General features: G+C 36.4%; 1 long non-coding RNA gene across 1 annotated transcript; it reads right to left on the bottom strand.

The window, feature by feature from the left end:
- Positions 1–2,553: 2,553 nt before the first annotated feature.
- On the bottom strand, positions 2,554–11,414 carry LOC143647883 (uncharacterized). The gene is made up of 3 exons (XR_013158246.1): positions 11,371–11,414; positions 3,157–3,221; positions 2,554–2,776 (listed from the first exon to the last, which is right to left on the bottom strand). It is a non-coding gene; the product is annotated as an uncharacterized LOC143647883 (long non-coding RNA).
- Between the last annotated feature and the right edge of the window lie 50,768 nt (positions 11,415–62,182).

The following is a 62,182-nucleotide window of genomic DNA, read 5'->3' as shown; positions in this document are numbered from 1 at the left end:
AACAGAACCAACAGGAGATATATAAATATGAGATTTATTAAACTGTCTCATGCAGTTGTGGGGATGCAAGAGTCCAAAATCTGTAGGGCAGGCTGCAAGCTGACAGCTTTACTGAAGGTCCTCAACGAACTCCCCATGAGAGGCTGATTGGCTGAAGCAGAGAGAGAGAGATTCTCTCTTCTGAATTCTTCTTAAATTCCTTCAGGTAATTAGATTAAGTGTCATTCATTGCAGAGACACTTCCCTTAACTGACTGCAGATGTAATCAGCCATAGATGCAACCAACATACTCATGATCTAAGTGCACAAAATGTCCTCAAGGCAACAGATAAGCCAGTGCTGACTTAATCAGACAACCAGGCACCATCACCTGGCCAAGTTGACATATGAACCCAACCATCACAATGGTTAAGGAAACAGATTTGCAAACTCTCCAGTTGCTACGGGAACTACATCCTTGTATTCACTAAATTAATCTATGTAAGAAAAGGATAAAAGCTTTGTAAATGGTTATGGAAATACACAATGCCTATTAAATGCAATTTTGAAGAATATTAAGTATTAAAAATGTCACCCATAATTCTTTTACTAAGCATACTCGATAATTGGAATGTTCCCTTTCTGTCCTGATGTATGCACATAGTTATTTTTGGTTGTGGAGTAATTTGAATCACTTTTGCCTCATTGTTTTTCCATTAATACTTTATCATACTTTTTTCATTAAATCCATTGCTTCTTAAAAAACCACACAAACAAATGAAAACACACAAAGTCTATAGGATTTCACATTTTTAAAATATCATTTTGCCATCCTGCATATTAATGCATTTAAAACAAACTGTGATTAAGTGTATTTATTATTCTTTCTCAAACTCTTCTTTATAACCCATTATTTCTCTAAAAAAATTACTCCATCTTGTTGGTTTAGAATCTGTCAGTCCATCATCAGTTACCATGTTGTCATAAAAGAACAAGTTTATACAAGATTTACTCATGCTTATGTGTCAGACTAACTTCTAATGTAAACATACTTTTAGATAAATTATCTGTGGTATTTATGCCACACAGCCTTTCCTCTCTGCTTGTTCATGTAATCCCCTCTATGATTCTTCTTTCTCCTTCTGCTCTAATTTCATTCATTTACTGATTTAGCAAATAATAATTATTGAGTCTTTATTACATGCCTAAAAGTATACTAAACCCTGGACTGTAAATGTTATATTTTTTGACTGGTAATTATAATGTTATGTGATAAATGTTATGATTGAGATACATAGTAAGTATTTTAAAAGAGCAGAGAAAGTCAGTCCTTTCTTAAGACTTCAAGAGAAGCTTACTTGAGAACATGGTTTCACCAGCTCTAATACTGCCAGCTTAAAACATGATGGCATGTCCAGAAAGGGAAGATTTAGTGTTATAAATAATTTCCTCAAATGTGAATTTGGTAACTCAAGTACACTCAGGAATGAGGCATTCAACAACTCAGGTAATGCCAGGCTTAATGAAAAGGGTAAAAATCTCCAGCCAAAGACTATTTTTAAGGTGGATAAGGAACTATGGAAACTCATTTAGTACAGATGACTTTCTCATGCCTGGGGGCCCAATGAAAAATACCTGATGGGCGTGGCCATCCCCTGTGAACAGGAAGACACAGCCCAGTGGGTGGGGCAATGCAGTAGAGTGTCAAGATGCAGTGGTAGACATCAGGAGAACATCCTATCCATAAAGAGTTGTTGACAGGAAGTACTAAATACAGGAAACAAGCCTGGGAAAGGGATGCAGCTCTTATTTTTAAATTCACTAATCTTCACTTCCAGAAAGAAAAGTAAAATTAACATGTATAGAATCTAAGGGGAGAAAACCCAGACCAAATCCTTTCTAATAGCCTGGGTCAGCATAGAGCACAAGGAAAACTTTATATGGAGAAGGGGAAACATTTCAGATTCCAGCTACACTGAAACTAGGATCTATGATTAGGGATATTCTTTTCTTCCAAAAATAAAGTATGTTTAATGATACAGTTAACTTATTTTTCTCCTTCTGTAACCCTCCAAAATAGAGTCTACACTATCAAGTTGTAGTAATAGTTTCAGTAAAATGCTGTTACCAACAAGTAGCCCTTTGAGAGCTAAGAATGAAGCTTAAGTAGGAAAGCATTGTCTGAGAAACTCCAAGTCCCACAAAGTCCCACGAAGACACCCAGTTTTATTAAATTAGGGTTTGGGCTGTGGTCTCCTTGAAGATGTCCTGGAGGAGCCAGGAATCTTCAGAAGGTGGCTTGTGGGGCTTCTGCCAGGGGCTGTAGATGAGCAGAACTCTACCCTCTGCTATTTGCTTGACCTCGTGAACTCTGATAGTAGGTGTTGAACTTGTGGATTCCTGACACCCAGGCTTAGGAATGGAGTCAACTTTTGAGATCAATTCTCTTTCTATGTTCCATCAGAGTAAATAATTTTTGCTGATGGTCCTCAAATGAGAATTAGAGCAGGGCAGAAGAAATTCCTGCAGTCTATTTATCTCAGGAATCCACTTCCTGACTCAAGAATTCCAGTCTATTAAGCAACAAGCAGAAGTAGAGGAATGGCGTCTATGACTCTTATGAGCTGTCAGATACAGGCACTTCCTCTGACCAAGAATTTTCCTGACCTTGGCATTCTCTTACAGTTCTTTATTATGAAGTTTATAAAAGCAAATTGTTGGGCAGTGCCATGGTGGCTCAGGGGCAGAATTCTTGCCTGCCATGCGGGAGACCCAGGTTTGATTCCTTGGTGCCTGCCTGTGCAAAAACAAACAAAACAAAAAACAATGAATTGTCAAAGTAATATATGCACAACAAAAAAATGTGTGGAATGCGTGCACAGGTGGCTCAGTGGTAGAATTCTCGCCTTTCATGCAGGAGACTTGGGTTTGATTCCCAGACCATACACTCAAAAATAAACAAACAAACAACAACAGCAACAACAAAAAACGTGTGGAAGGTACAGATTAAGTGTAAGGAGGGAGGACGTACCTATCTTTAATTATCCTAACTTTTTCAAGTTATTGTACAATGATCTGGGAAAGAGCAGAATATCTGGAGTCTCTACATTTGTTGGGGGTGGGAGGAGGGACTCTTGCTCTTTCTATGAAATTCTTCAGAGAAACTTAGAGACTAACCTGAAGAGACGGTGGGATTTTCTCATCTTGAGTCCTCAAGGGCCAACATAGGTTCTCACCAGCGCCTGCATGATGTTTTGTAAAAGGCCAACACTAAAATTGTGGCTCATCAGTACAATGAAACTCTATGCTTGTACTATACAAGAGAAAAAGAGTAGGTCTTTATTCATTAACATGACACAATATTAAAAAAATGTTAAGTGAAAAAAATTAAATTACAACATAAGGTTATGGTGTGCTCATATTTGTGTTAAAAAGGACACAGACACAAATACACATATATATTCCTTTTCAATATAAATTTAATTTATAGTTGTTTCTTGTATATTTGAAATTGACAACAGATAACAATAGTTATCCCAGCTTCTGGGAATGATGGGGAGCAGGGTGGTTAGGGGCTGCTGAGGATGGGTGCTGGCTGCCTGGGATGGGGAGAAGACTTAATTCTTATTTATTTCCCTTTGTTCTGCTCTACATTTTTATAACATAAATGTATTATAATTGTTATTATTAAAAGCTAGTTAAACATATCACTCCATAATATACATGGGAAGGCATGTATATTAATCTCAAACTTTTCCCTTTAACAAATGACTGCTATGAGACACTCAAATAATTATTTTTCATTGAACATATTAAATTACTTGCCCATTTCCAATATGCAACATAGTTACAGAAATTGAGACCATAAGAGACCAAAATGATATCTTATACAGCAAACTAGTAAATTCTATCTATTCTTGTAGGGTGAAAGTTTCTACATCTAAAGAAAAATGATTATTTAGGAATTTGAAAATTGCTACAATTCCATACCATATTGTTATCCTCTATTTTCCATTTCTTAGACTACTGAGCATTTAGATACATTTCAACTCATCTCTCTTTTGAGCTGACCAAACAGAGGCCTCCAGGGAATAATATCCATTGCCCAATGTGAAAAAAAACCTCTGAGACACATTTTATTACTTTTGGAAATGCAATATTTACTAGATCGGAATAGGCTCCCTATGGCAATTGATGACCTTGGTTGTGAAAATCAAGAGATGTAGAACACATTCAGTTGCTTATTTTTAAACCCTTAAAGGAAAATGCTGCGCTTTAAGACCTCATCATTAGTCACATAGATAATTGCAGTGTAATATTCTGAGTAATTCTTAGATAATTCTTAATGATAGCCCAACAAAGTAAAATCTTAAGAGATTGGCCATTTCCTGGATTTATATATTTAAGAATAGACTTCTATTATTAAAAGTCTTCTTAGAGTTTGCAAAAATTAGATGGAATTTTTATCTTATTGTGGAAGATATGTTAAAGTGTCTTGAAACAATGTTTCATTGGAAATATTACCTAAAACTTAACAGAATAAAGATATGCCTTAGTACTGAGTAAGCAGGTGAGGGGAACGTGAGGAAGCTTTGACAGAAATAAACTCTCTTTCCACTAGGAAATTTTCATTTTTATATTCTGACTCTAGCTTTTTTCAGTCTTATTCTTTATTGCTTAAGCATTTCCATCTTTTATTGGTTGCTAGTCTATGCCAATTTTTCCTCAATCTGCGTTATGAGCAATACATTATAGTAAGATTATATATTACTATAACCACACAAATAACTGATTTATAATCACACACCTTAAAAACAAAAACAAAAGGGCATTTCCACACTAAATAGTCACTATATATACAGCAGTTTCACACATAAGGTAATTTTATCCATTTTTGAAAAATCAGATCCATATCCAAAAGACCCTTTATACTAGCTTTGGAAACTTATTCTAAAAAATTCGTCCAAATTATGAACTTATTGTTCCATAGAGAACTCAGACTAAAATGTTCAAAATTATATTCAAGATTTTTCCTTACCCACTGCCCCATCCATTTCTTTACCTTCTGTGTTTCTAATCTTACCAGCATTCTCACATACATTATCCTAACTCCTTCCATCTTCTCCACCTTTGCCTCATCCTTTCAGACGGACGTCAAAAACATCTCTGAAAACTATCCTTTCTCTCCTCTTCAACTAACTAAAGTTTCACTAATTTATTTCCATGAATACTACAATAGTTTAACACTTAGTTTCCATGTCTTCAATGTTTTCCCTGAAAGTCTATCCCGCACAGATTTTTTTCGAGGCACAGATACAATCATGTCACTTCCTTCAAATGACTTTTTTGTGTGTGAAGAGTTCAACGTTCTTTATCAACTAACACTTTCCTAAATTTCTATGATCAAATTTTGCCATGGCTTCCAAATGAATTCGAAATTCATTTAATCAGATATAATCAATTCATGGCCTATGATTTCCTGAAAGAAACTGTGTCTCTCATACCTTCATGGAGCTTTCAATGTTGGGCAAAAAAGTCCCAGGAAAGAACTTTTGCAAATATCTCTAAGGTACAGGCATGACAGTAAATAGTTTTAAAAAGACATTTAAAAAATCAAGGTTACCCTCTCTACCCAATGAAGTATACATATATAACCATAAGAAAACTTTTACCCCCAAAGATGGATATTATGAGAAAGGCTGTCAAGAAATATACCAAGGTCTTGACAGAAGGAACTTTTCTTTTTGTGAAAGGAGGGAAAATTATGAAAGCATGATATGGCTCCATTTTTATTATCATTCTTGGTCTTGGAAAGAAGGCCAGAGGGGCAAATGAGTAAATGACATAAAAGTAACTCTGAGTTTTGTCTTAGACAAGAAGTAGCATAATGGTAAGTCAGGCAAAAGAAAAAAATCTGCCTTCCCCAAGGCCCCTGAATTCCAGGCAAACCACACTCATTACCTTACATTCTCTGAAGGAGTATAGCTTTCCCCACCTTTGAGTATGATATTCTCTCTGCTTTCCCCTGTTTTTGTAAGCGAGGTTAACCCTTACTCATCTTTCAATAGTCTATGTAAATATCACTACCTCTGTGAAGTTTTCCACTATCCTTCCCCCAACCCCCTTTCAACCAGAGTTAGTTACTTTCCCCCGCTGCAGCATTTCCGCAGCATATTGAAGTTGTTTATGCACTTGTCTCTTTAAGTATATCATATTTTCTTTGAGGTTACTATTGTACCCCTAGCGTTTGTCACAAAGTAAAAACTCTAGGTTTGTTCAATGGTAAAAGGAATGAATTTACTACAAGTTCTAAAGAAAGAACAAATAGCAATGCTATTAAAACTACTAGACAGTGCAATGGTGGCTCAGTGGCAGAATTCTCACCTGTCATGCCGTCAACCCGGGTTCAATTACCAGAGCCTGCCCATACAAAAAAAGAAAGAAAGAAAACTACTAGGTAGAATCTATATTTTATAGAAACTAATTGAAAAAAATTAGCATTCAGCTCATATGATAGATTCAGGTTAATCTGCTAAAAATTATCAGTCTCATTACTACTGTAAAAGAAACCATCCTGTCCTTTTTCCCATGTTCTCCTTTGAGTACAAAATAGGAACTTCCACTCTTTTCAAAATTTTACAGAGATCATCCTTTCTCAGGCCTCATTGGCTTCTTCCTTTTCTGGGAAGGAGAAATAATGTATATGGTTGGTGAGATGGTGGGAGTCTGATTTAAATTTATCTAATTTTTTTTCTACTGGGTAATGTTAGTATGTCAGGTTTGCTAAGCATGTGGGACTTTTTTTCCCTTGTGCTCTCTGTGTGTAATTGGATGTGAAGCAGCCGATGTTATCTGTCTATTTATTTATTTATTTTGCATGGGCAGGCACCAGGAAACGAACCTGGATCTCCAGCATGGCAGGCGAGAACCCCACCTGCTGAGCCACCGTGGCCGCCCATTATGTGTTCGTTTTTGCAGATCCAACTAGCTTCAGGTCTAAGTCCCAATGTCTAGACTTGTGGATCGATTCATTTTGGTCTCAGGGACAAGAGGGTTTTCTAATGCAGCTTTATAAGATATAAATCAGTCATATATTTTACTCTATATCTGGTATATGTCTATTTCATAATTAGTACAGAGTTTGTGTAAGATGAGAATAACACACTTACTAAACCTCATAAATGCACATATTTATGTGTGGTAAAGCAACTTTTTGCCTATCCAGGTCCCAAAGTCACTAAATACTAGGGCCAGAGGGTAGCTAGGGATAACTTGTTTCAACTGGTAGGAAATATTCCATAGGTACAGGTAATTAGAGACAACCCTCAAGAAACCTATTCAAAAAACCCAAATCAGAGTTGGCAAAATTTAGGCACAACTCTTCTCCAGACAATTAGAAACCCTTTAGACATTCCAGCAGTTACTCTCTGTGACTGACATTGTTAATGAAGACTTGGCGCTGCTTATATGATGGTTCATTTTGTTCCTATGTTTTGTTGCTAAAGCAGATTTTACTAAGCTTTTCTTTCCTTGACCTGCTTCACATGGTATCTCCTTCCTTCACAGTCTCCCCGAATGACCAGGCTAATGGAAAAAAGTGGGATAATATCTCTATATCTGAGCATCAGTTTATTTCATTTTCTTATTTAAGCTGAAAAGGAGGCCTTTAGGTTGGAGATGCGGCATTTGTCTCCTCTCACCCAAGGAATTGTGGTGATTCCAGCAGTTCATTTTTTTCGAATCTGTTCATTAAATGAGTATATAAAACTTTTCCCTCCAAGAATCTAGAACACATGACTCAGATTTGGAAAAAATGCACTGTGGAAGGAAAACATATCTAGGAAATAGTTAGAGCTAAGATTTTCCACAAAAATGCACGAAGAGTAGCCAAGAGAAGTTTTGGAAAATGAAGAACTAGGTGAATTTATTATTAATTTCATTATAGCAAGGGAAGGGGTAAAGGAGTAGGGAGACAGTAAGGTTAGGAAATATGCGGTAATGGGCACCTATGAGTGGGCTCCTTTGTGAAGAGCTCAACTTTTGTGTGGTTTCCCTTTGAAGCCTGAGACTATATAGTTTAATTTTTTTTCTTCTTTTGTTTTTTTATCCTCTTAAATTGTGCCAAAACTTCAGTAAGGAAACTCACATATAGCTGAATATATAAATATTCTCACATATAGCTGAATATATAGCTATATTTTATAGCTATATATATATATTGGGCTGACATGTCATGAGGTTAATTTTTATTCATACATTAAAAAAAAAAAGTATTTATTGATACCCTACTATGTGTCAGAAACTAAATAGGTGCCAAGGATAAAATGTGAACAAAATCAGGTAGGTTATAGTTTGTTGAGGAAGAGAGCTAACTTGCTTGATTATGCAAACAGATGTACACTGTTCAAGTGCAACAAGTGAGAAAAGCATTGCAAAGGAAAGATATTAGTTTTGGGAGACGAAAGGCATAAGCCTAAAGAGAGAAAGCTGCCACCTGTACGGTGACCATCACAGCAAGAAGAGTAGAACCTCTGCCCTTCCCTTCTCTCCCCATATGCTGGATGCAGCTGTCCTCTGATGTGGAGGGCCGGAGGTATCCCATCCTGTTTGACTCATGGTTAAAAATAAATGTAAGTCAGAAAGTCTAATGATCAACTTTAGAAAATACCACTGTGGTTAATTTTCACAGGGAATATTGACTTGAATGAATGTGACACACACATAAAAAAACCACAGTCTTCCTTCGCAATTGAGGGAGCTCCTAAGAAAATAGAACATATAACCAAAGAATTTTTTTTTTTCTCTCGCATGGGCAGGCACTGAGAATTGAACTCGGGTATTGGGCATGGTGGGTGAGAACTCTGCCTGCTGAACCACCGTGACCCACCTTGCAATCACAAAAAAGCCTGAGAAATTATTGAGTCTTCACTCCTACTTTTGAACCTGAGGATTTAAGAGGTTAAAATTTCACCCCATGATCACTCAGTATGTGGTGGAGAGTTGGATTGTGGTGAAGTCTAGAAACATGGTCTGCCTTAACCGAGGCTCCTGTTGAGTGTGATAAAATCTTTCCATGCCCAAATCAGCAATAAGAGTCCAAGAGCTATCGGTTTCTAGTCAACTGTGCCTGATGGGTTCTATGACCTGAATTTCTCCCGCAATGACTCAGTTTTCTCTTACCCACTTACTTTTATGACTTACTTAATAAGTCATAAAATTATATACTAAATTAAAAAGGCTATAACTTGTAAGACTATATTACAAGGATAATGCCATAGGTAAGGAATCCTAAGGAGGCTATTACTGTTTAATCTCACAGATGTCCATAAATTTTGCTTGGGGGAACCAGTTTGAACAAAGAAATTAGCCTAATAACAATTTATCTTTTTGGCAATCCCATTTGCTTAGCATTTTGAGCACAATTAGCAGCACTGCATATATATTTGAATGTTAAGGATCAGAGGGGCAATTTTAGGTTGTATATATGCTACTAGAATAAAAATTCTAGTATTAAAACAATAACAACATATTAAAGCAATAACAACAACATAGGACTATACAACATAAACAGGGAACCCTTATGTAAATCATGGGCTTTAGTTAATAGTGCAAATATAGCAATATTTTTTCATCAGTTATGACAAGTGTACCACAGCAATACAGCATGTCAATGATGAGGGGGAAAGGGTAATGGGAATTCCATGCTTTCTGCATGATTTTTCTGTAAAATTCTCTAATAATAATAATAGTAAAATGACTCCTGCTTCAGAAAAGAGCATGTGTTCAAAGTTAGTGTAGAAATCTAATGGTCTCCTCAGTAATATTGCACAATATCATCTGACCTGCACCCGAGCATATTTTGGGCAGTTCTATAAATGGCTTCTTTCCACGGGATACATATTTTTAGGTTTTTTTTTTTTTTTTTTTTTTATGAATGGATGTGTTCCCCACTCCTTCTCCCTTTATTTACAGGAAGACAAAGAAACACTGGAATTACTAATCAGGACATGATTTTTTCTCCAGATAGCAGCCCCCACTGTGAGAACGAGAACGTCACTTGGCAACCGGAAGCCCTTTCTATTCTTCAGAAACTGTGACACCTCAGACCAGCATTTACCTCCACACATTTCACAAGCCTTATAAGGTAAGGAGTGTTTGCTGAGAAATATTTTATTTCCCTCTGCCCAATTTAAAGGCACCACAATCTTTTCTTCATAGAGGTGTCTCTTTTATTCTATAAAATAATCCAGTAAAGAGACTTTGATCTGAAATGTGTCATGTTAAAAACTATAGCATCAGTTCATTGTCATTTCTTCCAAAATTATTATCATGAAAGTATGTTTTTTGTACTTACAAACCATAAACTTTATAATGTTGTTTCATCCTAACTATATTAAGATTAATAAGCAAAGGCGTGGTTGTTTTATAACTTAACTGGGAAAAATGTAGGAGAAAAGTCCACATTTTAAAAGTGACTAATACCTTAGAGTAAACTTTGAGAGTAAAATGTTAAATTCTTCCCTTCAAAAAACTGTTATTTGCTTGCATTCTTGTAGAACTGTACAGGAAAACCCTGTCCATTAATCTGACTAGATTGTGCCTTAAGGAATCTTCCTACAATCTATGCCTGCCTAGTTCGTTTATAATAAAAGCAAAATCTTCACTGATAATCTTGACAGTAAAAAAAGGTCATTGTGCAACAGTAAAGTAAAATAGGCATCCTAGAGATATTAGAACTGAAAGCAAATTAGCGTTTGATAAATACTGAGAGTTTTTTAATGACCAGAGTCTCATCTATAACTTTTTTTTCGCCTTCTATAAGTTGCAGCACTATTTTTCAACTTCTAATTCACAGGAGAGCTTGATTTACTTTTTAATTTTATTAGAGAAGTTGTAGGTTTAAAGAACAATCATGCATAAAATACAGGATTTTCATATACCACCCTTTTGTTAACACCTTGCATTGGTATGGTATATTTCTTACAAATGATGGAAGCAAATTTTATAATAGTATTATTAACTACAGTCCATGGTTTAACACAGGCTCACCATTTTAGTTGCACAGTCCATAGATTTTTTAAAACTAGTTTTCTTTTAATTTTTATTATAGTAACATTGAACCTAAAATATCCCCTTTAAACCACGTTCGAATATATAATTAAGTACTGCTAATTACATTCAATGTTGTGTTATCGTCACCACCATCTTTGTTTTTATTGCTTTTTATTTGTCTCCTGTAATTTACAACATTATTACTGTTATAGCTCAAGACTTTAATGTGTAGCAAAAGTACATGCTTGAAGGAAGATAAGTTATAGGCATTTTCAAAAGAAGGAGAAACCACAACATTATTTTTAACTTCTAATTGGCAAGATGGCTTAGTTTACTTACAATTTTTTTTCATGTATTTACAGTTCTTAAAGCAGAGGCAAGCCACTAGGGAGTCAGATGACAGAAAGATTTGTTGAGCTCTTATCACTTGGTGTCATGAAAGCCTTTGGAAACATTGAAACATAAAAGTCATTATTCTACTACCTTATAAGAAAGGTTCTAAATGTCACTGAAAGTTCAAGGTACTAAAATGTCCCCTCTAAAAGATCTCCACTCCTGGAATAAGAATCTGAGATGTTTTAAATGTCACCTGACTAGGTGATTAAAATGATCCCTGTCTTAGAATGTTTCTCATCTTAATCTAGTTTCTTAAACTCTGTTAAATTACAGAAAGCGTTATTGTAAGACTGCATGGAAACTGATTGCATTCTGACAAATAATTTTGCATATTGATTGAAAGTAGAGATGATAGGTTAGATGATGTCCTGACTGCAGCTACTAAATTCAACAAGTCTATCAACAAGCAGATTTTTGATGATTTGGCATCTCTTGACTTGCATCATTCAAAGTACATAATTTGTCATTAATTTCAGGTCCTAATTCTACTGATCATCATTTGCTTCATACACTCCTTTTTTTTTTTTCACTAATGGGGTATTTGTTTTATAGGATGGAAGAAAGCCTTCATTTTGTCATTGAAATGAACTGTCCAGTTTCTACCTCTATTAGTTGGGTAGCCTGGTATCCCCTTACCTGTACATCTAGTACATGTGGATTGGCATTTGAGACCAGGAATAAAGTCAGCAAGGACAGAGAGACTTAAAGCAGATAATACCTAGAAAACTCCACTAATATTACTAAGACATAAAGTAGAAGACCAAAAATGGCCAGGAATGATTGGAGGATGGGTAGGAGCCAAATTGTGGAGCGTCTTAGAAGGTTTTTTTCCTATAAGCAAAGGGAAGCCATAGAAGAGTTACCAGCAGGTATAGCCAAATGGAGAATGAATTTGAGGGTGTTATGTTGGAGCTAGGGGATGTTGTAATATTCCATTTTAAAGATGATGCATAATCAGAATTGGGGCAGTAAGTGTAAGGAAGAAGATGACTAGATAGAGAGGAGAAATGTTTATCTAGCAAATTCAGTAAGATAATTATTGGATGAGAAATGGTATGAATAAGAATGAAGATTGAACGTATGGGTGGATGGTGGGGCCTCTAATTGAGATAGCAAATCCTGGAGAATTCAGTTTAGGGAGGAAGAAGATGGACTAAAGTTGAGACATCTTAATTTTACAAAGGCCTTTAGGCCATCCAAATGGAAGTACCTGGAAGGCATTGGGATATATATGGTCAAAACTCAAAGAAGATTTCTAGCTGTAAATATCACTTCATAAATAATTTTCATTTAGAGTAGGCTAAGATCTCCCAGTGGCAGAGTATGGAATGAGGCCTAATGACACAGCCTTTGTAGATACTTTTAAGTTATCAGAGGAGGAATTCACTTACAAAGTATGTGGAAATTTAAGCTGGAAAGTGAGGTGTCAATGAAGCCTATTGAACAGAAAGTTTTGTGTATTTCTAATAACTTATAGAAGATTAACAGAGCAAGATTATTAACTTAATTATATCTACAAAGATCCTTTTCCCAAATTAGGTGACATTCACAGATCCAGGGATTAGAATGCAGACATATGCTTTGGGGGGGCACTATTCAAGGTACTACATATAATTTCTATATAGTCAGATTTGTAGATTTGGAGCCTGGAAGTTGAGACACATCACATCTGATGGCTTCAGTATATCAATTCATTAGGATACAGTGGTCTCTGAAACAGAGGATAATGGAAAATGATCAGGAATTTAAGAAGAGAGATACGGTCTGGAAAAATCATGGTTGGTAATGGAAAAGCGAAATGACTGAGGACAAAATAAAACCTTAACTATTAGGGCAAAGAGGCCAGTTGAGATTTGACGCTGTTTAGTAAAGATGATCACAGTTTGCTTGGTTTGGTGCTTTTTCTGCACAGGTCCTCAGTGCCCAGGGTACAAGACAAGAGAGGGAAGATTTCCAGCATTAACCCAGCTTTTGGTTTTGTTGAATGAAGGCTGCAGTATAAGAAGAATGCAAGGAAATTGACTGTGTTCTGAGAATCATTTAGGAAATCAGATATAGGGATGAAGATAAGTAAGGAAGGCAGAGATTGTAGGAGGGACATCATAGCCTAAGAGAAAAAGAGGAAAAAGAGAAATTGTTGGTATCAAAATTGTTAAGAAAAATAGAAACAAAGAAGTGGGGGCCTGAAAAGTTAGGAGTTTTGGGTCAGTAATTAGAACAAAATGAAATTTATTGAGTAGAATATGACTATCTAAGGCGTTATTTTGCTAGGATCATAATAATATTTAGCATTTATAGTAATTTTTTGGTCTCTAAGGTGCTTTTCTCTCATTAGTTATCTCAATTAATTTCTGCTTAGTGAAAAAAAAGAATGGATATTACTTTATAAGTAGGAAGGCTGAGGTAATGTGTGCTATTAAAAGATTTACCAATGATTATATGGAATCTGTGAAGAAAGGAAAATAGAAGTGATGATGCTTGTTGGGAAATTGAATTAAATTGGATTAAATGCACCACTTATAAACATGAATAAAATCTTAACTTTTTTTTCTTTCCTGTTTCAGAGATAAAGGATGCTTCATAAAGTATTGCTGTAGAAGTCTGTATTTAACTAAAACAGTTTGAAAAAGTAGCACAAAGATGTCCTGTTCTGACTGGTTAGGCATTCCGAAGAAATACCAGCTCTAACCAAATATTACAAAGAAAAAAAGAAAGAAAAAGAAGGTAGGAAGAAAGGAAGGAAGGGACAGAGGAAGGAAGGAAGAAAAAGGAAAAAAGAAAAGCAAGTTAAATGAACGAAGATTCTCAAAACAAAACCATAGAGAGCTGCAGGATTCGCCAAACATTTTACAATTCTCTGTCCTTCTCTATCTTAATGTTACACATCGTCTTGTGATGTTCTTTTCTCTGCATCACAAAACAAAACTCTCTCCCCAATGCAGCTCACTTTGTCTACTCTTTTTCCCTTATCTCCCTGCTCAATTTTCATTCTCTTCTGCCTTAAGGGAAATACTTACCTTTCAATAAAATTGATCTTACTGGATTGCAGGTAATCGAAGGGGAAAGTAGAAGGGCTGATAGCTAAAAAGCTAATAACATATTAATAGCATATTTCCTGTTTGCTATACCGTTGCTAGAATATTTCTAGGAAGAGTGCCTGTGATATCTAAATATTATACTTGTAGATTCATCTAAAGAATAAAATAGAAGTAGAGATGAAGAGAAGTTCTTTTAGACTTAGTTTAAAAGAAACTGAAAAAAGCACCTTCCTGCAGGAGAGGACCAGGCTATCACAAGTTTACTTTCTTGGGCCTGTGTTTCTCTTTCATGAGTCCTACCATGTAATGGTGAAGGTTTTGGCTCTGGAGTCAGTTTACTTGGATTTAAATCCTGCCTCTTCTACTTGGGAGCTGTGAACTTCTGGTTTAAATTATTTTGCCTCTCTATATTTGCATTTTAGGTACTGTAAGAAGTAAAAAATGCAGTAACAAATTAAAAAGACAATATTACTGGCACTTATATTTACCCATGTCATTAACTTTACTGGAGCTCTTCATTTCTTCATGTACTATTGTATGTACTATTGTCTAGTCCTCTTTACTTTCAGTCTGAAGAACTCCTCTTAACATTTTCTTTTTGTAAGACCTGCCTAGTGCTGATTAACTTCCTCAGCTTTTGTTTATCTGAAAATGTCTTAATCTCTCCACTTTTTAAAATTTTTTATTGATATATATTATATATTCACATACCATGTAGTCATCCAAAGTGTACACTTGATGGTTCCTGATATCATCATATAGCTGTGCATTTATCATCACAATTGGCTTTTTTCTTCTTTTTTTGTTGAAAAGAACATATATATATATATACAGAAAAGCAATAAATTTCAATGCATATCACAGCAATTAGTTGCAGAACAGATTTCAGAATTTGGTATGGGTTACAATTCCACAATTTTAGGTTTTTACTTCTAGCTGCTTTAAGATACTGGAGAATAAAAGAAATAGATATAATGATTCAGCAGTCTTACTCATTTGTTAAGCCCTACCTTCTCTGTATAACTCCACCATCACCTTTGATCTTTCTTCCACACCTTAGGGATATTTGGGCTATGCTCATTCTAACTTTTTCATGTTGGAAGGGGCTGTTGATAATATGGGATGGGGAATGGAACTAGTTGATGTTCTGGAGAGGTTCGCCTCTCGCATTTCAGGACTTATCTGGTCCAGGGACCTATCTGGAGATTGCAGGTTTCTGGACAGTTATCCTAGTGCATGCAATCTTTGTAGAATCTTACATAATGCCCTAGGTGTTCTTTTCTCTTTCACTTTTAACAGACAATTTTACCTGATGTAGAATTATTTATTGGCAATTTTTTCCTTCTAACACTTTAATATGTCATTCTATTGCCTTCTTGCCAGCATGCTTTCTGATGGAAGATTGGTATTTAATATTATTGAGGCTCCTATATGTGTGAAATTTTGCTTCCCTCTTGCAGTTTTCAGAATTCTTTATCATAGCCTGATTATAATATGTAGCATTGTGGGTCAATTTGGGTTTATCATGTTTGGAGTTTATTTAGGTTTTTGGATTGCATGTTTTTATCTTTCATTCATTTTGGGACATTTTCAGCCATCGTTTCTTCTAATATTCTCTCTTCCCCTTTCACTCTTTCTTCTTCTGGGACTTTCACAATGCATATGTTGGCATGGTTGATAATGTCACATAATTTCCTCAGGCACTGTTTAGTTTTCTTCATTCTTTTTACTTTCTGCAGTTCAGACTGTATGGCTTCAATTGTCCTATCTTCATGTTCATGGATTCTTTCTTCTACCAGCTCCAATCTGCTATTGAACCCATCTAAGGAATTTTTAATTTCTGTTACTATGAACATCAGCTGTGCTTGGTTCCTTTTCATAATGTCAACATATTTCATAATGTTGATACTCTTTTTGTGTCCATCTATCATTTTCTTTTTTTTTTATTAATTAAAAAAAGAATTAACAAAACAATTAGAAATCATTCCAATCTACATGTACAATCAGTAATTCTTAATAACATCACATAGTTGCATATTCATCATTTCTTAGTACATTTGCATCGATTTAGAAAAAGAAATAAAAAGACAACAGAATAAGAATTAAAACAATAATAGAAAGAAAAAAAAACAAAAAAAACAAAAACAAAAAACCTATACCTCACATGCAGCTTCATTCAGTGTTTTAACATAATTGCATTACAATTGGGTAGTATTGTGCTGTCCATTTCTGAGTTTTTATATCCAGTCCTGTTGTACAGTCTGTATCCCTTCATCTCCAATTATCCCTTCTCTCTTTTTTTTTTTTTTAATTAACGGAAAAAAAGAAATTAACCCAACATTTAGAGATCATACCATTCTAACATGCAATCATTAATTCTTAACATCATCACATAGATGCATGATCATCATTTCTTAGTACATTTGCATTGGTTTAGAAGAACTAGCAACATAACCAAAAAAGATATAGAATGTTAATATAGAGAAAAAAATAAAAGTAATAATAGTAAAATCAAAACAAAACAAAACAAAACAAAAACCTATAGCTCAGATGCAGCTTCATTCAGTGTTTTAACATGATTACTTTACAATTAGGTATTATTGTGCTGTCCATTTTTGAGTTTTTGTATCTAGTCCTGTTGCACAGTCTGTATCCCTTCAGCTTCAATTACCCATTGTCTTACCCTGTTTCTAACTCCTGCTGAACTCTGTTACCAATGACATATTTCAAGTTTATTCTCGAATGTCCGTTCACATCAGTGGGACCATACAGTATTTGTCCTTTAGTTTTTGGCTGGATTCACTCAGCATAATATTCTCTAGGTCCATCCATGTTATTACATGGTTCATAAGTTTATCTTGTCTTAAAGCTGCATAATATTCCATCGTATGTATATACCACAGTTTGTTTAGCCACTCTTCTGTTGATGGAGATTTTGGCTGTTTCCATCTCTTTGCAATTGTAAATAATGCTGCTATAAACATTGGTGTGCAAATGTCCGTTTGTGTCTTTGCCCTTAAGTCCTTTGAGTAGATACCTAGCAATGGTATTGCTGGGTCGTATGGCAATTCTATATTCAGCTTTTTGAGGAACCGCCAAACTGCCTTCCACAGTGGTTGCACCCTTTGACATTCCCACCAACAGTGGATAAGTGTGCCTCTTTCTCCGCATCCTCTCCAGCACTTGTCATTTTCTGTTTTGTTGATAATGGCCATTCTGGTGGGTGTGAGATGATATCTCATTGTGGTTTTGATTTGCATTTCTCTAATGGCCAGGGACATTGAGCATCTCTTCATGTGCCTCTTGGCCATCCGTATTTCCTCTTCTGAGAGGTGTCTGTTCAAGTCTTTTTCCCATTTTGTAATTGGGTTGGCTGTCTTTTTGTTGTTGAGATGAACAATCTCTTTATAAATTCTGGATACTAGACCTTTATCTGATATATCATTTCCAAATATTGTCTCCCATTGTGAAGGCTGTCTTTCTACTTTCTTGATGAAGTTCTTTGATGCACAAAAGTGTTTAATTTTGAGGAGTTCCCATTTATTTATTTCTTTCTTCAGTGCTCTTGCTTTAGGTTTAAGGTCCATAAAACCACCTCCAGTTGTAAGATCCATAAGATATCTCCCAACATTTTCCTCTAACTGTTTTATGGTCTTAGACCTAATGTTTAGATCTTTGATCCATTTTGAGTTAACTTTTGTATAGGGTGTGAGAGATGGGTCTTCTTTCATTCTTTTGCATATGGATATCCAGTTCTCTAGGCACCATTTATTGAAGAGACTGCTCTGTCCCAGGTGAGTTGGCTTGACTGCCTTATCAAAGATCAAATGTCCATAGATGAGAGGGTCTATATCTGAGCACTCTATTCGATTCCATTGGTCGATATATCTATCTTTATGCCAATACCATGCTGTTTTGACCACTGTGGCTTCATAATATGCCTTAAAGTCAGGCAGCGCGAGACCTCCAGCTTCGTTTTTTTTCCTCAAGATGTTTTTAGCAATTCGGGGCACCCTGCCCTTCCAGATAAATTTGCTTATTGGTTTTTCTATTTCTGAAAAATAAGTTGTTGGGATTTTGATTGGTATTGCATTGAATCTATAAATCAATTTAGGTAGGATTGACATTTTAACTATATTTAGTCTTCCAATCCATGAACACGGTATGCCCTTCCATCTATTTAGGTCTTCTGTGATTTCTTTTAGCAGTTTTTTGTAGTTTTCTTTATATAGGTTTTTTGTCTCTTTAGTTAAATTTATTCCTAGGTATTTTATTCTTTTAGTTGCAATTGTAAATGGGATTCGTTTCTTGATTTCCCCCTCAGCTTGTTCATTACTAGTGTATAGAAATGCTACAGATTTTTGAATGTTGATCTTGTAACCTGCTACTTTGCTGTACTCATTTATTAGCTCTAGTAGTTTTGTTGTGGATTTTTCCGGGTTTTCGACGTATAGTATCATATCGTCTGCAAACAGTGATAGTTTTACTTCTTCCTTTCCAATTTTGATGCCTTGTATTTCTTTTTCTTGTCTAATTGCTCTGGCTAGAACCTCCAACACAATGTTGAATAATAGTGGTGATAGTGGACATCCTTGTCTTGTTCCTGATCTTAGGGGGAAAGTTTTCAATTTTTCCCCATTGAGGATGATATTAGTTGTGGGTTTTTCATATATTCCCTCTATCATTTTAAGGAAGTTCCCTTGTATTCCTATCTTTTGAAGTGTTTTCAACAGGAAAGGATGTTGAATCTTGTCGAATGCCTTCTCTGCATCAATTGAGATGATCATGTGATTTTTCTGCTTTGATTTGTTGATATGGTGTATTACATTAATTGATTTTCTTATGTTGAACCATCCTTGCATACCTGGGATGAATCCTACTTGGTCATGATGTATAATTCTTTTAATGTGTTGTTGGATGCGATTTGCTAGAATTTTATTGAGGATTTTTGCATCTGTATTCATTAGAGAGATTGGTCTGTAGTTTTCTTTTTTTGTAATATCTTTGCCTGGTTTTGGTATGAGGGTGATGTTGGCTTCATAGAATGAATTAGGTAGTTTTCCCTCCACTTCGATTTTTTTGAAGAGTTTGAAGAGAATTGGTACTAATTCTTTCTGGAACGTTTGGTAGAATTCACATGTGAAGCCATCTGGTCCTGGACTTTTCTTTTTAGGAAGCTTTTGAATGACTAATTCAATTTCTTTACTTGTGATTGGTTTGTTGAGGTCATCTATGTCTTCTTGAGTCAAAGTTGGTTGTTCATGTCTTTCCAGGAACCCGTCCATTTCCTCTAAATTGTTGTATTTATTAGCGTAAAGTTGTTCATTGTGTCCTGTTATTACCTCCTTTATTTCTGTGAGGTCAGTAGTTATGTCTCCTCTTCCATTTCTGATCTTATTTATTTGCATCCTCTCTCTTCTTCTTTTTGTCAATCTTGCTAAGGGCCCATCAATCTTATTGATTTTCTCATAGAACCAACTTCTGGTCTTATTGATTTTCTCTATTGTTTTCATGTTTTCAATTTCATTTATTTGTGCTCTAATCTTTGTTATTTCTTTCCTTTTGCTTGCTTTGGGGTTAGCTTGCTGTTCTTTCTCCAGTTCTTCCAAATGGATAGTTAATTCCTGAATTTTTGCCTTTTCTTCTTTTCTGATATAGGCATTTAGAGCAATAAATTTCCCTCTTAGCACTGCCTTTGCTGCGTCCCATAAGTTTTGATATGTTGTGTTTTCATTTTCATTCGCCTCAAGGTATTTGCTAATTTCTCTTGCAATTTCTTCTTTGACCCAGTCGTTGTTTAGGAGTGTGTTGTTGAGCCTCCACGTATTTGTGAATTTTCTGGCACTCTGCCTATTATTGATTTCCAACATCATTCCTTTATGGTCCGAGAAAGTGTTGTGTAAGATTTCAATCTTTTTAAATTTGTTAAGACTTGCTTTGTGACCCAGCATATGGTCTATCTTTGAGAATGATCCATGAGCACTTGAGAAAAAGGTGTATCCTGCTGTTGTGGGATGTAATGTCCTATAAATGTCTATTAAGTCTAGTTCATTTATAGTAATATTCAGATTCTCTATTTCTTTGTTGATCCTCTGTCTAGATGTTCTGTCCCTTGATGAGAGTGGTGAGTTGAAGTCTCCAACTATTATGGTATATGAGTCTATTTCCCTTTTCAGTGTTTGCAGTATATTCCTCACGTATTTTGGGGCATTCTGATTCGGTGCGTAAATATTTATGATTGTTATGTCTTCTTGTTTAATTGTTCCTTTTATTAGTATATAGTGTCCTTCTTTGTCTCTTTTAACTGTTTTACATTTGAAGTCTAATTTGTTGGATATTAGTATAGCCACTCCTGCTCTTTTCTGGTTGTTATTTGCATGAAATATCTTTTCCCAACCTTTCACTTTCAACCTATGTTTATCTTTGGGTCTAAGATGTGTTTCCTGTAGACAGCATATAGAAGGATCCTGTTTTTTAATCCATTCTGCCAATCTATGTCTTTTGATTGGGGAATTTAGTCCATTGACATTTAGTGTTATTACTGTTTGGATAATATTTTCCTCTAACATTTTGCCTTTTGTATTATATATATCATATCTGATTTTCCTTCTTTCTACACTCTTTTCCATATCTCTCTCTTCTGTCTTTTTGTATCTGACTCTAGTGCTCCCTTTAATATTTCTTTCAGAGCTGGTCTCTTGGTCACAAATTCTTTCAGTGACTTTTTGTCTGAGAATGTTTTAATTTCTCCCTCATTTTTGAAGGATAATTTTGCTGGATATAGGAGTCTTGGTTGGCAGTTTTTCTCTTTTAGTATTTTAAATATATCATCCCACTGTCTTCTAGCTTCCATGGTTTCTGCTGAGAAATCTACACAAAGTCTTATTGGGTTTCCCTTGTATGTAATGGATTGTTTTTCTCTTGCTGCTTTCAAGATCTTCTCTTTCTCTTTGACCTCTGACATTCTAACTAGTAAGTGTCTTGGAGAACGCCTATTTGGGTCTAATCTCTTTGGGGTGCGCTGCACTTCTTGGATCTGTAATTTTAGGTCTTTCATAAGAGTTGGGAAATTTTCAGTGATAATTTCTTCCATTAGTTTTTCTCCTCCTTTTCCCTTCTCTTCTCCTTCTGGGACACCCACAACACGTATACTTGTGCGGTTCATATTGTCCTTGAGTTCCCTGATACCCTGTTCAAATTTTTCCATTCTTTTCCCTATAGTTTCTGTTTCTTTTTGGAATTCAGATGTTCCATCCTCCAAATCACTAATTCTATCTTCTGTCTCTTTAAATCTATCATTGTAGCTATCCATTATTTTTTCTATGTTTGCTACTTTATCCTTCACTTCCATAAGTTCTGCGATTTGTTTTTTCAGTTTTTCTATTTCTTCTTTATGTTCAGCCCATGTCCTCTTCATGTCCTCCCTCAATTTATCGATTTCATTTTTGAAGAGGTTTTCCATTTCTGTTCGTATATTCAGCATTAGTTGTCTCAGCTCTTGTGTCTCATTTGAGCTATTGGTTTGTTCCTTTGACTGAGCCATATTCTCAATCTTTTGAGCGTGGACAGTTATCTTCTGCTGCTGGCGTCTGGGCATTTATTCAGATTTCTCTTGGTGTTGGACCCAGCAAGGTTGTAATATTTTTCTGTGAAATCTCTGGGTTCTGTTTTTCTTATCCTGCCCAGTAGGTGGCGCTTGTGGCACACGTTTGTCTGCGGGTCCCACCAGTAAAAGGTGCTGTGGGACCTTAAACTTTGGAAAACTCTCGCCGTCCTGGGGGTTCGCTAGCCGAAGCGGCTTGAGCCGGCCCGGGGTCCGAATGCAGGGAGGGTTGCTGGTCGCCGCAGCCAGGGAAAGAGCCCGTCCAAATTTCCTAGTCGGCCCTGGGCAACACGCGTGGCGGGAGGGCGCCAGCGGCAGCGGCCCGCCTGAGAGAGTGCACGTTCCCCGGGAGTCACGGGGTCACCGTTCTCCGCGGCCTGGGGGTTTCCGATCCAATTCTCTCAGTTGGTCCGGGGGCTGCGCGTGGTGTGGGCGCCAGTCGCCTTGGTTTCAGGGGACCACCTCTCCAATTCTCCCAGCCGGCCCGGGAAGGGGGAAGGGAGTAACTCCGGCCGCTTGCCACCCCGCCCGGTAAGGCCCACTTGCCTCGGCGATCTCACCCGAGCTGCTTCTCTCAGCCAGCCAGCCGTTCCAGGATGGGGTACGCTGTCTTTTTTATCTCTGTTGTGGCTTTGGGCGCTTTCTGTATCGTTTCTACTCCCCTAGTAGGTGTCCTGGAGAAGAAACTAAGATCCGCGCGTCTTACTAAGCCGCCATCTTCCAGGAAGTCCGTATCTATCATTTTCTTGACGTCCTTTAGTTCTTTGTCCATGTTTTTCTTTAGATCTTTCAGCATATTTAGGATCATGTTTTAAAAGGCTTTGCCTGATATGCCCCAGGTCTGGTCCTCCTTGTTGATGGTCTCTAGTGCATTAATCTTCTCCTTTGCATGGGCCATTGCTTCGTGTTTCTTTGCATGTTTTGTGGCCTTTTGTTGAAAATTGGTCATTTTAATATTTTAATGTGTTAATGCTGGAGTTTAAACTCTGAGGCGACTGTTCCTTAAGCTGGTATCCAGTTAGTATTATGACAGAGATTTCCTTGAATGCTGGGAGCCAACAACAACAACAACCAAAAGAAAGCCCTTTTCCTAGTCTCCACAATTTGGTGTACACTAGTGCTCTCTTTCAGAGCTAAGCCATTCAATGAGTATGGAGAATAGCTTAAGGCAAAAGCATAGGGGGTTCCTCCAGTCATTTCTGCACATGTGCCTTGCTTTGTGCATGTACTTGGCCCTGGGATTTTTCCCATTTACATGGATATGAATGTTACTTCTCTTGTAAACAGTTTCATCATGGTCCTGGGCAATACGCTGTAGGTCTCACAGCCAGGAATATCTTGTTCCAGATATCTATGACTTGACTGTTCTCCCTTAGCTTTCTGTAGAAAAGCTCTGTGAGCTGCCTCTACACACCAGGGCAGGTTCTGGCTTAGTAAGCCTGTGATGAGTATCCTGGTTCAGTCCTTTAGGCTGCTCCCAGACAGATTGGCACTGACATACATCTTTCCAGTATGTGCATGTCAGCTACTCTGCTCCCTCCAGAATCAGGACCAAGGACCCACACCGAAAGCACAGGTCAGCTCCACACTGAGCTGGTGACTGGACGGAGAAGGGGCCAGCAAGGGCACCAGGATATCTTTCTGTTTTTAAGTTGCCTATTTCTTGATTCAATGCTCACTCTGTTACCGCAATCATTTAACAGTTTTGTAGAGCTTGAGAAAAATTTTTCTGCCAATTCTAGCTGGTTGTTCAAAACTTCTTTAGGGAGATGGGGCTCTGTATTTTTTCATTCCAGAAACTTGATCAAATTTTTTAAATAAATTTTTTTCATCCAGTTTTTTAAATGCAATTTTATTGATATATTCACATACCATATAATCATCCAAAGTGTCAAGTCAGTGGTTCACAATATGATATATTTGCACATTCATCACCTCAATAAATTTTTGAACATTTTCATTACTCAAAAAAATACATATAAGGATAAAAATAGAAATAAAAAGAAAAAGAAAAAGAAAACCCCAAACATTCCACATCCTTTATCCCTCCTATTATTTATTTATTGTCCTTATTTTTCACTCATCTATCCATATACTGAATAAATTGCATGTCAGCCACAAGATTTTCACAATCACATGGTCACACTATAAAAGCTTCCTCAAGAATCAAACTGGATTCAGTTCAACAGTTTCAGGTATTTCCTTCTAGCTATTCTACTACACTAAAAACTAAAAAAAAAATCTATATAATGCATAAGAATAAGCTCTAGAATGAGCTTTTGACTCTATTTGAAATCTCTCAGCCACTGAAACTTTGTTTTATTTCATTTCTCTTCCCCCTTTTGGTCAAGAAGCCTTTCTTAATCCCATGATGCTAGGTCCAGGCTCATTCCAGAGAGTCATGTCCTATGTAGCCAGGGAGATTTACACCCCTGGGAGTCATGTCCCATGTAGGGGGGGGGGACAAATGTGTTTACTTGCCATGTTGGTGTCAAGAGAGAGGCCACATACAGGCAACAAAAGAGTTCTCTGGGGGTGACACTTAGGTATCATTATAGGTTGGCTTAGCTTCTACTTTGCAGGAATGTTTCATAAGGGAAAGCCTGAAGATAGAGCGCTCAGGCTATTAAATTGGTAGTCCCTAATGCTGGAATATCAGGAACTCCCCAGGTGGGAAAGTTTCATATTTTCACATTTCCCTGCAGTCCCTCAAGGGGACTTTGCTAATACTTTTCTATTCTCTGCCCAAATTATTCTGGAATATATTGGGGCATCACACTAACCTATACAAACCAACAAGATCTCACTCCCTGTTTCTTCATCCAATTTTAGTTCGCAGTTGGAGACACTCAGCCTCTACTTGCCGAGTTTGCCCCAGGTTTGGTACTTGCTCATGGGGTTAATTCAAGTTCAGAAGTTCAACAAATTGTCATACTAAGCCCCAATTCCAAATGCAAATTCCCAGAATCCTTGTTTTGTTTCCTTCTGAATTCTATGTCTGAACTCCTGTCTTAATAACCTTCCTAGGAAGCCCGGTTTCTCTAAAACAGTACTTGTGCTCACTGGTCCTTGAAGTCAAGGCACTTCATTACTTCCCGATAGATCTTTGTATCTTTGGGAGAAATGAAGATGGACAGAAAAATAAAGATATATTCTATTTCTCTCTTCTCAGAAATCATATTACAAATGGCTACTCCTGAGACTTTTTAGTTTCAGTCCTTCCACAGGACTGGAGTATGTGAACTGACCAAAGGAATGGAGCTCTCTGCAGAGAAAAAAAACAAGAATTGGGAATGAGCTAGCTGATTTGTGAATGAGAACAGGAGAATTTCCCCTGAGTCCAAAGCTCTCTTTCCCAAGGAGGGAAAGAGTCATCCAAGAGAAATTGCAGCTCAGTACCTAAGTAGCATATTGCTGAAGGGCCTAACCTAATTTAAAATCTCATTTTCTACTGATAAATTCTACAAGTTACTGGCAGAGACAACTTTGAAATGATTCCATGGAGGGTATCTAAGACCCAGCCACAAGTATCTGGCAGAAAATAACTTTCAAGATTAGAACAAAGATAAAAGATAATAATTTGAAAACATATGGGGTCTGTTGCCACAGATGCCACTTCACAGATATAACAAACAGAACTCTAAAAGTGACTTTAAAACAAATGTTTGAATTCTTCTAAGATACAGAGAAAGGAATAGAACTCACAAAATAAGAATGAGAATATTTGAAAACGAGGTGCATAGAAATCTTAGAAATAAAAATAAACTGCTGAAGTTATCATTATCGTTGTTATTATCATTTAACTGACAGGTACAGACTAGAACAGTTGAAGAGAGAATTATTGAACTAAAATATAAGGTTGAGGGTAAGTTAAATCAAATTGCCAAGAAGTTAGGAGATCAGCAATATGAAAAAAAGAAAGAGATAGAAGATAGAATGAGAAGCTCCAGTATATTTAATATGAGTTTCAGAAGAAGAGAATTAGGGAGACACTGTATTTGACAATGTAGACCACATGTAAAATTCACACCTTGATGCATCATGTGGAATTGAATAATACAGTTAAAGAGAAGATCATCACATCTTCCAAGAAAACTCTTCCCTCTTTCCTTTGGAAAAAGTTTCTCAAGAGGAAGCAGAATTCAAAGATTCCAACTAGTCATCTATCCTAGGTTGGAAGAGCCTGGTGGGAATTTCTTTCACCAGGTTTTCTAGTTGCAGTACTTTAGGCACCATATACTTCATGGAGCAAAACATTTTTTTCTTTCTGTAGTCTACCTGCTACCATATTTCATGTGAGAATCTTTCCTTCCATCCTGTAACCCCGCTTGGGAGAGGGTTTCACTGTGAAACAGACCACTTGGGAAAATCTCACAGGAACATTTTAGTATATGAGATACTCAGAATAATTGGATGGTTTGCACAGAGACACCTAGGGTTGTTCACGGCTGGTCACATTCGTAATTCAGGACTAACAGAGATTTGCCCAGAGATATGTAGGGTTGTGAAGGCTGCCCATGTTCATCACATGAAAACACGGTACAATCCAGGAAAGTCTGAAGTCATATTTTGTTGGTGACTACTCTTCTAGAAACATGTAGGAGTGATGAAGAAATTGGAGCACATGTTAAAGGACACTATTCATATACATAAAAGGTAAATGAAAAGACGTTGGAAACATAAGAGAAACAGAGAAGGCTATTGACAGGGTATCTCTGCATATACTTGCACAGTGCCTAATCAGATCCTTTATTTGGAGGGAAAAAAGTGAAAGAATCAAATTCAATGATACTCTGAGGGAAGAGATGGTGTGTAATGCGAGGGCGTCACAGTGTTGAAGAGAAGCCACTGGTTTGTATAATAAATGGAGGCTTTTAACAAGCCAAGAAGCATCTTAAAAGCATCCATGATAGGATAAAATAGATGTTACCTCTTCAGCAGTATAATACATGGTCAGCTTTTTCAGAAACTTCTTCAGCATGTTGCTACAGCAAGGGATAAATAAAGTGCGTACGTGAGCTGATCAAAGCGTGGATCTGGGGAGTTATTTTCCTGTTCCATCATTCCTGCTAGCCGACTCACAAACATACCACCTGTGTCCTCACATCTTGGATTTCTTTGAGCAAGATAAGTGAAGCATAGTACAGGCTAACAACACTTTGGAAACTATTTTGTTTAAGGTAATTATGTTTGGAAGGTTATTCAATACTTAATGTAAACCCCTTCTGAGTTTTTCTATATCTATCTATCTATCTATCTATCTATCTATCTATCTATCTATCTATCTATCTATCCTCCATCTATCAAATCTACCATGTATTTTTCCATTGTAATTACTAATTTCTGTTTTCCCATTTCTGTGTTTTGAACAATATTGTAATTGAAATAAATGTAATGAGACTACTGTTTGCTAAACATGGTTACATATAATTAAATGTTAAGTGGAATTATATCGAATTGCCAATGTTCAAATTGTTTTGGAACTACAGAAAAGGAAATTTCATAAAGTTCAACCTAAGTATAGAAGACGTAGAGTGAACCTTCAAAGGAACTTGTAAAATCCATGCACATTAGCGCTACCAGAATAGCACTGACACATTCCCAAATCTCCCTTTGGCTTTCTCTCCTGCATTTGTATTGCAATGTCTCCTTTCTCTAGGAATGTTATTGCTGAGTTCTTTGGTTTTCACTAGTTTATTTGCTTAAAGTTTCATTAGTAAGGATTTTCTCCTTCCCTATCGCGTTTTCTCCTCCCCTTAAACGGCACGACCTGCCTTCATCTCCATCCGCACCTCCTACAAAGTATCTTTTTGTTAGCCTACTGTCTACCTGTCCATATATTTCCCCATGCTCATATAATCATATTAAAATACATATACACACATATTCACGTTTTTCCCCTTTGTATTATACAAATAAGACTATGTGCCATGCATGCTTCTCTGCATTCTCCTTATTTCACTTAAGAGCACATTGTGGAAATCTCTTCAAAGCAGTTGGAATAACTTTAACTCATACTGTTTAATAGCTGTAGAATGATCCATAATATATGTACAGCAAAGTTTATTCATTATACCAAATGGTGTATTGAAAGCAGTTTATGCAGGCTTATAAGAGCTGATTTTGTGCACCTATTCTCAACTTCAGCAATGTGGCACTGGTAGCTTGATATCAGGAATATGGTACCAATACAAAAAATATCAATGCAACAAATCAGTGTCCCCCCCTTTGAATTTTTTCAGAAAGCCAGTTTGCCAGCACCGAATGCTCCATCTAATGCACCTTTTTATTTCTAAATTTATATCCTATAAAACCGTACTGTGATGAACATCTTTGTATATCTATCTACTTACTGGTGCTTTGATTTCTGTCAAAAATCCTAAGAATGAGCATGTGCATTTTGAATTTTAACAGAAGTTGCAAGCTTGCTTTCCAAAATTGCTGTCACAGTGAATGAGATTACCCCTTTTATTTAGTTCCCTTCAGCATTAAGTTTTATCTTTTTTTAAATTTAATGCATATTTTTCCTGACTTCTATGAAGTTTGAAAGTTTACGTACTATAGATATTTAATTTATCTGTCATCTACATTGCATTTTTTCTAATCTGTGCTTTGTCTAACAACCTGAATTTATTCTCACACACAAAAGTAATTTTTAAAAATAGCTTCATGTTTTTTTTTCTTGGTTTGAAAAGACCTACGCAATCTTTAGGTTGTAAAGAGAGTCTCCTATATTTTCTTTTAAGATTTTTGAAATTGGGCCTAAATTTATTGGATGTATAAGTCGTTTCCATTTTTTTAATTTTAAAAACAGCACATATTCTTCTTCACTAAGTCACTGTGTGCATCCATGATGCCCTGCTAGTAATAAAATCCTTAGAAGAGGATTTCCTGAGTACTGGCTAACAATGCATGTGCATACTTTTAGAGCTTTTGATGCATCACACCAAACTCACTTCTGGAGCTTTGTACCAATTTACATACCTAAGAGCATGGAATGAAATGGCCTTAGAAATATAAACAATTTACTTGTTATATTGAGGCATACTCATCTGTTGCCCCAATGGTTGTTCTTTCCTTGTATGGAATTACATCTTCTATATGGTCCTGCTTTTCTGTAGGATTTGAGTTATTGTATGATTTCCACTTCTAGGCTATAGTTAATAAGATGTAATTAGTTCATTCTATTTGCCAGGGTGCATAGATATCTACTTAAAAGTGGACATAAAGCCCATAAGGCAAATAAAGGATACTATGTAACATAATGTCCTTGACTTCATGTCACTTAAGTTACCGATACATGAAATCCAGACATCCTTCAAAATATTAGAATGGCTGTTTATCACACACACATACACACACACACACAATACATAATCATATCAACTTCTCATATTAATGTATTTAAAAATTTTTGAGCACCTATCCCAATCAAGTCAGTAGTAGGAGGCTCTCTAGTCATTATTGCAAAAATAAAATAGTCATAAAATTTCAAAGCAAAGAATTATTTTAAAGGGTTACACAACACATTCATCCACATTTTTGTGGTTCTTCATTTAAATTAACAAATTGGTTTCATTACTTACTGTTCTAGTTTGCTAGCTACCGGAATGCAACACACCAGAGACAGATTGGCTTTTAATATAAGGGGATTTATTTTGTTGGTTCTTAAGAGGAAAGGCAGCTAACTTTCCACTGAGGTTCTTTCTTACGTAGAAGGCACAAGATGGTCTCTGCTGGTCTTCTTTCCAGGCCCCTGGGTTCCAACAACTTTCCCCGGAGTGACTTCTTTCTGCATCTCCAAAGGCCTGGGCTGAGCTGCTGGTGCTGAGATGAGGAATGCCGAGCTGCTAGGCTGTGCTACGTTGCATTCTCTCACTTAAGCACCAGCCAATTAAGTCAAACCAGTCACTCATTGCAGCAGACACGCCTCCTAGCCGACTGCAGATGTAATTAGCAACAGATGAGGTTCACGTACCATTGGCTTATGTCCTCAGCAACAAGACTAGGTATGCTCACCTGGCCAAGTTGACAACTGAATCTAACTAATACACTTACCCTTCATAAAAATAAAATGAACAAGTCTGCATTGTTGTAAAAGATGCTAAAGTAGTATATTATAGATAAAGCATAAAAACTCAGATTATCGTATTTTTCAGAAAATAAGAAAGTTCAAATTTCATAATGAATTAGGCTAGATGATGATGATGATGATGAACATGACAATTTTTGTTAGTGCTTGAGCCTGGACCATGGTGAATAGCCTGTATTAAATTTTATATAAAAAGCATTATAGAAACTAATAGTTTTTGATATTTTCTTTTTCTAGTGTTGACAAACAAAAGTATATATTTCATATGTTCCTATTTCTGGGAAAGAGAGCATTGATTATTACAGAGAGACCTTCAGGTTTTGATAGCATCGTAGGTTACCGCCTTTATAGTACAACAGATTCAATGTCAATTGTGGAAATCTTACTTTCCAATAAGTTACTACTAACATTTATTTAAATGAGAATATAAGAGATCAAAAGTATTTAGCAGATGATGGTAAATGTAATTGCAATTACATGTAGTAAATATCTTTGGAACACTTGTGAAAAAGTGTAATGCAGCTTTTTCAAATGATAATTTCGTTTTTCAATGTGACTCATAGTCATAACTAGTGTTTATTTTGTAGAAGTGTTCTACGATCACTTAGACTTTATAGCAATTGTTTATATCTTCATACCAACTTAAAGAGGTAGGTCCTATTTTTCTCCCATATTACAGATGATGAAGCTCAGACAAGTATTAAGTAGTGTATGAAACCCAACCAACTCCATGCTACCTCTCCAATACTAACAATAATCCATTTTCTAGATTTTTGAATAACACATGACTTACATCTTACTTTTACAAAGACTAGCATAAATATGTGATAGTTCAACATGAAAACTTAAAAAAAAACTCATATTTGGTGTTTCTGTACACTTAATGTAATTATATTTGCAATCCAGGATTTCATCATCTGCATTTACCATCTCAGTAATTTGCAGAAGGACTGCTAGAGAACATAATTTCAAAAGATTATTTTGAAAAATGGAAAATTTAATTTACGGAAGTTTACTGTTTTAAACAGTACAAGCCTAGGGCAGTTTTAATACACCCCTTTTAACTTAAAAGGTTAATTTAGACCTTAAGAGAAAAAATAAAATGGCCATTGTTCACGATTATTAATTTGATTAAAAGTTTTGAGAAAGTGGCTTCATCATGAGCCAGAAACCAAATCCATTTATAGAAATATACTGACTTCTTTTAATACATAAAAATAAAATCATGTGTGCAGTTTTTTTTGAAACCACAGTCTTTTATAGGGCTCAAATATACAGAGGAGCTCTGATGAATAGCATGTGTAGAATTTATAAAGCAGGGCTTGGAAAATTATACGACACATAAATTCTTTCATATGAAACATGATCTGTATATGTCTTTGATGATGTTTTCATAAATACACACAAAGCATGCATATATTAATCTTTAGCCCTCCAAGATTGCTAAATGATGGAAAAACAGACTTCTTCTTTCAAGAGACTATAATAGAGGTAGAGAATAAAAAAGAGAGGAAGCAATTTTAAAGGGAAAATTGGAAAAAATAAATAAACTTTATTTTTAGAGCAGTTTCAGGTTTATAGAAAAACTGCACAGAAAGTACAGAGAATTTCCATATAACCGTCTCCCTCCCACACATATTTTCTCTTATTATAAACATCTTGCATTTGTGTGGTGCATGTATTTCAATTAAAAAGCCAATATTGATATACATTATTTGTAACTAAAGTATATAGTTTACATTAGGATTCACTTTTTCTATTTTACAGTTCTATGCATTTTGACAAATGCATAATGTCATATGTCCACCATTACAGTATCATATCAAATAGTTCCACTGCCCTAAAAATGCCCTATGTGCTAGCTGTTCGTCTCCCATCTCTTTCCTGAATCCATGCAACCATGGATCTTTTTACCATTTCTATAGTTTTGTTTTTTCCACAGTCAGGTAATTGGAATCATGTAGTAGGTAGCCTTTGCAGACTGGCTTCTTTCACTTGTATTTAAGATTCTTCCATGTTTTTCTCCTGATTTGATAGCATATTGTTTTTATTGCTGAATAGCATTCAGTCATATAGATGTACCACAGTTTGTTTATCCGTTCACCTATAAAGGGCACAGGTAATTGATTATATGAAGAAAATGGTTCCTTGATGTCTACAAGATAAATTTCAGTATCTTAGGTATTCATGAAGCCACTGGTGCATGTGCTTAAATACCTTACCTGTCTTATCTGAAGCTTATTCTTTGCCATAGGAACAATAAACTCCAGTAATTAATTTCTAATGATTACAAGGAATTTTATGGATAGCCTATTCCTTTCACAAATATCTGGTGAAATCCAGTATCAAAACTTCTGTGATGGTTAAGTTCATATGTTAACTTGGTTAAGTTATGGTGTCCAGCTGTTTGTTCAAACAAGCACTGGACTCATTGTTACTATGAGGGCATTTCATAGATTTAAATCATTAGTCCATTGATTCCATCTATGGATGATTTAATCTACAGTCATCAAAAGAAATTGTTTACAGTTATAAGAGATGTCTCATCCAATAAGTTGGATGGAGAACTGATGACTTCAACAGTCAGAAGCAATTTCTGTGTCTACTTCAGCTAGCCATTTCTCCTTAGGAATTCACTGAAGCTTTCATCAGAGTTCTCAACTTGTTACCTGTCCTACGGAATTTGAACTTGCCAAATTGTGTACGCCAATTTCTATAATAAACCTCATTATATATATATATATATATATTCTTTTGTTTATCTTTCTCTGGAGAACCCTGACTAATGCAGATTTGGGACTGAGAATAGTTTCTGAGAAACAGAATCTTAAGGATGAGATTTTCTGAACTGGATCTGGGGTTTTGGCAACTGGTTCTTTAATCTGATTAGATTAAAAGCCACTAAGGCTCTATCTCCAGTGATGAAATGGCACTGATTGTCCATGGCATGAATTGGCAATAAAGATATACAAAATATAGCCATTGGATACTGCTACTTATAATGCTTATATGAACCAAGGTTTTGGGTGATAGTGTATTTGATGCCTTCATAGAATTTTGTGCAGTTAAAATGTGTGTTAACATGGTTGGTTGAGCCTAAATATGCTGGATACAATTACTAAAGAAAGGGATGAGCTCAAGGTTTCAAATTTCCAGCTCAAGAGCTACATGAGAGATATGAAAGTTTCTGTGTGTGCCATGAAAGAAACTCTTGTTTCTTATAGCTGCAGACTTGAGATTTTTGAAAACCAAACCCAGAGTCTCATTGTGTGAACAGTCAAACTGCAACATAAATTGAATTCCCAACCTTACAGGATATCTGCCATTAAAGTGAAGGCATTGATTGGGAACGAATGTGACCCTAAAAATTGGAAGGGAAACATGTAAGCTGATAATAATGATAGTGAGGATACTGAAACCTTAGTTTCTGCTGACTTGTCTTTGCCAGAAAAACCTGAAACAGTTGGCCTTGAAGAGCCACCTGACCTCCAGGCTGCCCTGAGGAATCAGCCACCACCACCCCCAATATCCCCACCCCCATCCATATGAAAAGATTAACTCTGTAGTGCCTGATAAACCCGTTAACTGCCTCCTCGAGTAAATAGATCTTAAAAATCCTTCTGAGGAGACTAACCCTGTTTTACCAGATGAAACTCTAATGGAATACCCTGACGTAGTTGGCTGGCAATATGTTGCTAACTCTTCTCATGACCCATTCCCATTATCCGTCTTTCCTTCAAGACCATAACTAGACTGAAATCTTAACAGGCCCCAAAAGGTGAGGTACAAAATATGGCTCATGAGGAGGTATGTTGTGCAGATTTGAAGCTGTTATATACCCCAGAAAAGCCATGTCCTTTATTTCTCATTCAATATTGTTGTGTGGGATCTTTTTTATTGTTTCCATGGAGATGTGACCCACCCAATTGTGGATAGTAACTTTTAATTAAATGGTTTCCATGGAGATGTGTCTCCACAGTCCATTCAAGGTGGAGTTGCTTACTGGAGTTCTTTAAGAAGGAACCATTTGGAAAAAGCTTTAAAGCCAACAGAGCCCACAGAGCCAGAGACTTTTGGAGATACATAAAGTAAATGCCCCAGGGAAGCCACTGAAGAAGCCTGGAGAGAAAGCTCGCAGACGCCATGTGTCCTTCCAGCTGAGACACCTTGAATATCATTGGCCTTCTTGAACTAAGGTATCTTTCCTTGGATGCCTTAGTTTGAGCATTTTCATGGCCATTGAACTGTAAACTTGCAACTTAAAAAATTCCCTTCTTTATAAGCCATTCTATTTCTGGCATATTTCATTCTGGCAGCTTTTAGAAAATAAAACATGGGCATACTCCAAAATAACTTATTTGTTCCAATTTTTATACAGATAAATTAGGGGAATACATGTGGGAATAGATATAAAGGGTGTGGGATAATTGTGGAAGGAACATAAAGTCAGATCAAGCTGAATACATTGATATGGGCCCACTAAGCAGAAATTCTGGATACAGTGTTAAAGCTTGAGAGGTTAGAAAAGGGTCTAGCAGTTTATTTGGGGGTTGGCTAAAGTGTAGGCCAAAAAGTGGCCTATATTACCTGAAGTTAAAATTCCAGAACTGCCTTGGTATAATGCAGATGAAGGGATCCAAACACTTAGAGAGATTGAAATGTTAGATTGGATTTATATGGGAGACCTACTCATATACCCCAGGAATGTCTGAAGGTCACACTTTCATCTGTACTGTGAGGAATAAAATTGTGAGAGCAGCTCATCATCCCTGAGGTCTGTGAATGCTTTTCTCTGTTGATCAACTATCAATGTGAGAATTGCTGCCATTAAACTTGTATCCTTAGATGCAATGGAGATATTTGGACTCTGAGTTGGCAGGAGCAAAGTGGCAGCACTTTATCACCAAAGACAAGGTGGGCATGGCTACCATAATGGATAGCAAAGCTAAAGCAGTAATCAGAACAGTCTGACTTGCAGACCCCTATAAGAGTTGGCTAACTGATCATAGGGTATCTATAAGTTAAATAGATGGGCGATTACCTAAATTCTTAATTTGATGTGAAATGGAATTTTAATTGGCGGAAGAAGCATACAATTAGGAATGATGAGCCGATAATCACGGCTCATCATTGATTTGTTTAAGCAGAAAAGTTCTAGGTCAAGTGAATAAAAGTCTAACTTGAATCACAAAAATAAAGAAACATGGCCCCCAAATAAATTTCTAGACTTTTTTAATAGACCCAGAATACCTTGAATGAAGGCCAGAATCTGCCACACTACCAAAATTTATACTGTTAAACTTCCTCCCAGCCTCACCAGAAGGAACCTACAATCTTTTTTACCAGGGTGAAAGTGCATTGGGGAAAAGGAAATGATCAGATATTTGGGGGCTTATTAAACACTGGGTCTGAACTTACAAATTAATCCCAGGAGTCCCAAACATCATCACTGTGGTCTAGCAAGCAAAGTAGGAGCTTGTGGAGGCTAGTATAATCAATGGGGCTTAGCTCAGGTGCATCTCACAGTAGGTCCAGTGTGTCCCTGAACTCACTCTGTGGTTATTTCCCATTTTTAGCAGGAAGAATTAGAATAACCATACTCAGCAACCAACAAGAAGCCCACACTCATCCTCTGACTTATGAAATGAGGGCTATTAGGAAGGCCAAAGCCAAGTGAAAAGGCCAAGCGAAAGACACTAAAACTGCCTCTACCTAACAAATTATTAAATCAAAAGTAATACCACGTTTCTGGAGGGAATGTAGAGATTAGTGCCATCATCAAGGACTTGAAGAAAACAGAGCTTGATTCCCATCAAATCTCCATTTAACTCTGCAATTTGGCCAGTGCAGAAAACAAATGGATCTTGAAGAATGACAGTGGATTATCAAGAACTTTAACAGGTAGTGATTCCAGGTTTTAATGAAGTTCTTGGAGGTCTTGGGTCAGGGCAGCCTGAAGACCAAAGAAAATACCAGGCACAGAGTTAGTACATGAATTTTAATTAGGACTTACAAACAGGAGATTTTCCACAGTGTGGCCAGTCATGGAAAATGGTTAGCACTCCACAAAGGGGAATGCTAACATTGTGGGAAGATTTTAAATATGCGATATTCTCCCCTTGCAAATCTTGAGAGTCCTCCCCTGTGACATCAATTGTTAGTTTAAACATAAAGGTGGGGGAGTGCCGGAGGGTGGCTTATAAAAGCTCTGTAAGAAGAAGTTTCATAAGGTGTGACAATGTAGTTTCATCTGAGTCATGACACAGGGGTTTGGAGGATTGTTATCAACAGTGATCAAGGGAGGAGAGTTTCATGCCTTGCTTACAATACCATTTGTACATTTCCACACTCTCCCAAAGAGATCTGGTGGTTTTCAATGTCTGTGTCTATGTTTTGGTTTGCTGAAGCTGCCAGAATGCAATATACCAGCAATTGACTGGCTTTTACAAAGGGGATTTATTAAGTTACAAGTTTACCATGTCCAAATTAAAGAATCAACAAGAGGATACCTTCACTCAAGGAAGGCTGATCATATATGGTATTTCTCTGTCAACTGGGAAGGCATGTGACTGGCATCTCCTGGGCCCTAGTCAGGGGCTTGGAAGGAACATGATTGTAAAACTGGGGACAGAGAGGTCTGAATGAGAGGCATATGGACAGACCCTTCTGAACGTGCCAGAAACATGAAGATATTTGTGTTCCCTGTGAATGCTCACCAGAGAGTCACTTCAGCAGAAGATTTTAATAATCAAGTGGATAAGATGATCCATTCTGTGGATCACAGTTGGCCTCTTTCCCCAGCTACCCTTGATTTATTACCCAGTGGGCTTATGAATGAAGTGGCCATAGTAGTAGGAATGAAGGTTATTCATGGACTCAATAACATGAATTTACACTCACCAAGGCCAACCTGCCTTCAGCCACTGTTGAGTGCTCAATCTTCCAGCAGCAGAGATCAATACACAGTCCTTAGTATAGCAACTTTTTCTATGGTGATCAGCCTGCTATGTGGTGGCAGGTTGATTACGTTGGACCACTTCCATCATGAAAGGGATAGATACATACTCTGGATATAGGTTTGCCTTTTCTGCATGTGATGTTTCTGCCAAAACTACCATACATGGACTTACAGAATGCCTTATATACCGCCATGATCCACATAACATTGCATATGACCAAGGAACCCACTTCAAATAAACTAAGTGCTGGAATGGGCACCTGCTCATGGTGTTCACTCGTCTTACCATGTTCCCCATCATCTAGTAGCAGCTGAATTGACAGAATGGTGGGATGGCCTTTTGAGGTCTCAATTATGGTGGCAAATTGACAGCAATACCTTGCAGGGCTGGAGCAATGTTTTCCAGGAAGATATATGCTCTAAACTAGCATGCATTCTTTGATACTGTTTTATCCATCACCAGGATTCATGGGTCCAGGAATCGAGGGGAGAAAAGGGGGTGGTACCACAAACTATGTTCCCGGTGATCCACTAGAAAAAATATTGCTTATTGTGCCTTTGACTTTAAGCTCTGCTGGTCTATATTTCTTAGTTTCAAAATGAGGAGTACTTCCACCATGAGACAAAACAATGATTTCATTGAACTGAAAGTTAAGATTGCCACCCAGCTCTTTTGGATTTCTCATAAATCTGAATCAACAGACAAAGGAGGGGATTACTATATTGGCTGGGGTGATTGATCCTGATTATCAAAAGAAATCAGACTGGTACTACACAATGGAGATAAAGAAGAGTTTGCCTGAAGAATAAGACATCTCTTAGGCATCACTCAGTGATACTATGCCCTAAGATTAAAGTCAATGGAAAACTGCAAAAACCCAATCCAGGCAGAATTACTAACCACCTAGACCCTTCAGAAATAAAGGTTTGCACCAGTTTGCCAGGCAAAGGGCTAAAACTAGATGAGGTGTTTGCTATGGGTAAAGGGGATAATAGGTCATGGAAGAAGGTAGCTCTAAATATGAGCTCTGCGCATGCGACCAGCTGCAGAAGTGAGAACCATAATGGTTATGGGTATTTCTTCCTTATTTTGTTATGTATGTTTGTATTATCTTTGTCTTATTCCTTTATCATATAGCGTAAGTTGTATTAACTTCATGTCATTGTGTTTAAGTTAATAAGAATATCAAGCTTAAGAGTGAATATTACCCAAAGATTTACACCCTTTTTTTTCTGGGGAAAGGATTATTGCATTTCTGGTTATACACAGGACAGTTGAATTACATTGGGTGAAGGTATTACTAGCATTGTTTTTATTTAGATTAAGCATGGTTTCAAGAGATGTGTTTGGGTGCCAAATTGACAAGTGGTGGGCTGCAATAGGATAAGTTCATGGTCAAGCAAGCATGATCCGATTGTGAGAATATCTCATGGATTTAAATTATTAGTCCATTGATTGCATCTATGACTGATTGCATCTATAATCAACAAAGGAGATTGCCTTAAGCAATGAGAGAAGACTCTTTTAATCATCTGAAGGCCTTGAAGGGAGAACTGATGGTTTTAGCAGTCAGAAAGAAGAATTTCCATCTCTGCTTCAGCCAGCCAGCTTCTCTTGGGGAATTCATTGAAGTCTTCTCTGGAATTTCCAATTTATGGCATGCTCTACAGAATTTGGACTTAACCATCTCTACAGTCACAGGAGCCAATTCCTATAATAATCCCATAATATGTATGTACACTTATATCTTGTCAGTTCTGTTTCTCTGGGGAATGCTGACTAATATAACCTGGTTTAAGATACTCCCATTTGGCAAAATTTTCTTTTTAGCTGCTTAAGTAGAATGAGTCATTTTATATCTTGAGCCATCTTTATAATCAAGCTATGCTATTATTATATTTTTTCCAGCCATCATTAGTTTCTATATATGTGTCTCAAGTTGATTGTGAGTTCCTTGACATCAAACTGATGTTTTATTTATCTTAGAAACCTATGAAGTATGTATGAGACAAAGTAATATCTTAATATATCTTTGTTGAATGGAGTATTAGAGATATTTCCTTTGGAATAAAGCTTATTAAATTCTAGCAGTTACTTTTGTGTCATTATTGCAGAAAATATAATAGAGAAAAAAAGTCATGGAATCGAGTTCAGGAATCCTGGATTCTTGTCTTGGCTCTTCCTGTAGTTCTCTATGTGCCCTTGGTAATGTACACAAAATCTCCCTGATCTAAAATTGTCATCTCTAAAATAAAGTTGCTGACTTACATACTGCTACATTTACATTGCAGCTTTAAATTTATGCTTCTTGGAGCTGATAAACAAGAAAATAAATGTAGCAAACAGTTAATTAAATAGTGACTAAGCATTTTCCTGGAAGGATTATTTGTGAATGATAAATCTAAATACATATGATAAATATTTATGCAATTTAAGAATTTTAAAATTACAAATGAATGAAATAAAAATTCTTTAAGTGTTTTAGCATGTGTATAATTTCTTTAGAATTTTATCATTGATATATTCTTATAAAAATCTTTTTTCATGCAAAAAGACATAGTATCTGTATAATTCATCTCTTCCCTAGGTAGACTTTGATTGGTATGGGTTGATAAAGCACGATATTAACTATTGAGACCACTGTTCTCAAAGAAGAACTTTTAATAAACAGTTGCATTCATTGTTGGTGTGTGACATGCTCTCTTCAGTATAGAATTCCCCTTCCCTGCTTGTATTCTGAACCAATTGAATTGAAGGTCTAAGACAGGTGAAGAAGAAAATAACAATCCTATTAGCTTTTATTTATATTTATATTTTATTTTCTTACAATATTATTTGTTTTAGTAACAATTATTGGAGAAGGTAGTTTTAGGTATATTTGGTGAATATATTTTGCCAACACAGCTCTCCAGAATTCACAAAAAATACCAATACAGCTGTAGCCAGAGATGCAAATCTGTAGGCCTTCCCTCTCAAGAGGCAGAGGAAAGAAAGAGTGAACAATTTCACATCTTATTTCTTCTCCCGAAGATAATAACACTTCTTATCCCTTGGGGAGAAAGTGTAGGAAGAAGTCAAGAGTATCAGGTTAGCAGAAATTTCACATGGATGAAGATATCAGTTGTTGGAAAAAATATTTGCCCAAAAGCCACCACCTATGACTACCACCCTTGTTTATTCTAAGCTGTTTAAAGAGACAAACTGGAAAACCTATAAAAGATGTTTTGCATAAAGTAGGATAATGATTATTACTGCATGAGAGTCATTCGAGACAGATTTTATCTGGTATTGCACATACTCTTGTCTTGTTTTTGCAGTTGTCCAGTTGAGCAATTGGTTGCTCATTGCACAAAACTATCAGGAGCATTGGCAGGTGACACTGAAGCAGTGGTGACAGCCACTTAATCTTTGCAAGCCATTCCTTCCAAACTCTTCCATAGCCAACCTTCTCAAAAATTCTCCCACTTTCTGGCTATACTCAGGGTTCACTTTTGGAAGAAGAGAAGTATAAAGGATTTTCAAACCAGTGGCCACAGACTAAATTAAACCAAAACAAGCTTTTGTTTTGTTTTCTTTTGGGACCTTTACTTGTATGTTTTATTTTCACTTTGCTTATTCAATTACTTTTGTATCTTGTGCACAGAAAGTTGTGCTCATCATATTCCTCAGTCCATGGCATGCCATTATCAAGTGTCCCCTTGTAAAGTTTTACTATTTCTTCCACATTTTTTATATTCAGTTGTGTCTCCCACAATCAAGATAGCACTCTTCCATGTGTTTTATTTCTGTCATTCACTTTACATGTAACTTTGTAGAATATTTGTATTGTTTCTATATTAATGTTTTTTATTTTCATAAATGACATGCTATAAATCCCATTCCATTCCTTTTTTAAAAAAACTCATTATGTTTTATAAATCCATGTTGTGATGTGCAAAAATATTTCTATAAAAGTTAAATCAGGGGCAGGCAATGGTGGCAGGGCAGGCAATGGAAACTCAGTGGCATGATTCTCACCTGCCATGCCAGAGCCCCAGGTTCGATTCCCGGTGCCTGCCCATGGAAAAAAAAAAAAAGGTTAAATCAGTTACCAATATTTCCAAATTAGAAGATTTCACACACAAATCCAAATTGCTGGTTTCTTGAATCTATTTCTGCATGGGAAACAATCATACAGGCTGTATTAATGGCAGGTTTTAGAAGGGGCAAATATTCTCTATTTTACCGTTAGGCCTAATCACTTATACCATCTCCTGCAGGTATTCATTTTGAAGCACCTAGTGAGATATGAAACATTAAACTGGCTCATGGTACTTTGCGATCTGTTAGTTTAAGCTGTTACATTTCCCCCTATTTCTCCAGTCTTTCTTCCAACTATCAGTATTTTTTTTCTCAGTTATTAATAAGTTTTTCTCCAAGGATAAAGGTGACTCTCTACCATATTTTCAACATTTTACATTTCTACATAATTCAACTCTCCTATTAGTACCTTCCAATATGTGTCTATGTAAACGCTCTTTACTTTATTTTTATTTTTACTTAAATGTATGCACTTCATCCTCATTTATGAAATTTTCCTTCATTCATGCATGTTATGTCTCATATATCCATTAAGGCCCTGCCTTTTCCCACCCTTCTATTACCTCATGTAGTATTCCTTCCTTTTTACCACTGCTTCTTAAACCAGACTCCTCTACAACCTCAAGCATATCTCTTGAGTACTATACCTATTTTGCTTTTACTATTCATTCATTCATTCCTTTAGTCATTCAGTAAGTAAACAAATATTTATTGAATTTCTAATAAATTTTATAAACGCTGTTCTTTTTACTGGAAATAAAGAACTGAACAAGAAGCAAAGCAAACCTAAAAAACTCATAGCTTAGAACATTTTCCCACTTCCAGAGTATTTCAATGTACTTATTTACTTTTATAATTTGCATCCAAGACTTAAAAATAGGTTGAAAGCACACCTAATTCTTAATATTTATTAGCATCCCCAATAGGTTTGAAGTATTGCAGGTTGATGGTTTAAACTTAGTTCCAGATTAACTTCAATCCAGTTTACTACTAAGCTATCAAAAAGCTGTGGAAATAACATACTCTACTAAGGATGTGTGCTGTTGTCAATCCATTGTGTACCCCAGAAAAGACATGTCCTCTAATCCTCATTCAATATTGCTGGGTGGAGGATGGTGCAATGGTGGCTCAGTGGCAAGAACCATTGCCTGCTGAGCTGGAGACCCAGGTTCGATTTCTGGAGCTTGCCCATGCCAATATATATATACCTATAGAAAGATGGCTGGTTGAAATCTTTTTTATTGTTTCCATGGACATATGACTCACCCAGTTGTGGGTGGTAAACTTTCGATTAGATGGTTTCCATGGAGATGTGTCTCCACCCATTCAAGGTGGGGTTGCTTACTGGAGCCCTTTAAGAGGGAACCATTTTGGAAGAAGTTTTAGGATCAGAACTGACAGAGCCAACAGAACAGACAGAGCCCCCGAGGGAGCCATTGAAGAGAAAGCTAGCAGATCTTGCCATGTATCTTTCCAGCTGAGAGAGAAACCCTGAATGTCACCAGCTTCCTATCCTTCCCTGGATGCCTTAAATTGGACATTTTTATAGCTTTGTTTTAATTTGGACATTTTCATGGCCTTAGAACTGAAATTTGCAACTTAATAAATTACCCTTTTTAAAAGCTGTTTCAGTTCTGGTCTATCACATTCCTGCAGGTAGCAAACTAGAACAGGATGTGTGTGGAAACTTCTCCCTAATATTTCCCAATTCCTTCTTGAAGCTTGACCTTAAGTTTGGTTGTCACTGGAGCCAATTAGGAATGAGTAATCTTCTAGGTTAGAAGATCCAAGGACCCTGGATCTGCTACTTTGAAAACATTAAGCTATGAGTAGCAATTCCACTACTCGAGTTACCTCCCTCCCTCTTCTATTTCTAATTTTGTCACTGGACTCACAGCAGACCCAGCCATGCTTACCACAGTAAGCATGAAATCTCTAATCATCAAAGCATCCTATTTTCTCTAAGTAAGAGGAAATTTGACTTGCAAGTATTTAAGCTGAGATGGGAAGTTCATGAATTAGGAAGTTATAGAAGAATGCACTGAATAGTAACTCTCTTCCAAATCTAAGACTATATGATTCTCTAAAATGCCTAGAGAGAGCACATGCCTAACAATTCCCTGAGAACGTGCTTTATTATACATCTGGCAAAGCAGTTCCTGGTCTTAATCATGGATGATCAGTGGCAGGTTGTTTTCCTGTTGAAGGACTTCTTAATCAAGTCATTTCTTCTGCTGATTCCATATCTAATTTGTAATATTCAAAGGTCACTTTCAACATGAAGATCCTTATATAACTTTAGAAAATTTCAGGTTTGTTTTTTATTATTTTGTTGCTACTCTGGCTTTAATTGACATGTTTTTGTAATATACATAATGTTTTTCTGATATTAGAAGTTAACTTCTTTATCTTTTGATCAGCATTGTTTTCAGTGGGAAAGGCAATAAATTACTTTAACAATGCCAGAACATGTCTACTAAATGTGTTTTTTCTCAGTTTGTATTTGAGGAACATTTATATATTTTATTTATAAAAATAAGATTTTGTTCATGGTAGTTTCAAAGAGATGGTAGTTTCAAATACATAAGTGAGGTTACCTATTTATTCAATGAGGGAAACAAGTATTTATTGAATACTTATTACATTTTAGGTACTATATATGTTGCTATGTGTATTCTATTTACTTTAATTCAAGCTATTTTGAAGATGGCATTACCATTTTAGATCTCAGAATAATGAATCTCCAAGTGAATAAGTAACCTGTAGGAGATTATATAGAACGCATGTGCAGAGCTAGTAATTAAATGACATTAAATAAAACCCACACCCACACACACTTTAAAGACTAAGCCAACTGTTCAGAACTTGGCAATGATCCTATTTGATTCCACGTTTCACAATTTTCTCACTTTATTAAAGATGTTGTTATAAGAAAGAGAGAATTGCTTTGATTCTCTTTCCCAGGGGTGGCATAGCAGGGTAGGCTTAGCTGATTTGATTAGAGGGGCACTATTATTAGGCACACCAGTCTAGCTCTACACAAACCCTCTCTAAAGGCCATCTTTTGAGATCTAATTCTTAGTGTGCTGGTTTGAAATTATCATGTACCCCAGAAAATCCGTGGTTTCTTTCTTAATCCAATCTTGTGGAAGCAGATCTATTGTTTAGGATGGAAACTTTAATCAGATTGCTTCCATGGAACATGACACACCTAGTTGTAGGTTCGGCCTTTTGATTAGAAGGAGAGGTTACTCTAGCAATTCAAGGTGGTTTACCGAATTTGTTTACTGAAGTCCTTTAAAAAGGGAAACATTTTGGAGGAATCTCAGAGAACTTGAAGAACAGTTGCTAGAGAACTGACAGAGATGCAGACATTAGGAGATGCTTGCAGTGTCAGTAGAGAGAACAGATGCTTAGACACAGCTCTTTGGAGATGCAGAGCCCAGGAGACATTGCCATGTACCTTCCCATGAGATGTAAGCAAGTCATAACCCAGTTGTGTCCTGCAGCAGCTAAATGAAGGCCCACATACGCTTGGAGAGGAAACCACTGGCATCAGAAGCTGGGAGCAATGGAACTTGGAACAAGGACCAGCAGACACCAGCCATATGCCTTCCAATGTGACAGACATCAGTCTTCCTTGAGCCAAGGTGTGTTTCTCTGGATGCCTTAGTCTGGGCATTTTTCTGGCCTTAGAACTGTAAACTTGTAACTTAATACTTTCCCTTTTTAAAAGCCATTCCATTTGTGGTATATTGCCTTCTGGCAGCATTTAGAAAACTGAAACACTTAGTTTCTTTCTTGTTGGTTTCTAAATCTTCAAGTGTCCCTTAGTAAAACACCAGTGCTCCCTAGAGTGTTGTGCTTTCAATCAATATCAAGAAAATCTTAAAGGATATGATGTTCTGAACTGTTTCTAATAGTGACAGATGACAGAAACACAGTTCCAAGGGGTCAGGACAAAGTATGAGAAGGCAAGGAATAGGAGATACTGAGAGAGACATAAAAGAAATGTGAGGCAACAGACAATGAACTTCACTTGTTACAGTTTTACCAAATTTTTCTGCTCCATACATTGACAGGCACTGATTCTGCCCTTTAGAAAAATAATAGTTTGTGATATGATGTTCTCAATTTGCCACAGAAATGACTTAAGAAAATAAACAGTGTTCCTTACAATGCTTAAGCTTTCTTTTAAAAAAACATAACCAATTTAGATGAGTCAAATGAATCCCAGCAAGGAGATCACAAATACATAGATTATAAATCTATAGGAGGACAGAAAAATATGCAAGCTAAGGCAGCAGGAATTGCTGCCTCATCAACAACTTCACAATGGATGAGGATTATGATGATTTGGCAGAAAGAAAGACAAAACTATGAAGAGTTTGCTCGATGCATTTAATTTGTTGGAGGTATCAAATCAAAGAAAAATGCTAAATTTTATTTTTCATTTTTATTTTCTTACCACTAAGCAATACAGTAATTGATATCTCTATTGATAGCAAAATCCAAATTCCTATTAAGATTATTCATTCATCCATCATTTCCTTCAACAAGCATAATAGTAGTAGCCCTATTACATGGTAGGAACTGGTCAAGTCAATAGAGTTACAAAAACATAAGTTGGGGAAAGGAGATCGAAGTCCAAACAAGAAATTAAAGTTTCAGTGGCTGGAAAAGAGCCAATATGTAGATTAGGTGAAGGGAAAATAAGTGAGTTATGGGGTAAAAGAGTGGGAGCCAAGGAAAAAAAATAGGCAAAATGGTGAACTTTGGGGTTTTGTCCATGAAAACTCAGTTTCTACCTGTTTTTCTCTTTTGTGGTCTTAAATGTTGTGCTTTGCTGGGCTGGGCTGGATTCATAAATGCGTTATGTCAGTCAATCTTGTGGAAATTGTACAATAACCTTCAACAAGGCAGTATAAGTTAATTTTTTTTATTCTAGCTGTCACATATCAACTCTGGGTATAATCAAATGTTAATCAGAAATGATGATCTTTTTGACAGTATAAATTGCATCACTTTACATATCCCCCAAATATTTCAGTAGTTTTTAATTGCATGTGAAATAAAATTAAAACTCCTTAACATCACCTGTAAAGCTTTACATGGTCTAGTCTTTGTCAAACTCCCCAGTTCATCTCATGACTCTCTTCCTCATTCTCTGTTCTCCCCTTGCACCATTATCCCTTTAAAGTCTCAAGCATAACAAGGCCTCTGTACATGCTTCTTCATTTGCCAAGAACTCTCACCCCTATCCATGCTACTCTTCATCTGATTAACCCATGCTGTCTTGATTTGAGTTGTGCATTTTTCTGAAACTGTTGTGAACCCCAGAAAATCCATGTTATTTAATCCTCATTCAATATTATTGGGTAAGGTCATTCACTGTTTCCATGGAGATATAACCCTCCCAATTGTGGGTGGGACTTTTTGTTTAAGTGGTTTCCATGGAGATGTGCCTCCACCCATTCAAGGTGGGGTTGCTTGTCCCGAGTCCTTTAAGAGGAAATAATTGGGAAAAGCTTCAGAGCCAACATAGTCAGAGACCTTTGGAAATGCAGAAAGAAACCCCCCCTGGGGAAGCTGTTTGAAACCAGAAGCCAAAGGACCAGCAGATGACGGCCATGTGCCTTCCCAGATCAGCCTTTCTTGAGTCAATGTATCTTTATCTGGATGCCTTAGTTTGGACATTTTTATGGCCTTAAAACTGTAAACTTGCAACTTTAATAAATTTCCTTTATAAAAGTGAACGCTATTTCTGCTATATTGCATTTCTGGCAGCATCAACAAACTAAAATGAGTTGGAATGTCCCTTCCTTAAGGAAACCTCTTCTGACCATCAAAGCTATAACAAATTACTGCCATCTCATTATTTTTCTCATTGCACAGTAGTCTCTTTCTCATAGCACTTTTTAAAAATTGAAATTATATGAGGGTATATAGCACAATTATATCATATTTTACAGAACATCCAGAGTATTTTAAGCTCTGCAAGGATAAGGACCATTTTGATTTTCATTTAAAATATAATATGTGACTAATGATACTCCTTATAAAAAGCTCTTATAATAAGTACACATATAAACTTGAAAAATGTTTGCTAAAAACAGGAATAAATGACAATGATGTATAACCTTGCATATAAACATGGGGAATTAGTTATTATCTAAAGTGGATAGGATTATTTCGAAGTTGGAGTCTCTAGAGAGAAATAACACACATAGCTCTTGGTGGTGAAAGTTAGCAACCCCTTGTCTAGATGACCTCCACTGGTCACCAGCATAGCTGGGAGTCTAGAGTTCAGGAAAGCCTTTCATCTGCACTGTGCGGGTCTCAGTTTAACAGTTCTTGGGTCTTGGCTTCCTTAAGTGTTAAATGAGTGCTTGAATTTAATGGCCTTTGTGATTCCTATATTAAAAATTAAAGAAATCCATACAGTCATATCTAAAGAGAAGGAATAATTCCTACGAAGCACTAATGATTTTAATTCATAGCATTCTCTAGCTGTGTCAAATTGCTAGTATGAGATTTGAAGGTCAATCTACTCAATTTTTTACCATTCCCTTCACCTAATAAAAGCATTCATGAGCAATTACTCACAGAAAGCAAGCATTTAACTTTCTAAATCCCCTTTATCTCTTCAACATCTGGGTTTGGCAAATAATCACAGAACTCTACATGACAGCTGCCTTCACTACCATGTGTGCATATTTAACAAGAAATTTCTACTTTTCAAGGGGCTATTTTAAAAAGTTAGATAGACAGCTGATCTATTCTCACCTGTCGTTGCCTCAAGAAAGTCGCATATTTTGGATTTTGTTTTTTAGGTTTTGGTCTGTACCCACATACTCTTAAAGTCTCTTACGGACTTTTGGGAATGCGCATAACATCCCAAATTTATGAGGCCATACTTACCACATGCGTTTGTTACTACAACAGTCTTTTGACTTTAAAAGTACCAACCTGCCATTGGAAGGCGCCACTTTCTCTCAAAGTAAGTGTGTTGTAGAGTGTCTGCCAGATTGTTTGGAATGTATATAAACAGCTGTTGATAAGGTTCAATTCATGACCAGGAAATAGCAGCCTTCAACTAAGGTTTATAAATGCAAGTCTAACAATAAATCTATTCCTAAACCCACATGTAATTTAAAGTAAAGAAACTTTCAGAGTTGAAACAAGGCTTTATCTAGGAACCACAAGATGGCTCATTTATAATCTAAGAAAAGACAATTTTATTTCTAATATCCCCATTCTTCTGAGAGATACACAATCTTTGCAGACACTTCTCAGTCTCCCAAAGTTTTACACCACTTATTATTGATGGGAAGAGCTTTTCTATGGCATAAAAATGCTTATGAATATAGATCTGAATAAACATAGGTATATGCTAAAAGCTTAATGCTTAACTTTGGGGTAAGACTATTCATTGAATTATTATTTTGGCTGAAAGTTGAAATTTAGTGAGATAGAAGAGGAGGAACCAGTATCGGAACCCAGTAACTTCCATGACTTTAACCTATACTTTTGCCTGAAATGCCCTTTGCAGCTTCTCCTCCCAACCTGGGTATAAGCAAATATCACCTCCCCCTCCCTGAAGCAAATTGACTACCCTCCTCTATTCCTTTTACTGTTCCCTCTCTCAACACTGCACATATGTCTGTGGTAAACTTTACTTTGTTCCATTGATTTCTCCTGTTTTTGGCACTAAGTTTCTTGAGGGAAGAAACAGTTTTACTCATTTTTGTTTATCTTTGACTTAACTCCCTACAATATGCATGGGCTAAAAAAAAGATGAGTAAAGTGCAGATCTTACTTACTAGGAGTTCTCAGTGAGATCAGACCCTAATAAATGTGGTTTATTAGGGTGACTCTAGTGTTTAACCCTAGTATTAATACCTTGTCAAAGATCAGAGATTATTATAAGCAGAAAACTGCGTTTAGGCTATAGTAAAAAAAATTAAATAGTGAAATGGGTTTTCACTTCCTTTCTACTACCCATTCTATAACTTTCTCCTACTCCTCAGATTCTCAGTCCTGGCATTGCCCTTAGGGATTCAAAATGCTCACAAAAGGCACCCAGACTAGATCTGCCCTTCCCAGAAAGGTCTCATGTCACTCCATTTCTTTTCTTTTCCTGGTTTCACTCCAGTCTTCTCCAAGAGAAGACTCCTTTTTCTAAATGTTTGTATTGGATATTGGTCTGATTATCTGATTGAAGTAATTTACATTAGACAGTGAGGCATGAATTATTGAAACCTTATGGGATATCAATAATAGGACCCTCTAATTGAGAGAGTGTGTGCACTTATTGGAGAGATATTGCTTACTCTGACCCTGACCCTGAACTACAAAACACAAGCCTACCTATTTAACACTCCAATTCTGGGTTCCAGGGCCTGGCAATGAATCTCCTGCATGAGCTCTCATCCTACTTAGGCCTAATTTTCTGAAGGTGACCAAAATACTCTGGGATTTGGCTAGAAGAGAAGGCCAGAGATGACCTTACTCAATTTCAAAATCAGAGAAGTCTATATTTGGCACTAATGTCTATATTTTCTATCAAAATCTTCAATATCTTATATATCCTGGTGAGTCCTTTTTAGTTTTTTGAATAAGTATGTCAAATAGATCATTTATGAATCCTATAAGAGTAGTAGTTTGTATGGGTTACAAAGTGTCTTCTGGATTAAAAAAGGGAATTTTAAGGATTAACCTATCCAAAATCTTCCTGCCCTATTTGTTTATTTTGGACAAATAGACATGTAGGAAAGGAAGAGAAGCTGATTTTTTAAGATATTGTAGATAGACAAGTTAAAAAAGAGAAAATCATATCTTGGGTGAAATATCCAAAATTGGAAATATCCCAATTTTGGTCTTTGGTTTTAATGCAGTGATACAACCATAGACTGGTTACCCTTTCTTTTGTAATAGTGAGATGAATTAGATCAATTACCCTTTAAGATTGTCATAATTTATTGCTTCCAGAACCTACATAACTGAGTATGTGTTCCATGGGGAGGTCATGAAGGCTCAGTTGATTGACGTATCATTTGACCAAACCGGTCCTCCTTAAGAAGCACCCTTATAATGCTCTTTCTGCACAAGCCATCCACAGAAGTTTGCCCATCAAGAGTAGATTTTTCCCTAAACCAATGTATTTCTCAATTTTGTTAGTTCATTCCCTCTTAAGATCCACTCCCAGAAGTAGTGATCTCAAATCATTGGACTCTACTGCTTTTTCTTAGTAAAGAAGACAGACAATAAAATAGTTTAAATTGAATTGGGTTTCTTTCACTTAATATTATATCATAAGCATCTTCTCATTTTATTTAATATTCTGTGAAATAATTCCCTTGGCTACCTACTATTTCACAATATAAATATAGTATGCTGTGATGGTTAATTTTGCGTGTCAACTTGGCTACATTATGGTGTCCAATTGTTTGGTCAAACACTGGCCCACATGTTTTTGTGGGGGCATTTTGTAGATGGGATTAGCTTCCCCAAATAGTTGATGTTAAGTAAAGGAGATTGCTATCCATAAGGTGGATGGGACTTCTCCAATCACTTGGAGACCTTAAAAAGAAAAGAACTTAGAGTTCCAGAAGGAGGAAGGAATTCTGCCTCAAGACTATACACCCTCCTCTCCTCCTGAAATTTCCAGCTTGCTGGTCTTCCCTAGGAATTCCAACTCAAGGCTTCAATATTAATTTTACAGAATACTCTGGCATGCCTCTATAGAATTTAGATTTACCCCCACCGCCGTACACAATTGTGTGATTCAACTTCTTAAAAAAATACTCTTTACATATAAAAAAAGACTGATTGGTTCTGTTTCTTCAGGGAACACTGAATAATGCATCAGCTGTATTTTACCAATCTCCTAGTCTTGGAATTTAGTTTCTTTCTAAATATCCACTTTTATAATTATTGGTCAGTAAAAGTTTATATTTTACTATTTCTTAAATTTTTTCCATACTTATTTTAGTGATGACTTAAATGTAGTTTACTCACATTCATTATTATTGAAACAATAATTAAAATGTCCTTGATTAGAACTGGTGATGTCTTTGTTGTCCAATTATGAATTTGCCACCATCCTGAGAATACGGGCTATTTAGAACCTAAAAGGAAAGTGCCTTGATTTACTTTCTATTTTCAGTTCACTTCACCACCATTATTATTGATCCTAATAGTATTTTCAAAGCTTGTCTTAAAAGATTGAAGTGTGATGAATCTATGAGCAGAACTCTCATTTTAATCATCTGTTTATATCTGAGAGAAGATTAGTGGGGTCTCCACTACATATTAGTAAAACACAAAGAAAAAAGCTTCTTCTTTTTTTTTTTTTTTTTGTTTTTTACACATGGGCAGGCACGAGGAATCGAACCCCCGTCCTCAGGCATGGCAGGCAAGCATTCTTACCTGCTGAGCCACCATGGCCTTCCCAAGAAAAGAGCTTCTTAATTCCAAATAGGAAAAAAAGTTGATGGCCATACATAACAGAAAGAGAATGATTCTGTCTCTGTCCATCCATCTCCATCACCTATTGCCTTGACTGTCATTTAGAGAGAACTCTTTTGCCCGCTCCTTGAAAAAGAACCATATGCTTTAACATGCAAACTTCTAGAAGGCTGGGAAACAGGACATTTCTGTGAATTACTGCTTTGCATAGGAATATATGTGTTGGAGCCAGGAAAGCTGCTTTTAAGCACTCAAAGGGGCAATGGGCCTTCTCTGTTGGATCCAGCTCCTGGTATTACATTCACTATTGCTTCTGGCCTTAGAGGATCTGGAACAGACTGCCGGCTGGAGAGTGCTGGCATATGTATGCACTTCTACCATCTGTTTTGCTTCTTTCCACTCATCAATTTCCTCTACTTATGAGCTAGACTGTTACTTAGAAAAGTTATGAAAAATATGTACTCTGGGCATGTCGTATTTAATTACTTTTATAGAGCTAATGAAAGGAAATTGTGTTGTAGTATATAAGTAATGATAAAGTAAAAGTTTCTTGCAAAAAAAAATTCAGTAAATCATTACAATTAAATATTTAAGCCTCAACAAATTAACAAGCCGAAGGAAGTTGTGGTCTTGGCAGCCTAATGAACAGTTAAAAAAGGGAAGCAAAATATTACTATCTTTGACAAAGGCAGCATTTGCTACTATTCCATTGAAAGTTTATTTTTTGTCACATACTTTAGATTTATGTTAAAAACTTATGAAGCTTTTTTCCATACACATGTTATCTGGAATATCTAAGCCCATTACAGACTATATCTGTCTCTTACAGAGCTGGAAAATGATAGCTCTCTCTTGAGAAGAACCAACATCATTTATAATATCTAAAGTAATTTAAAAGAAACTGAATAACATTTTTGACATTTCAGAAGGGATATATATTTATATTAACATAATAATTATATTTCTGTCATAGATGATACAAATGTGTCACTCTGCTAGAAAGAATTCTCCCCCAAATCTTCAATTCATTGTTAAACAACTACCAGATGGGTAACATCACCATCCTTTTCTAGGAAAAAAATATCTGGAACAAAGGACCAGCTAGAACCAGAAAGTGTGAAGAGAATAACTATAGAGATAAAAGAAAGGATATACGACTATATTCTGGGTTCTGTAGGTATCCACATGAGTTCCCTAGTTACAGTAAAAAGTATTTTAAAAGAATATTAATACTTCATAGAACTCCCTGGCAAAGAAACCCTATATTGCCTAATATAATAGAATCTAATTAGTCTGTGACAGAATTAGAAATACAACTTAAAATTCCCAACAAAATCATCAATTTCCAGAGACTGCTTCTCTTCACATCATTTTAGTTTTATTTTAAAAATTGCCTGTGGCCACAAAAACTTAAATTAAATTACAAGGTGATAAAAATTCTGAAGGCAATTTAATTTGTAGTTTTCCATGCCTTGTGAACCCTAGAAAGGAAATGAGAAAAATCACATTTAAATCCCTTAACTATTCCAACACTTCACTAGTAATTGTAAGAGCATACAATTCTGGTTTAAAAACAGAAGGCAACTACACAGATGCAAATGTACAATTTGCAGACCCCCTTCAAACAAACAAACAACCAATACTCTCCCTACCTTTTATTTGTGTTATAAAATCTTAAATACATTTATTCTTCCTAGTGAGGTGAAGCTCGTTAGATTCAAAGCCAGTTCATTCTACCCCACTCCAGTCTACTACCATTTATTTGTTGTTTGATTTATTTAGTTTTTTAATTTATGTAATATTGCAGAAGGTGAAAGTAATAGAAGATTGTGCATGGGATATTTTTTAACAGGCCAGACCTGAAAGTGATGCAGAACATTTCCATTCGCATCCTCTTGATAGCCATTACTCAAACTCTCAAACACAACTGCAAGTTTGGCAGCAAAACTACTGTAGCTGCGTGTTCAAGAGGAATAGAGACGGGCTAGTCTCTACCACAGGTGGAATCAGAACACTCTTCCAAAGTTTAGAGAATCCTCATTCTGCATTGGAAAGACAACAGTAACTAGAGCTGGGTTGGGAGCTTAGGAAGTGGTAAATAATATATCAAACTAGCTTAGGAGGGTTGACAGAAGGTTAAAATGAGGAATGGACAGTAGTCTGTGATGGAGTGGTCAAGAGCAGAGTTTCAGGGTCCACGCAGTAAATGTGATTTGCCAAGGTATTTCCATTTCAGGGTCCAAGTGTGCTGCAATGTCCTGGGAACAAGCTTCCGAAAAGTTTCCAGTAATTATTAAAGGGAACTCTTTTGAACTTGTGTTCCTTCTTGCCTTTACTGGTTTCATTGTGTGCAAAGATTGCCCTGTTGTCTGCATAGATGTTAGATGCTTATCTACCTGTCTCCTCCGCTGGACTGCCAATTCCCCCAGGACCAAGAATGTATTTGTCATTCTCTGTATTCCAGGGCTCTGGCATTCCAAGAAATGAAACACAGTAAACACTTTTATCATTAATTGAATTCATACTGTATGAGTATCTTAAACATGTTATGGGGCTTCTAGCAGGTACAAATAGGCTCCTGTTTCGAAGACTTCCTCCTTTCAAATAAAATATTACAGAATTTTCAGCTTTCTGAATTAGTAGCACTAATTTGTTTATAGAATATTAAAGAACTTTCAGGTTTTGGTATAATATGTCAGCACATCTAAGGGGGTAATATGATGTTACTATCTTAATACAAACAAAAATAATATAAAAATAAAATTTAAAAAAATGGATGAATGGAAGAAAGTAGAATTTTCAGGCAAAAGAGCAAAAAAAGGGACTATATTAGAATCTAGAATTATGCTGAAAAATACAAAATATTAAAATGTCATTGAAGTATTCTTGCATTGACTATCTTAATGTCTACTTTACTAAAATATTTTAATTCTAACTCTAATAATTAGCTGTAATTTTATCATAAAGAGAACTTACTCTATAGGAAATTCCTTTTATCACCAGTTCTCTTGCAACCTCTTGCCTAGAGTGGTAGATTTACACACAGATTTTGAAACAACCCAAGGGACTAACAGTCTTAGATGAAATCCTGTTGAAGAGTCCTGATTTAGTAGGTGAATAGATAGTGCATGTTGACGAAGCACTTTAATGTCTATTCTCATTCAATTCTTACAACAATCAAAAAAACTATGTAACTGTGCCCCATTTTCAAATAGTCAGCTTGTTCTGGTGAAATTTACACTTAATCCGAGGTGTGTTTCTTTATGGTCCAAGGCAATTTCCATTGAGTCCCAGTGAGTCTTTGATATATGTTTCAATTTGAAGGTGGATATGTTTCACTGCCTTCAAAGTATTTCAGTTTATTTGCATCCAACCACTGGTTTTTGTATTTTCTTTTTCTTATCCCTCAAAAGCACAGAAAATGTGGGCTTTGTCCAAACCACTTAAAAAGAACCAGGATCCCTTGCAAACCTCAACTTTATTTCTCCTCTTCTACCTAAGATTGGCTTCCTGTCTCTATTCTCTCCTTAAAGCCATAAAGACCTGGATCATCTGAAATGTTTTCTAAGAATTCTTAAGAAATTTATCACAGTCCTTCAGCGTTTGGATTACCTTGTGAGGATCACTTAGTACTTAAGCAAAATATACATCAGCAAGTCTCTTCCTCTCTCCCTTTCTCCATTCCCCTCACTCATTCCCCCTCCCAGCCACTGTCCTTCCTTTTATCCATCCTTCCTCCCTTCTTTCCTCCCTCTCTTCCCTTATTTTCTATTTATCTTTCTATATTGTGGTTTGATTTTTAGACAAAACTTATTTATTTATCCCTTTAAATAAATATTTCAATGGTTTAAGTATTTTAAGCTGTCTTTTTTTTTTTTTTCATGGGCTGGCATGGGGGATTGAACCCAGGTCTCCGGCATGGCAGGCAAAAATTCTGCCACTGAGCCACAGTCGCACCACCCAGTGGTGCAAGTATTTTAAAAAGATAAAAAAGAACACAGTAAAAAGTCTTCCTTATATTCCTGTTCCTCTATTCAATAATATCCAGCCCTTACTAGTATTCTGTATTTATTATTCATTTCACTTTCATCTCACTATAAACCTCACCTACAGATTTGGGCATACAAAAATACTGTACCCCTCTATCTTTCAACTCAATTTTCAATGAAGTGGCACTAAGATTTATTTGGATGTATGTAATATTTTAATAAAGAATGGGAAATTGGAGGGATTCATTCTGTGGCAGCAGATATATTAGTAATAAATCCAAGACAAACTGGGTCTTGACAAGAAATTTAGTATAGAGAGTTGTTCTATTTTTTGTAACTTTTTAAATTGTATAGTGTAACATATATACAAAGCAAAGAAATAAAAAAGCAATAATTTTCAAAGCACTCCTCGACAAGAAGTTATAAGACAGATCCTAGAGTTTATCATGGGCTGCCATATGATCCTCTCAGATTTTTCCTTCTAGCTGCTCCAGAATATAGGAGGCTAGAAGGCTTAAATATGTTTTTATCATCATAATCAACTTTTTTTCCTTCTTTTTTGGTGAACAATAGTATATATTCAAGAAAGCTATAAATTTCAAAGCACAGCACCACAATTAGTTGTAGAACATATTTCAGAGTTTGACATGGGTTACAATTCCACAATTTTAGGTTTTTACTTCTAACTGCTCTAAATTACTGGAGACTGAAGGAGATATCAATTTAATAATACAGCATTCGTATTCATTTGTTAAATCCTATCTTCTCTATATAACTCCACCATCAACTTTGATCTTTCTATCTTTCTCTTTAGGGGTGTTTGAGCTATGGCCACTCTAAATTTTTGATATTGGAAGGGTCTGTCACTAATGTGGGGTAGGGAGATGGAACTATCTGATGTTCTAGAGAGATTGGACTAGGTTTCAGGACTTATCTGGACCAGGGGCCCATCTGGAGGTTGTAGGTGTCTGCAAAATTACTCTAGTTTATGGAACCCTTCTGGAATCTTATATATTGCCCTAAGTGTTCTTCAGGATTGGCTGGAATGGCCATGGTTGGGGATTGGCAGGTTATGATAGGTAGCAAGGTCTAACTGAAGCCTGCATAAGGGCAACATCCAGAGCAGCCTCTCGACTCTATTTGAACGCTCTCTGCCACTGATACTTTATTAGTTATACTTCTTTTCCCACTTTTGGTCAGGATGGAATTGTTAATCCCATGGTTCCAGGTCTAGATTCATCCCTGGAAGTCTTCTCCCACATTACCAGGAAGATTTTCACCCGTGGATGTCATGTCCCACATAGGGGGGAGGGCAGTGATTTCACTTGCAGAGTTGGGCTTAGGGAGACTGAGGCCGCATCTGAGCAACAACAGAGGTCCTCCAGAAGTAATTCTTAAGCATGCCTATAGGTAGTCTAAGCTTCTCTTCTATCTACATAAGGTTCACAAGAGTAAGCCTCATGATCAAGGGCATGGCCTATTGATTTGAGTGTCCCTAAAGTTTGACACAGTATCAGGGGATTCCCTGATGGTAAGGTTTAATAGTTCCATATTCTTTCTCCCATTCCTCAGGAGACTTTGTTAATACTTTTTGATTACCTGCTTAATATACTCTAGGATGTATCCTGGCATTATAATATTCTATACAGGATTAAAGGACTTTAAAGAGTTATTCTTAATAGAAGTTATTTCAAAATTGGGTCATCATGAAAGGGACCATATAAAGGTAAAGGCAGATGCCTATATCCAACCAGAGCTGATATCTAAACCCATTTTTTCCCCCTGAAATCAGAGTTATAACTGAAAGATATATGTGAATTAAATGCTGGAAAAAGACCATTATTGTGATATTTAAATGTCTTCTGCGTGCAAATAGGAAAACCTCAGTAAGCAGTCTAATAAGGGAAAGACAGAGTCTTTGCTCTTAAAAGTCTTATAAGTTTAAGAAATAAATACTATTATTAAAATATTTTATTTTCTCTAACAAAAATAACTGCAAATTTATTAGTAGAGGAGAGGAAGGAGAGTTTCTGTGGGTATTAACTCATTGTATATAGGATCTCTTGAAAATATTATTTTTGATTAAGGCATGGCCCAACTAAATGAGGTTAGGTCTTAAATCTGAATTACTGGAGGCTTTTTTTTTTGAAGAGGAAGAAATTGGAAGCCAGAGTCAGAGAAATCCTTGAAGAGGAGCTAGAAGTTGGAAGTCAATGGAATCTGGAAGAGAAATGAGAGAACAATGTCATGCAATGGGACCAGAAATAAATACCAAAGAATCCCAAGGATAGCTGGAAGAAAGCACGTGAATGCTAGACTTTGAGGTGAAGTATGCTTTGCCAAATCTTGATTTTGGATTGCTTCTAACCTCAAAATTGTTAGCCAAATATATTCCTATTGTTTAAGCTAAAGAAATTTGTGGTATTTGTCATTGCAACCTGGTAAACTAAGACAGTATCTTTGTCTAATCTAGGTGCCCCATTCCCTGCAGGAATCCTGCATTATTTTGCAGACAGACAATGGCTAAAATTTCAGTCTTCTCCCACCTCCTTTTTGGGTAGTACACATCTGCAGAACTGTTGCCTGGGCTTTGTTTGGATAACTTCCTGGAGGGCATATAGTCTAGTTCTTTCCTCTGGAGAACACGTCTACAACGGGGGGACTCATTCATTATGTAGCAAATTCCATTTTCAAGTAGCTCTGAATTTAAGAAATTAATCTTACTGACTTGCTGTATAAACACCTTTTACTTCCACATATTGATTTTAGAATTCATCCTCTGAAAGCATAGGATATATTTTCTTATAGCAACTTCTAAACAATTGCAAATTGCCATCAAGTTTCTCCTAGAATTAAATTTTGTGGTGGACCTAGCTGGTGTTCTCCTTTACAATTCTAACAGACTATTTTGCTCAAATACCCACTCTCTCTCTTAAAGTTTTCTAGGCCTCAGGGCAACATGACTTCTCCCTAGTTAAGGAGTATTCTGATTAGGTCGGACTAATCCCATTTCCTTGCCAATGATGATTTAAGGATTGGCTATGAGTTGTAATTCTAGCCAAGATGTCACAAGAGAAGTCCTCTAGGAAATTATACAATTTCTTTCTCCCTTCTTTTGGTAGACAGCCGCAGGAAAAGGTATTGCTGTTGAGTTTTTCTTCCAGGTTTGATGAAGCTTAGATCTGCCACTACCATCTGAAATTCTTGATCTTCTATTATGTGACAAAATATGATTTCTTATTTTGGCCTCCGATCTGAGTTAAGAGTTTCTGTTACATGTATCAAATGACATTATAAACAATAGCACATACTTCTCTCTGGGTAAAAGCATCCTCAGTGATTTTTTTCCTCTTCAGACTTTCATCATATACATTTTTGCATGAGACCGGTTTATCCTGGTCCCATCCTCCAGATGCTTTTTAGCTTGTTGAAGCCTGGGATTGAAAGTGCTAATTCCTTATGGCTTGACCAGTGCAGAGTATCCTGCTGATTAATATTGAACTTCATGACAACTCCAAGTTCCAAGACATTTTTGCATTAGTGCTTCTAGAACATTACTTCTCCATCTTATAACTGTGCAGGTTGTTTAACCAAAAAGCAAGATTTAAAATCATTTGTATTAAATTTTATCTGGTTAGATTCAGTCCATCATTCTATCCTGTTAAAATCACATGAAAACCCTTACAGGAAAATTATGCACATGTGTATATGTGCGTGTATGTGTATGTGTTTATATATATATTATTTTCTGCATGGGCAGGGACCGGGGATCGAACCCAGGTCTCCAGCATGGCAGGCGAGAATTCTGCCACTGAACTGCTGTCTCAGAGTGGTCCCTAGATCATTCGTATTGAAAGTGATTATGGAATTAATATGTACCATCATTTGTCATTGTATTTCCATTTGTTGTTTGTGTCTTTTTTCCCCTTTTTTCTGCCTTGTCTGCTTTTTAATTTAGCATTGTACATGTTTTCATTATACTTCTTCTCTTGGAATTTTTTTTTTAATATTTCTTTGAAAAATTTAGTAATTGCTTCAGAGCTTACAATATACATTTTTAAAGAATTAAAGTCTGTCTTCAAATAACACTAAAGCAGGCTCAAACGGGGAGAAAGGGAGAGGAAAAAAACCATGAAGCAGCCTAAGCAGGTTTGAAACTTTTATGTGTACCTAAGAAGAGCCATCTTCTCTTAATCTTAATCCAGTCTTGTTGGACAGACCTATTATATGGCGGGATCTTTTGATTAGGTTGTTTCCATGGAGATGTGATCCACCCAATTGTGTTTGTGACCTTTTGATTAGATTATTTTTATGGAGTGTGAACATGCCCATTCCAGGTGAGTCTTAACTGGTTTACTTGAGTCCTTAAAGGAGCTCACACAGACATAAAGAGCTCAGAACCAACATGGAAAACAGAGAAATAAAACCAAGACACAGATGTTTGGAGATCCTAAGCTAAGAGAAGAAATCCAGATTTTTCTCCAGAGAAGCTAAGTGAGGGCCCAAAGAAGTTCAGACTTGAGGCCACTGGAACCAGAAGCTGAAAGCAATGACACTTGGAAGCAATGAGCCAGCAGACATCACCAGGTGCCTTCCCATGTGACAGAGAAATCCTGCAAGTGATCAGCCTTTTTAGAGTGAAGGTATAGTCTTATGATGCCTTAATTTGAATATTTTCATGGCCTTAGAACTGTAAACTTGTAGCTTAATAAATCCCATTTGTGAAAGGCAATCCATTTCTGGTATATTTCATTCTGGCAGCAATAAAACAGAACCCTTAAGCAAGGATGGTTAACCGAGATCAGGAGGGCCCATATCCAGCACAGATACCCTGCCCAGGGGCTACTCACTTATAGGAAACACTCTGTAGCAGCTGAATCACCTTAGTGAGTCATCTTTGGAGAAAGGTAGAACCAACTGACCCACCCAAATGCACTATCTACTGCCAAGCACTACCCTGGAGAGAAGAGAGGGTAAAACAAAGAGCCCTGAACAAGGAAGGGGGAGAGGGAATAAGTAAAGCCAATCTATAAAAGCAAATGGCCCCATATTGCTTATTACCTCCCTCATCTCTGTCTTTGTGAGAGTGCCTGCATGTCTTCTCACATGTGTACCTAATACATTTTCTGCCTGCTTACTCTATGCTGTGCCCTTGAATTCTTTCTTGTGGCATGGCTAAGAGCCTGGAAAACGAAATCAGACAACACAACATTATACTGCTCCATGCATAATTCAGGAAAGACTTTCCAATTCCTCCCTCCCATCCCTTGTGATATTGCTGTCATTAATTTCACTTATCCATATGCTAAAATAACACAATAAATTTTTACTATTAGTACTTTAAACAAAGTTATCTTTCAGATCAGTTAATGAGAAAATAAAAGATTTTATTTTACCCTTATTTACTCTTTCTCCAATGCTATTCCCTTTTTATGTTGAATCAGGTTTCTGAACTATATCACCTCTCATCAGCCTGAAGAATTTCCTTTAAAATTTGTGATAGGTTCAGGTGTCAATTTGGCCAGATGATGGTGCCCAGTTATTCTGTTGTTGTGGACTTAAATCATTTGAATTTCATTGAAATATGAAATTCATCTATGGCTGATTACATCTGTGGTCACCTAAGGGAATTCCCTTTTGCAATGGGTGAGGCTGAAAAGGAGAAGTCAGAAGAAAGAAAAACAGCTCACAACAGCCCAGCAGAACTCAGTACAGCCCAGCATGGTGCAGCTTAGAGGTGGCTCAGACACAGACCTTTGAAGATGCGGAAAGGAACTGCCCCTGGGAAAGCCATTTGAATGAAGAAGTTGGGAGAGAAGCCCCAGCAGACATCACCATGTGTTTTCCCAAATCTGTAAATTTGTAGCTAAATAAATCTCCTTTATAAAAGCCAATCCATCTCAGGTGTATTGCATTCTGGCAGCCTTAGCAAACTAAAACAACGTTTTTCACAGGGAAGTTATGCTGACCGAGAACTTTCCTCAGTTTTTGTTTATTTGAGAGAATATTTTTTCTCCACTTTTGAAGGATAAGCTCTCTGGATATAGAACTCTAGGTTGATAGCTTTTTCTTTCTATTTCAACTTTTCTATAGATTTTACTCCACTCTCTTCTTGTTTTTATGGATTCTCACTGGAAGTCTTCTGTGATTCTTATCTTTGTTTTTCTGAATGTAAGGTGGCTTTTTTCCCCCTCTAACTTCTTGCAAGATTCTCCTATTTGTCTTTTGTTTTCTTCGGTGTGAATATGATATGCCTAGACTGGTTTTGTTGTTGTTGTTGTTGTTGCTTGTTTTGTGTTCTCTGAGATTCCTGGATCTATGGTTTGGTGCCTCACTAATTTTAGAACACATTTGACCATTATTACTTCAAATATTTCTTCTGCTCCATTCTTTCTTTCATCTTTTGGTATTCTAAATATGCATATATTACACTAATTGATATTGTCCTACAGACCTTAAATGGCTTGCTATTATTATTTTCATTTCTTTTTAATTTTTAATTTCAGTTTGGGATTGTTCTACTG

This window comes from Tamandua tetradactyla, chromosome 10 (genome assembly GCF_023851605.1).
Source record: "Tamandua tetradactyla isolate mTamTet1 chromosome 10, mTamTet1.pri, whole genome shotgun sequence".
In the NCBI taxonomy this organism is placed as follows: Eukaryota; Metazoa; Chordata; class Mammalia; order Pilosa; family Myrmecophagidae; genus Tamandua; species Tamandua tetradactyla.
This window is presented reverse-complemented; position numbering and strand designations above follow the sequence as displayed.